This window comes from Mirounga leonina, unplaced genomic scaffold (assembly GCF_011800145.1).
Source record: "Mirounga leonina isolate KUSES-001 unplaced genomic scaffold, KU_Mleo_1.0 Mir_94, whole genome shotgun sequence".
Classification (NCBI taxonomy): Eukaryota; Metazoa; Chordata; class Mammalia; order Carnivora; family Phocidae; genus Mirounga; species Mirounga leonina.
The window spans coordinates 43,686,930-43,758,803 of NW_023270855.1; the positions used below are offsets into that span (position 1 = coordinate 43,686,930).

Genomic DNA, 71,874 nt, shown 5'->3' on the forward strand with positions numbered 1-71,874 from the left:
AAAGAGCCAAACACATCTAGTTTCAGATTCTCGGGACTCACAAAATCAGGCAAGGTGGTACTGGATTCAAGGAGAGAAATGTCTCCACGCGTCTTCTTGGAGAAGACACGGGCATTGGGAAGTCTGTTCTGAAGTATTTTACACAAGAACATCTTTCACAAAGTGGCCAAGTTGGGAAAGCCCCGTCTATCAGAGCTCCTCCTTGGAGAGTCCCACATCAACATATTAAAGGCTCGGTAAATCTCACAGCAAACTAACTTCCAGAGCTTCTCGAGCAACGAGCAACGGAGGGGGTACCTCTGTCTTCTTCCTCCTGTCCTTGTTTCTCTGTAGCACCTGCTAATCAGTGCATCATGGCGCCCGCCTCAGCAACTACTGGGGCAATGTAATCCACATCCTTAACAAAATCTACGGAGTCCATAGGGCGGTGTGCTGGAAGGAGCCATTTTAAAACGAAACGCTCCTCAATATAAGTCAGTGATGACACACGGAAGCACAGTTCAGGACGGGGTGTTCCGAGTTGGGGAGGCAGGGATGGAGGGCACCCCCTGCCTCACACCTGCCTCATTAAAATGTGTGCAGACTAATCTCCCCTTTCTGGACCCGGAGGACAGTCCCCTGCTAAGGGATTAGGGCGATTCTTAGTGTATGAGCTCTTCTTTTCTTTCTGGATTACGTGAGTTGAAATTTGTCATTTGTTGGTTTCCTCAAGCAAAAGTAACTGTCTGGAACACCTTAGTGGAGTGGAAGTATACTACTTAGAACCACACACACATTTTTCCCGACAGGAAGGTCCCACAAGTAGGAGAAAGAGAGGCCTGGTGTGGCGGGGTCGTTCCCCGGGGCCTCCTGCAGAAACCCTGGGCCCCCTTCTGGAGTGCGGTCAGCAGGGAATGGCAGTCTGCAGCCTTGACCTTGGCAGCCCAGCCCAGTTTCTTTGGGTGGGTCAGGTTGGGAGCTTCCACAGAAGCAAGAGGCTGCCTCTCAAAGTCGCCCCACTCTCCAGCTCATTGTCTTTCCGGGCTTGGGCTATGGCTCTTCTTCCATCCTCAGAGGGTGAGGATGCGGTGGAAGTCATGTGGCCCTCAGGTGGGAGAGAAGCCTGACGTGCGTCTCCTGGGTGGGGCTCAGTGACCTGTCTCATCCAAGGAATGAACTACAGATCTCAAACCGTGAAGTATGAAACTCCTGGGACTCCTGATAAAAAGTCAGATGTCCAGGCTGCACGCCAAACCTCTCTGAATCTGAATTTTCAGGGGGAAGATCCTGGGTATCTGTATTTTAACAAGTACCAGGCAGTTCTTGCATCTTTGCCCTCTCTCGAAGCATCTTTGCTGCTCTCTCAGCCCTGGGCTGCCTCAGTTTTGATTCCTGTCTCTAAATTCCCTTACTCCACTTGTTCTTTGCCTTTCTGTCTTAACTTCTATAGAAGGCTTGAAACTAACAACCTTCAATTTCAGTGCTTCACGTAATTTCCTTCTTGCAGGTTTTAAATTATCTGTGTGACTCATCTCTCCCTCTGCTTTTTGAAAGTCTACCTCTCCCTGTCCCCTGCCCATCCCCACGCCCACTCACTCCCGGGATGTGTCACCTTGCTTTGTCATGGCAACCTCTTCTCCAGGGCACAGAGCCTGCTGATGCTTGCCCCATGCACACCTTGTTAACCCCCCTCTTGGTTTTTTCCACACCAGCCTCAGCTGTCACTCTCTTCTGTCACTTACTGTGCTTTCTGCAGAAGATTCACACAACCTCCAGGAGGAAGGGGTCATGGAGGTCATGGAGGCTCCCTGCATGGGCTGGGACCAGAATGCCACTTAGAAACTCATGGATTCTTACCATTTCATTGTTGTTCACCTCACCCCGTGTCACCGGGCAATGTCCAGGTTGTCCTAACTGGCATCTGTGGATCAACCCATAATGGGAGGAAGTGGGGACTGACTTGGAGCAGGGGTCAGGGCGGTGGCTGGGCTGCCCAGTTACACTGGAAGGAATGTCATATGGAGCATCCTACCCAGTGTCCACGCAGGTGTCCTGACCCAGGTCCTGGATTCCTCCCAAACTCAGTGCAGTGGTTGGTACCTGGTGGCTAAAGTTACAGACCCCACCTAAATGTGGAACCCAAACCCACACAGTCTGTCCTTTAGGGCCACACTGTGGATCGGGAGTATCAAGAAGGCTGGGGACATCCAAGGCATGGGGAGAGCGTCCTCCATAGCTCAGCGGGATTTCAGGGCCCCACATGGATGAACTAGAATTCACAGGGTGTACTCTCAAGCCAAGCCAGAAAACACTGCTCCAGAGAATTAAGGGGTGGATGCTAGTGTTTCTCTTTTCTCCACAGTAAAGACAGTCTGGTACCAGATAGAAGACTAGCATTTGAAGGCATACTATTTCAGGTGTTGTTGGTGGAGTTTGAAAGGAGATACATATGCTTTCCCCTTTATATTATTATTTTCAGTGTTACTTACTATTTATTATATTACTATTGATTCTTATGTTATTATTATTTTTTAAGTGTGTTGAAAGCAGAGTTGTAATCTGATTGATGATCTAGCACAGTTTGCTTCTAGAAGTCACCATTTTGGGGGAAACCTGCTCTCTGTGGTAGAAAGACAAGCTCCTTATCTCATCAGGTGTGACTTTCAACACATGTTTTTGTTGGGTTGTTTACCCTTTTCTGGAACATTTTTTAGAACTCTCTACATTGTAGATTTCAACATTTTATTGGACGTGCTAGCACAAGTGTTTTTTCTCAAACAATTATGTTTACACTGAGTTTGCGAAGGCCTACTGTGTTCTGCAAAAATTTGAAAAATTTATATCATCAGACATGTTTATCTTTCTTTTACAGCTTCTGAATTCCTGGGCCACTATGGGTAGTCGAAGGAAAGCTATTGATTTTTGGGTGTTCCGGAAGTTTCTTTCTCTTGGGCTTTCTAGATCCTGGACATGCAAAGTTTTACCAACATTTTTTCTTTTTGTACTCATTGTATTTGTTAGACCCTCTAAGATAATATTATATTATAATGATGATGGCAGGCATCTATATGTGGTTTCTGAACCTTGCTGAATTAGTTTTAATATTTTACCATTTGGGAGGATATTTTTTGAGGATTTTTGGTAACATATTTCATCACAAATAGTTCCATGATTTCCCTTATTTTGGAACTAATTGCTGCACTTTTATCAAATAATTCCTCAATTATTGCAATCATTTGGGTATTGTTCTTTAATTTTTTTAAAGTTTTTACTTATTTATTCATTTAAGCAATCTCTCCACCCAATGTAGGTCTTGAATTCACAACCGTGTGATCAAGAGTCACATGTTCTCCCAGCTAAGCCAGCCAGGTGCCCCTGGTTTCTGTTCTTTAATTTGTCAATCAAATGTATTAAGAGAATGGAGCTCGGGCGCCTGGGTGGCTCAGTTGGTTAAGCGACTGCCTTCGGCTCAGGTCATGATCCTGGAGTCCCTGGATCGAGTCCCGCATCGGGCTCCCTGCTCAGCAGGGAGTCTGCTTCTCCCTCTGACCCTCCCCCCTCTCATGTGCTCTCTCTCTCAAATAAATAAATAAAATCTTTAAAAAAAAAAAAAAGAGAATGGAGCTCCTAATTTGTACCACTTTTTCATGTTTACATAATATCACTTGACCATAGATTATTATTCTTTTGATGCACTGCTGAATTTTATTCAGTCATGTTTGGATTTTTATGAACTTATATAAGTAAGATCCATATATAGTTGATTCTGTCTTTACAACAGGCTGACCTCAAAAAATTAAATAGGAAGTTTTCCATCTTTTTCTGTGAGCTGCAAACATTGAAATATCATAAGAAAAATCTACTCTTAAAAGATAAGGTAGCACTTAGCTGTGAAAACATCTGGTTCTAGTGGTTTTTTTTTAAAGTAGATATTACTTTACCTTCTAATTTTCTATTATTAATTGATCTCTTCATATTTCCCTCTTCTGGCTGAATTTTGATAATTTAAAATTTTCCAGGTAGTCTCCTGAATCTTCAAGATTTTCAAATGTATTGCCATGATGCTGTATGTAGAATTCACATGTAACTGTACAATCCCTTCCACATTTATGAGTATGTCTCCTTTCTTATCCCTGATGAATGGCCAGTTCACAGAAGGGCAAATCAAACGGCAACAACAACAACAAAAAAACCACACACACAAGCATGTGTAAACACACATAGGCATTACATTCAATGCAAAATACCACTTTATGCCCATCAGACTAACCACAATGGGAAGAGAGGGAATGCCTGGGAAGGAATTCGTGAAGCCCAGGCAGAAGTGGGATCTTTCCTCATACACAGTCTGTGGAAAATGTAAATTATTGTAATGTTTCAGAAAATAACGGGGCAGGGTCTTTCTTTTTTTTTTAAGATTTTACTTATTTATTTGAAAGAGAGAGAATGAGTGAGAGAGAGCATGAGTGGGGGAAGGGTCAGAGGGAGAAGGAGAAGCAGGCTTCTCTGCTGAGCAGGGAGCCCGACGTGGGGCTCAATCCCAGGACCGCAAGATCATGACCTGAGCCGAAGGCAGCTGCCTGACCAACTGAGCCACCCAGGCACCCCAGGCAGGGTCTTTCAAACTGAGAACACATATTCTGTGTCCACCCCAATCCCACTCCTGGCATTGATGCCATAGAGATAAAAGTACCAGTGACTGGTGTGTAAGGATATTTAAGTAAGGGGGAGGGAAAAACGCCTGGAAAGTGATTAATTCTAAATACTAGAAAGATTTAATAAATTAGGGCCCATCCACACCCTAGAAGTATTATTATGCCATTAAAAAGAAGGAATTCAAGCTAAACCAGCTGATTTGGGAAAATTTTCTGCAAGGTAGTATTGTTGGATGAGGGAGTCAGTTGCAAAGAGCTATGTATTATGGGTTGTAAACAATGGCAAAAAAAAAAAGCAAAAACAAAACAAACAACCCTGTGTATGGATGTGGCACATTGGGACAGAGAACGTGGTCCTCTGTGAGAAAGGGGACTATAGGCAGGATGACAGGGGATGGAGAGACTGGTAGTAAAAAGAGAGAAACAAAAACTATGCTAAAAAGAAAAACATACCCTCATCCGTGCATGTATAATGTAATACCATAAATGTAAAATTATGTGTGCAAATGTGTATTTTTTTATGAAGAAACTAGGGGAAAGATGGAGAGTTAAGTATCTATCCATTGAATGGTGGGATGCCCATCATTTACAATAAAGTGAAAAATTAGCAAGTTGAAGGGAGTAAGTACCATACAGTTATATATTCATAAAAGCAAGCAAAGAGAACTCTGTTTGCGTGGATATGCTCGTGTTTCTGTTTGTATGAGCAAGGGGAGGGCAGAAGGAGAGATGATCACCATTGTTATTATCCTCTTTGTCCATCTTTATATTAAGATTTCATTTGCTATAACTTGTATGTATTATTTTGGTGATCTGAAGACCATCAAAAAAGGAAAAGAAAGCACAAAAAGAGAAAGGAAAACTAATCTGTAATTATTATTAACATTTTAAAATATAAGCTTCTGGTTCTGTCTTTATTATAAAAGGCTGTCAGGTACTTACTGATAGGAGCAGGTTGTCCCCCTTCTTGTGATGTTATCAGCCACTGAAGACTGTTGCCTGCATGTACTGATTCATTATGGGTTACAAAGTGGTGATATTATCATCCTGTTGTTTCTTCTTGATTTATTAGCTGGACTCCTTTTTTTTTTTTTTAAAGATTTTATTTATTTATTTGACAGAGAGAGAGAGAGAGAGAGAGGAATCACAAGTAGGCAGAGTGGCGGGGAGTGGCAGAGGGAGAAGCAGGCTCCCCGCTGAGCAAGGAGCCCGATGTGGGACTCGATCCCAGGACCCTGGGATCATGACCTGAGCCAAAGGCAGACGCTTAACGACTGAGCCACCCAGATGCCCCTTAGCTGGACTCCTTCTCTAAAGAGAAACATCCTCTCCTCTACTATTTGATTGCAATAGTAATTTTTCTTATTTTTTATTTTTTTATTATGTTCAGTTATCCACTGTATAGTATAGTACATCATTAGTTTTTGATGTAGTGCTTATGCTAAGTGAAGTAAATCAAGCAGAGAAAGACAATTATCATATGGTTTCACTCATATGTGGAACATATGCAATAGTAATTTTAAGGACTCTACTGGTTAGATCATCTTGCTGTGGCAGAAGTCAGTATTTAGCTTTTACACACACACACACACAAGCACCCCATTCAACACTTGTTCTTCAGAATGTACACTTCCAAAAATCACTCTAGTCTGAGCACCATGCTTGACCACGTCCTTGTTTCTTATCCCACAATGATTCTACACTTTCTCTGAATTCACCGTCTCTAGTCCAATCCAGTGTCCTCCGCGACCAGATCAAACTTCCTGAAATAACCCAGCCTTCATGTCCACATCAGTTACATTTCTTGCTGACACTTAAGCTGCAGATAGACTTGTTAGAAGGATGCACAGCAAGGTTATGGAATGGAAGCATGAGCTGGGCAGCCTGGCGTCGGGAAGGACAGCGACTGAAAACTCTGGGGGGTCTCGGCCGCTGGAATTCATGGACATGCTCTCCAGAGCCTTGAGATATCTCACTTCTACCCACCTTTGGCCCCAGAATGGTTTCATTCAAAGGTTCAAAATGATTTTGTTTGAAAATTTCAAATCTGATCATGCAGCATGGGTCAACTCCACAGCCAGGGAGCAGAGTTAGGTGACATGTCCATGGTCACTGCGGGAATTTCTGTGAGCCGCCTGAAACCTTTCTGGAAATTCATCATAGTCCACCCGTTGGCTACATGCAAACACACACTTGACCTTTCTTCCTGATTATCCAGAGGTGACCCTGGATAATAGGTCAACTGCAAAAGCACTCAGCCCCTCCATGGGGGTGGTGGGGAACCGCCCGAAGTTGTCACCCACTGCTGCACCCAAAAATATGTTCTTGAGTTCTCTGTCCATGCTCTCCCAGGGACGCCAATTTCTACTGGAGTTTCACTGTGAGCCTGTTGATAATCTGCAGCCTGGGAACCAAGTGTTAAATGTAACCGTAACCAACATTACTGATACACAATACTGTGAGAAGTAAAGAGGGAAGAGAAGCACAGGCAGAAACAAGACTTATTTTTGCAACTGGTATTTAAGACCCTCCTCCACAACTGTTTCATGTTCCCCTTTCCTTTGGCCACCACCTCCATGGGTGGAGTCCTTTGGAGTGGCCCAATCTGTCATTCCTCAGCCCTCTGAGATATCCCTGGACGGTCTATATAGGACTACAGTAGTTTCGGTTAACTCTTATTTTGGGATATAATAATACAAGATGAATAAAATGTTCCCCTAGATTTCACATATGTAATCTTCCAGACTATATATCTTTTGGGGGCTGGGGCATATCTCTAGTTGTGCAAGGAAATGACAGCAAGGTCAGGTGGCATTCTCAGTTTCCAATGAAGGGGAACTTTTTTGGGTCACTTGGGCACTAACACCCTGATACCAGAGGGGCCTGGAGGTGTGAGGACAGGAAGTCACATTTATGAGTGGATCATTAGGTAAAAACATGAGATATGTCATCATCTCCTGCTCTGTCCACCCATTTCCACCTGTGGTTCTTGGACCTATGCCTTCTGGCTCTGGTTCAGAGGCTAGGTCATCTCAATCTTCAAGATCCTGTCTCAGCTGCTAACTCAGCTGAATGTTTATACAAGTTAAAAAAATCCAGTGATTTTTCAGGCATGGTAAGAAAAAGAAGAGCATTCTACAATGAATCTGTAGGAGTGTCTTAAGACTTCCCGATACATCTATAATTCTTGAAATAACCACACAGATGTTGCTCTCTTTTTTTCTATTTTAACTCCTCCTGAGTCACAAGAAACAAAACAACACATAGAGATTTCGATGAGTACCCAGGATGGATATAGTTTATATGAGAATGCAATGCCATTCAAAAATGTGGCTGAGGGGGTGGGTAAAAAGCATGGTTAAAAGAATCTAATTTTTACTTCAACTTTGACCTTAGTCACTGGAAGGGCAAAAATCTAGATGTCTGCCTCAGTGTCATTTTGGGAATTTCTGAATGTATGGCTGCCTGGCGGTCATGTGATCATGCTGGTTCCCACTGGAGAAATGCATGCAAGAGAAGCACAAGCTCATTGTAAATAATCAGATACTCACTTCCAATATAAGGAAGCATTTAGGTGTCATTGAGAGTGAAAAATCTCCTTACCTGCTTTATGTGTTGAAGTCCTATCAGCTAATTGAAATATGAATGTATGTTGACTATTGCAAGAGCAAAGTGTGGCCAAAACTAATAATAATACCAGCTGTCCCTTTTAGGTGCAAAAATTAAGTTGTTTCAAATGGTTAAACAAATAGACAAAATAAAATGAAGTTAAAACAAGTACGAAGAGAGAGTGCATGTCATCTGGACAATAGAGTCAGCGTACTGTGTCAGCTTTGGGCAGAGAGATGTATATGAGCATATAAATAACATTAAAAGGCAGAGAAGAAAGAAAGGAGGTCATGGAGATTCAGTGGAATCACACTGAGTTCTCTTATGCTTTTACCTTATTTGCCTGTCAAGAGATTTCTGTGTCTTCTATGGATAACAAAAAGTGAATCTGAAGGAAAAAAAAAAAAACATGTATATAATGGAAAACCTTGAGTGGTGCCAAGTGTTTTGTAAGTATCACAGAGAACAGAAAACACGGGGTAATGCGATGAGGCGTTTAAGGATCACAAACATGCTGTGCTTTGCTCACACCTTTCAGAAAGCACCCACAACACAGCATAATGCAGCAGAATTGCTGGGCATAAGCAAAAAGGTAGAAGGCCACTTGTATTATTCAGTTTTTAGCCGAAGGTAAACTACATGGCATCTCCAAAACAGTGAAACTGCTTTGATACACATTTATTCCAAAAGCTCAAACAAATGGCACAGCATCCATGATGTGTTAAGAAGCCTACTTGACCAAAAGAAGTGGAATCAGGGGCGCCTGGGCGGCTCAGTCACTTAAATGTCCAACTCTTGATTTCAGCTCAGGTCATGATCTCAGGGTTGTGAGATGGAGCCCCATGTTGGGCTCCATGCCGGGTGTGGAGACTGCTTAGGAGTCTCTCTCTCCCTCTGCCCCTCTGCCCCCCCCCCCACCCCTTGCTCTCTCTCTCTCAAAAAAAAAAAAAGTGTAATCATACTCTTGACAGATAACAATACTGGCATAGAACCTGCTAACAACCAACAGTTGCATGTGGAAAAATGGCTGATTTACTGGAAGCCTTTGAAGAAGTCATCTTGAAAGCACAAGTATTTCGGACTTGACATGCTGTAAGGTCCTGCTGTCCTTCCACTCCAGAGCTATGTGTGCACTGAGAGCTGAAATGCAGACAGAATCTGAGACAATTTTTTTTTTTAAGATTTTATTTATTTATTTGACAGAGAGAGACACAGCGAGAGAGGGAACACAAGCAGGGGGAGTGGGAGAGGGAGAAGCGGGCTTCCCGCTGAGCAGGGCAGACAGAATCTGAGACAATTTTTAAAAATATTGAGTGCTGATCACATTGCTTCTTGGCACATTATTAGGTTCAAGGTTTAAGAACAACGTTTTCTCAAGCTCTCATAGGGAACCCCAAGCACATGGGGAAATATTAGAAATTTAAAAATGAAAGTGAAGGTGATAATCATAATCCCGTGTCTTCACTTGGGTTCCCCAGAAGGCAGAGCCTGAGGTCCAGGCTTTTGTGCCAGAACCTCATCAAGGTATGTGACCTCAGGTGGCAGGGGTGAGGGATAGGCTGGTAAAGCAGGGAGGGAGCAAGGAGTACAAGGGTGAGCTGTGACCACTGCCATGGGTGCTGGAAGCTGAGGCTCTTCTCAGGATTGTCCATCTGGGGGATAGAGGCAGACACATTTCTCCACCAGCTGCTCTCTCCTATTGGTCACTGGACACTGAGTCCCCTGCATCTCCAGCTTGCACATGTGTGAGTGCCTTGTGTGATGGACCCATCCTGGGATAGGTGGTAAAAGGCATGGCCCTGGCCTGGACCAGATGCCACCAGGCTGCACCTGTTGTGAGGTGGACTGGAGCCCCCAGCAGAAAAAGCTGAGAAGATTAGAATTGGCTCTTAGAGATGTTCTGATAGTCGGCTTCTGAGAATTCTGTTCCAAAGGTGTCTTCTTCAAACCGTGCTCGATGAAATTGCATTATCACCAACGATGGTATTTTTAATTCCAGGAGCTGAGGAAGAGATAAACCTTGGTTGATGACCACTAGAGATAAAGAAAGGAAAGCTTAGTAATTTGGTGATGACAGCCCTTCTACGGGCGCTTCCCCAAAATGGCACAGCAAACACAAAACCTTGCTCCTCCACCAACCTTGGTTGGAGGCGGTAACTGTGTAGTAACTTACATGTGCCATGTACTGACCACAAGAGCCACAGAATGCTGATGGTGCAGAGGAGTGATTATCTCTGCACCATGATGTCAAACGTTAAGAATTTGAGCCCTCACTTTGAAGAATACAACTGCAGTGATAATTACACATTTTGATTTTTTCTTCAATCTCATCAATTTTTTTCTTTGGTGGTGCCCATCCATTTGAGCCTTAGATGTGGCCAGGTATTGAGTTTTAGCTAACACTGGACAACTCAGCATTTACCTAAAATGTGCAGTTCGTTGGCCTCTAATTAAATATTATCCTAATATTCTAATAATATTTTAGTGACCATACAGGACACTGTTGGCTCAGTATTTGGGTTACTGAGAAGCACGTGGTCAAGCGTGTTTTCATCTCTGTCAACTGTCAGGGCCTTAGAGTAGGCAATAAGGAATTCTTTGATGTCTTAATCTCACTCTCCTACTTTTATTTTCTTTTTGCTCTTATTTCCTCATCTAATAACATCGAATATTTTGAAGGTACTTCTTGTGAAAGTTGTAACAATGTGCCATTAAGAAATACTTCTCTCCACTCCTGCACACACCTCCAAGGCAACCACTGGCATTCCTACTGGCCATTTCTTCTGGAGCTTACCTACTTGGTGTATCATAGTGTATCAATTTTAGACATTTTTTATTGATTTCCTGTTCTTGTAGGTGAGGGTTTCGCTCCCTCACACTTCCTTCCCCTCCCTGCATCTTCTCAGTAGAGTTATTTTCCAGTTTCTGGTTGAGTTGATACTTAGTGTTCATGTTATTTTGACTACATTAATATTATTCACTGTGGAGCCAAATGTGTTGTGTTCCTGGAATTGGTAGCATATTCTTCCCCACTCCCTCCCCGAGCTGATAAGGGTTTTTTTGGTGCCTATCACCAATTTTCCAAAATGCTCCAATTTGATCTGTCAATTATTGCCTAGCAATAAATTTTCAGAATGCTCAAACCCCACAAGTTCTATGTTCTTTCTCAAGACTGGTCTGGATTGCTCGCTCCAGGGGTCCTGAAGTTCCCTTTGCTGCTCTCCTATGTTAAACCCCGTTTCCGGGATCCTGGGACCCCCTCTTTCTTTCTTACTCCCTCATTTTGCCAAAGCATATGTGTTGTCTCTTCTTGAGAAAGGGTAAACTGGAGGCAAACGTTAAAGTCCTTACATGTCTCAAAGTATCCATTCTCTCCCTTCATACTTAATATTTACTTGGGCTCCAAATAGATTTCCAGATTGAACACAACATTGTCTCAAAACTGCTCAGTCGCTGTCCCACCATCTTTCATCACACAGCGTTGTTGAGGGTCTGACTCTAGGTCCATTTCAGTTCCTTTTTATTGCCCATTTGTTTCTCCTTGAAAGCTCTCAATGGACTTGTCTACCCCTGCTGTTCTAGAAGTTGGTAAGGGTGTGCTTCGCAGAGAGTCCATGTCCATTTATTGAGCTGGGCACCTGGTGCCCCCTCATTCAAGAGAGTGCTGTACTTCCATTCTGGGAACTTCTCCTGGCTCACTACTACCAAGATGACAAGATAATACACTTTCCAGCATTTTTTTTCCTATTCTATTCCAAACTCCTTTGGTCAAATTTTGGACACCATCCTACATGCCGCCCCCTTTCTTTCCTATGACCAACCTCTGATTTTTCCCTTTTTTCTCCCATGGCACAGCGGCTAATTGTGTGGTCTCTAAAGCCAGGTCTTGGTTCTGGTTATTACTATTGACTGTTCAAGGTTCATTTTTCTACTCAGCTTTATCTTCAAGCCTTTTGTTAACTTTTCTTATACAATTTCTGATATTATAGTTTTAATTTCCAAGAATGTTTTCTAATTTCTTTTTTTTTTTAAGGTTTATTTGTTTATTTATTTGAGAGTGAGAGAGCATGCACACATGCAGAGGGGGAAGGGGCAGAGGGAGAGGGAGAGAATCTCAAGCAGACTCCACACTGAGTGCAGAGCCCAGGCCCAAGAAGGGCTCCATCTCACGACCCCAAGATCATGACCTGAGTTGAAACCAAGAGGCGGAGTCTTAACCGACTGAGCCACCCATGCGCCCCATGTTTTCCAATTTCTACCTACCTACCTACCTATTTATCTCTCTCTCTCTCCCCCCCTTTTCTCTTTGCTTCAGAAATCCATGTCCTTCTTTTGTTTCTCTGAGAAAGTATACTATGTGGTTTTGTTTTTGTTTTTGTTTTTGTTTTTATGCCCTCATATTTCTCTCTCCTCTGAGTTCCTTTTCTCCCAGATGTTATTCTAGTCACTATCTCCCATGTAGGCAGTTGTCCTCAAATGTCTGGCAATGCTCGGCGTTCCATTTATATTTAAGATGACGCACCACCGAGGACTGGAAGCACTGAGTGGGTGGGGCTTGTCCCCTGCTGGTCTTTACCATGGGTGATAGGGAGCTGATCTTCATGTTGGGGGACCCCTTGAACATCAGTACTTGTAGGTGTCTTTCTCTGGGGTCATTTGTTTCCACAGAGAACAATCCTCTAATCTCCTGATTGAGGGGCTATTGTCTGACTGCAGAGTTTTTGAAGGTAGGGCTGAAGAAGGGGGCTGGCAGTCTCAATATTTGGCACAAGGTCCATTTGGGAAAGGCTGGGGCTGAGTGGCAATATTGTAAAGCTCTTCCTCAAGGATATGTGGTTTCAGGAGGCCCTGGTTTTATGAAATGACTCACTTCTGAGAATTTGGAGAGGCCACATTCTCTACTAAAGCAACTCAAGATTGGTCTGCCTTTTTTGTTTTTTTCCAGAACTGAAAATTTCTTGAGTAAGACATGATTTAATTTCTGGAGTTCCCATGATAAATGAACCCTTCAGTCCTAATTACCACCCTTTTCAGACAGCTTCTATATTGGCAAGACCTATTGTTTCTGGCAGATAAAACATACAGGCTTTGTATGCTCTCTACCCCAAGGTCAAAGGTTATATTTCAATTTTAGCCCCTCCCACTACCATTCTGATGACATTCCATCTCCAATCTTGTATTCTGTGCTCTAGAGAGAACAAGAGTGAGGTACATTGGCCAGAACCCACTTGGTGGAGGTAATATGTTCTAGTCTTCCTCTAGGTTATTCCAAGGGATCCCTGACCTTTCACACTCACCTAGCATGGACCAGTATTTGGTCTAAGTCTGTATTAGTCCAATCAGTAAACTCTTAGAACCCTAGACATTGAGTTCAGTACTTCTGATGAGTGTACACATCCATAAATTCAGCCCAATCCAAAATTCCGCTCTGCCCACTTTTATTAAGCACTCTGAAAATCCAAACCCAGAGTTTTTATAATTAAACAATTAACTTAAACAATTTCTGTAATTTCTTCTGGAGTTTTCTTCCCTATTCTGATTCTGCATTTTATTTTCTGGCCTATGTGAAATTAAAATCCTACAGTGCACAACCATGAGGACTGGACCATGGGGCGAACTGTTAACTTTATCGTGTTAAGGAAAAATGGTTTCCTGAGGGGAGAGAAGTGTAGAAGGCAGTGTGCTAGAGGACAGTGGAGGATCAGGGTTTCCCAGGTCCTCTGCATCCTTCCAGATATCCCCATTTCCACAGGTTCTCTGTCTGTCTCAATTCATACTCTAATAGTCACACATGCTTTTTGGCAAATGTGTGTATGCAACTCAAAATTAAGACACCTGCCAATTTAGGCTCTGAACTGGTTTCTAACATTCTTAACCTGGCCGCTGCAAGTAATAAAGAGTTTCTTTCCAACACGGTCACAGAAAGGCTCTAAGTTTTACTCTAACTTGAAGATAAAAATTTTAGTATTTGGGGTCCCCCCCTTTTTTAAGGTGCTCGGTGCCTTCAGAAACACCCATCCTACTTTCTGGTTTTGCCAGGCTTCATCCTCTTTGGACTGGTGAATAACGGCATCTTCCTGCCCCCCATCATCCACTGCTGGCTGGGCTCTATCATTAGTGGATGACTAATTGTTTCATTACCAGATCACATGGGCTGCCATCTTCCCACTTTGGGACATGGGTGTGAACCTCACCTCCATGAAAGTCTGAGTCTGCAACCTGCTCCCTGGCATTCACTTCCATCTCGGTTAATTTTCTTGATTTATAACCAGTCCCAGCTTCAGCTAAGAATGACTGCATGGGTGTGGTCTGGACAGCTCCCAGAACGGAAGAAGGAAGGGAAGGAAGGGCCACCTGGCCTCAGGAGATCATGCAGCCTCTCTCTGGGCCACAGCCATGATAGGATCAATGCCTTCTGCCCATCTCTGTGTGTCTTCATTTGAGTTTTCGAAATCCAAGTGGCCTCACTTTCGTCAGGCTAGGGTCAAAAGCCCTTGAATCAAACAAGTCAAGAGGACCTGAGAGGGGCCTGGTGATGGTTGTCATGAGCCAGGCAAACCTCCCAGGTTGTGTCTGGAGCAGTGTTGCTGCGGACAGGGCACATTCAAACCTGTGGCTTTAAAAGATTCTTAATTCAGGCCTCACAATGTCCTTGCTTCCAGACCTCTCACTCCTAATCTTCCCGATTTCTCCATTCCATACCCACTGTTAGTCTCTGCTCCCAGAACATTCCCCCTCATCCCAAGGCTGCCTTGCTTAGCTCCTTCCCCCAGTGCTCCTCAGGGTGTAGCTTCCTGCCCTTAAGATCCAGCCTCCTGGGGCACCTGGGTGGCTCAGATGGTTAAGCGTCTGCCTTCGGCTCAGGTCATGATCTCAGGGTCCTGGGATTGAGTCCCACATCGGGTTCCCTGCTCAGTGCAGAGCCTGCTTCTCCCTCTCCCTCTGCCACTCCCTCTGCTTGTGCTCTTCTGTCTATCTCTCTGTCAAATAAATAAAATCTTTAAAAAAAAAAAAAAAAAACTTGTTAAAAAAGACCCAGCCTCCTGCCTCTTTCTCCAGGAAGTCCTCCCAGAATGCTTACTTGACACCCTATTTTTTCTTTTTGCCAACTTCTTTTCCTATGCTATATATCTTCTCCTCATGTCACTCAGGGTCCCTATGGGAAACAGTCAACACAACAAATTGGGCAATTTGAGGAGAGTTTAATAAAGAGGCCATTTACAAAGGTGATAGCAGGGTGAGAGGAGACTGCATCCCCCCCTGAGTAAGATGAGTAGCAGCAGGGCTCGTTAGCAGATGTAAAGGGGTCAGGGGTGGGGGACACAATATGGAGAGGTCCACCAAGGCTGGTTGGGGTGCACCCAGCCCCCAGTGCTGCCTCAGGAGGGGCTGGGGTCAGACCTCGCTCTCCCCCTTTCTTCCAACCTCCTGCAGGGGCTCTCTATGGGCTCAATCCAGAGAGCAAGATAGAATGCTGGCCACCTCCATACAGGGCAGCTTCTCGGGCGCAGGGCAGAGTGGAGAAGGGCATGGAGTGGATCCGAGCACATTGGCCAGGATGTCCTATACACTCTTTGACTAGGTAATGCGTCATCTTCTTGTGGCCAGCAACCAAGGCTTCGTTTTATCTTCCCTTTCACTGCCCCTGCCACCCCCACACTCCATAAAGGCTAGGACAATGTAGATGTTCAGAAAATGTGACCAACCAGGGTTTGACAGATGAACAGCCTCCAGACTGAACAACACAAGATGCGCTCCGTCCATTCTCCCTCGTCCTGGGCCAGAGGAGTTGCGGTTCTGATCGTCAGATTTCGGAACACAGACAGGGCCACACCCACTAGCATCTGGGGCCTCTGGGTATTAAAAGATCCCACACAGGCACTAGCAACTGTCTGTTTTCACCCCGCAAGCAGCTGTATGTTGAATCAGGGTGTTTCTCACAGGGGCAGGTTCTACTATTCTGCTTTTCTCTGTTCTCTTCTATTCACACGCATTTTTTGGCATACGCATTGCTTTGGGCTTGGGCTTGGGCATGGCCCTCTGGAATAAGATTTGAATTTTGGTTTAGGAAGAGGTAGTGGAATTTCATAAGCCTTGAACTATAACCAGTTTACCAACATCCTACATCAAGGAACGGGGAATTAGCCCAGATCCTAATAAATCGGACCCAGTTTCCTGTCTTCTGTTCCTCCTTCTGGGGCACTCACAGCATTGCACAATTCCTAGGGATATAAATGGCATCCCCTAAAGTTTTGCCACACAGTTGGACCACATCAGATACAGGCATTCCTGAGTTTCCTGCTGCAATATCAAGACCTCACCTCCCCCCTAGCACACGGGCATATTCTCCACTTACTGAATGACCACAGGGCGCTCTCTGCGCCTCCGGCATGGGCGGACGCCCCCTAGTGTCCACATTTCCCACTGCAACTGTGACCGAAGCTGGTGTTGGCAAGTAAAGCACGAGCTTCAGCTTATGGGGGTGAATTTGCCAGGACCTCAAACTAAACCAGGAAAAATTTTGCCCTCTCTGAAAACTGAGAGGCTTTCCTCAGTTCCAAAAGTCTAGATTGCAAGAGGCAGGCATTCTTCGGATGGCATGGGGCAGCGGCCTGTGGACTAGCTCTCCCTCAGCCACCTAGATCCCATGCGTGGTGCCTCTTTAACAGGGTGACTCATATCAAGCTCCTGGGCAGTGCCATCGGAATCATTCTTGCAGCCTTGAAGTGAGGCACAAGCACCCACCTGTCTCCCTCTCTTCCCCTCCAGGAGAAGGCGCACCATCGGCCTTCTACAAAGAACCCCTTTTCAAATATCTCCCTATTTTCATCAATGCAATCTCTTTGTTCCCAATATAGTTGAGGGAGGTCTAAAGAGTCATAAAACCTGTTTTTACAGTTCTTGTGTAAGTTCTGCTTATACTCTACTTTGGAATACAGCATCTATGGAGTTCTAGTGTCTCAGGCAAGCTTCCAGTGTGCCGTCTTAGTACAAAGTGTTAGCCTTTTGCTTTGGAGACCAGCATTTGGCTGCTAGGCCCCCCTAACCCTATGTTGTTTATTTTGAACTGCTTCCAGGGTCAAGGTAGGACTAGCCTGGGCATTTAAGCAGCTTGTCTATAGCCCTCACATCCCAAGTTCTCCTCCACAATCTGGTCTCCCTTGTTGTGGCATTGCCTATCAGAGCCCCAGATCCTGTGCAGCGGGATGGATGATAAGAGGTCAGGAAACTTCTTCTGTAAAGGACAAGAAGATAAATATTTTAGGATCTGTAGGTGGTGCAGTCTCTGCAAAAGCAGCCACAGACGATTTATAAACATAAGAGCGTAGCTGTGTTCAGTGAAACTTTATTTACAGAGCGGGAAGTGGGCCGTTTTTGGCTCGTGCATCACAATTCATGGACCCCTGGAAGAGATCAGTGGATGGAGAAAGATGACCCTGACTATACTGGGGACTTACCTGGGCAGAAATGGAAGAAAATCCCAGTGAAGTTCTTGCAAGCCCACAGCTATGAAGGACAGAAGCCTGCTTTGTTAAGCATCGGACTTTAGAATTTTAGCTCTGGATATGAAGGAAATCTCAGAAACTCAAGCTGGAAAAGGATCATCTTCTTTAAACTAGCAGAGTGTGACGCTCAACACGGAGGACAAGGAGGAGCAGGGAAGTCAGCACTGGGTCGTGTTCAAGACCACCTGCCATTGTCAAGGTCAATCCAGGCTTGCCACAGAAAGTTCTCCCTACTGCACCTCTGTGCCTTTGTGCTTTCCCACAAATTGACCCCACTTGCCTGGACACCATTCTCACGCCCACTCATGGCATCATGGAAAAGTTGTTCACAAACCTGTTCAAATATGCAGCCAATGTGTTCTCCCTCAAGCCTTCACTGAGTGTGCCCAGCTGGCTTCCGACATCTAGTATCCATGTTGCGATGCCTGGGAGCTTTCCCCAAAGCTGGACGGGCCTCTCTGCCAGAGCCAGTCATGTCGGAAGTGCCCGGAGAATTAACATCCCCCAGAAGCCACCATCAGCCAATGACTCACAGGGGCGCAATGCAAATACCCCAGCCTCCTTCCCCCTCCAGTGGGATTCTTGAGTGTGAGTTACACTGTCGCCAGGAGTTTTCTAGTGGTGTTGAGCTCCAGTCACCCCCAGTGGAAGGTACTTCATAATGAACCCTTTGTTGGCATCTTCCCATTCCTGTCTGACTTCCCTGCTCCCTACTGGAGTTCCCTGCACTTTCCAAATACATTCTTTGCTCTCAGATCCTTGCTCAGGATCTGCTCTTGGGGGAAGCCAATCTAAGCAGAATGTGACTTTCTCTGGGTACTTTTCTTCAATTCTCCCTTCTGTTTCCTACTGCAGGAGAAAGCACCCATCATGTTTCATTATAGTCATTGGCTTCCGGATGAGTCTCTTCCGCTAAACAGCGAGTGAGTTTTCTAGAAGTGGGTCTTATTCATCTTTGCATCACTGGTATTTTCCCTAGTCTGTCATGTAGTGTTCAAGATGTGTGTTTGCTGGCTACCAGAAGCTTGGTGTGTAGGTAGAATAGATGCAAAGGGGCAAGGTGGCGGGGGTCCGTGCTGACTGCTCACCCCATGTAGCTGCTACTAGCCATGTGTGGCCATTTCAGTTAAAATTGAATACAAATTAAAAATCCAGTTCCTAAGTCCAGTAGCCACATTTCAAGGGCTGCATGTGGCTAGCGGGGATCCTATTGGACAATACAGGTAGAGAACGTTTCTATCCCTGTAGTTAGTTCTATTGGACAGCGTGGGGCTGGAGGGCCAAACGAGCACACTGAATCCATGATTTGGTTATGTGCCATTCTGTGTGGGTCACAAAGCTCCTAAAAGCTTTCAGGCACCTGGGTATACGACCAAGTACCAATATCCAGCACTTGTGCTCACCTAAGGACAAACACTGCTTCACAAGACAAGAGAAAACCAGTATGTATAGTTAAGTCTTCAGATGATTGCTTTATTTACATTCTGACTGAACCACAAAAAAGACAAAAGGTACTTCAGAGTTTCCAATGCCCTTATGGCTGGTAGAATGGATACCACATCAGAAGAACAACCTAGCTTCTTTTTTAAAATACATAATTCTAAAGTTTTGTTTATGTTTTTAATTGGTAACATGTTCCCATAGTTCAAAAGCCAAAAGGCACAAAGGTACCCAGAGAAAAGTCACACTTGTCCGATTCTCCACCCTCATCCCTCCCTAAAGGTAACCAAACGCTACTGTTTTCTTTCCTAACCTTTAAGGGATGGGCAATGCACCCAAGCACAGTGAATAATCTGTGTTTATCTCTTTTTTATTTATTTTTAGCATAGGATACATTCTGTTTTGTCTTTGCTTTTTTTTTTTTTCAGTCAATTCCATATCGTTCCCTGGACTTTGACTCTTCCTTCACCACTGTCTCTTGGTTCTTCTAGCACCTCTTTTATTAGCCATTGATCTCTCCTTGCTCACACGTGCCTTTCTCTTTTAACTAACTCCCTGCATGGTTCTGGGATCCCTACTCCATCCTGTGTTACCGGATCTATCTTCCTAACGCACCATAGTGATTATTCTTCTCCCCTGCTCTAAACCCTTCAGTAACTCCCTTTGCCTTCCCAACAAAGCCCAAGATGCTTGCCTGAATTCCATGGCCCATCCCAACCTGCCCACCCCACCCTCCTGTCCACACATGTTCATGCCCTCCCCCCTCACCTTTGTATTGGGCATTCCACTGGCTTCATGTGCCTCTCCCGAGTCCCCTCCTTTTCCAAATCCTGCCTTTTTTTCCCCCAAAGACCTGCTCAAAAGCCACTTCCTCCATGAAGTCTTCCTCCCTCAGATTCCAGCTACAAATGGTCTCTCCCTTACTGGCCCAGGCAGAGCATTGAGTATGTTTCTCTTTGTTCTGGAGTTATTTGTTTCTGTCTCACACTCCCTACCAGATGGGAGGTTTTACAGGGCAAGGATTATGTTTATCTTACACACTTTGTGCATCCTTCACTTAACTTAAATCAATGTTGGTGCATCCTGTCTGTATCATCTAATACACAGCTGTTGGATGAATGGTGAGCCTGATGTTTAAGAGGACAGTGTTTGCACATTTCAGGGCTCCAGAAAGTTTCTGCAAGCAAGGCCTTTATTCTCTCTGCTGAAAATACCAAATTGCTCTTCTTCTATTGAGTTGCTCGTACAAAATCTGATCATTTGGTGTAAACAGGAAATCCATTCACTGATAAGCATACTTGGGGGGGGGGGCACCTGGCTGGCTCAGTCCGTGGAGACATGCAACTCTTGATCTCCAGGTTGTGAGTTCAAGCCCCACGTTGGGTGTGGAGATTACTTAAAAATAAAATCCTTTAAAAAAAAAAAAAAGAAAAGAATTCTCGGAACAAGGGTGACATGCCATTATGCTGCTTGGGAGTATATATACACTGAAAAACAAAAGCCTTTTCATCAAGCAAGGAGAGAGCTAGGCACGTTAAAAGCATTGTGATTGATATATTGTATTTTGTGAAATATGTTTCATTTATGCAATAGCTGGCTGAAGTTCAGGTTTAAATTTAAAAAGGTTTACCTGTTAGTAGCTGCATATAGTAACTATCTAACATTCGGGGACATTACAATGTATGTAACTCTTCAGAGAACCAAGAAAAGCTCTGTCTTTTGAGGTCGACAGTAAGTGAACTGACTAGCCAGCGACCCCTGGTAATGCCTGGGCCACCCACATATACTGACACCATTGTGTATATATTTTAATGTCTTTAAGAGTTTCAGCATTGAGCCAGAAGTTTAGAGGGTTGGCGTTGAGGTCAATGTGATTGACGCAACGCGTTTGCTTCATGGATCCAGCACATCGGTCTTAAAATACAAATGACAATTCCTGCTCCCCTGTTGATGGGGATACCGAGCTGGCTCTATCTGACTTCTCGCTGGGAAGGAATGGGATGTATTTGCCCAGGTAGGTGGCCACGTGCCTGCGGAAGAAGTGGCAGAGGTGCTTCCTGAACCTCTCCCCGACGAAGGCATAGATGATGGGGTTGACGCAGCAGTGTGTGTAGGCGATCACCTCCGTCACCTGCATGGCCACGTCCAGCTGTTTGCTCTGCTCACAACTGGTCTCAAAGAAGATCGTTTGAAAAGCCGAGAGGAGGAGGACCAGGTTGTAGGGTGTCCAGAAAATGAAAAAGACCACCATGATGACAAAAATGAGCCGGATGGCCTTGTACTTTTTCTTACTGGGGCATCTCAGCAGCGTTTTAATAATTCCAGAGTAGCAGACAACCATGATGAGCAGAGGCAGAATGAGACCCAGGATATTCATTCTCAGAGCATGGAAACGCTTCCATCTGTCTTCTTGGTCTTCTGGGTAAATAGGTGAGCAGACAAACTGTTGGGCCTCTTTTTGGGATTCATGGAAGATAAATTCAGGGAGGGCTGCTAGCCCTGCCAGGCCCCAGGTGAGAACACTCGTGATGACACCAAAAGTGACAGTCCGGGCTCGAAGGGCAAACACGGCATGGACGATGGCCAGGTACCGGTCTATGGTCAGCAGGATGATGAAAAAGATCTCACTGTATAAGCCCATGTAATAAAGCCCAGAGAGAAGCTTACACATGGAAGGGCCAAAAACCCATTCATTCGACTCAGCATAGTGAATCCAGAACACCAGGGTGAATAGAAAGAGCAAGTCAGAAACGGCCAAATTGAGCAGGAAGATGTTGGTCATAATCCAGAGCCTCTTGTATTTCGTGAGGATCACCACCACCACCACATTGCCCAGCAGACCAACCACAAACACCAGGGAATACAGTGGGGGCAAGAATTGGGCTCCTAGCTGCTTGATGTTGACTTTTTCACATGGCAGTGAATTCTCATAGTCGAACACTGTAGTCTCAACAGACTCATCCATGGTCTTCATCACAGCCGTGAAGGCCTCCATTATTTTGTTCCTGTGATAGAAAAACAACAACAAACACCAACCACACAATTAGGCACAATCACTCTTGGTGAGCCACACCCATTGATTTATCCTTTTACGCACAAAACCACATGTGATTAAACAGCCTAGACATTTAAAGTTTCTTCAGCATGTATTTCAAAGGTTATGTCGGAGATGCTGGGGTGGGGAGAGGTGCCAGGAACAAAAAACGTGAAGTTTTGAAAGTCAGCACGATTCACGATGGGAAAAGAAACAGAAATGTGACGGATGGTGGTGAAGAATGGGGATGTTGGTTTCTGCAAGCATTTGGAGGAAATACATGGCAGGAAAAGCAGGCTGGGGAATGAGAACAATAATGTTATGCTGATTATTATTGCTGTATCTTTCCAGGCATTTTGAATTTTATGTTTTATAGTTTATATATGACTTTCAAAATCAGCTTCCCTATTTAAAAACCAAATGCTTATAATAATAATAATAGTGATTGTTATTATTACAAATAACTTCCCCTCTCTGTGGCCCCTTAACAAGGTTCTGTTCATCATAGCTGATGGGGAAATTGAACCTTGAAGAAATTTAGTAATTTACCCCAAATCCTCTAACAAGTAAATATAAAAGTTCAGGCTAGGTCTTCAGTATCTATGAACAACTTTTTTCTCAGTAGATTCTAATGCAGTGATTTTCAAGTTTAACTTTTGAAGACTTCATCATCATAATTATTATTAACTAGTGTGATACTTACAGTTCTAAGCTGCTGCCCTTTACTGGCTCCTGATAATGTTGAGATAAGCCAGCCCTGTGCCAACAGCAAACCCCTTGGAGTTCCTCCTTCATAAAGGGACTGGGGGGAGGGATAGGCCAATGGAATTTCTTCGCAGATTTGGTATTTTTTAAACTAGGATCCCTAGGGCCAGTGGCTGTTTTTCTTAAGATTACAGACTTCACTGGAGAAGAAGGAGTTCCACGGAGGACAGTGAATCCCAGCACTGTTTCCTTGGAAGAAGTCCTACTGACTTTCTCTTTTCTCTGAGGAAGGGACAAGTGTGAGGACATGAATATAGGTCAATGGGCATTTCTCAAGGTAAGTCTTAGTAATGCAATTGTTGGAGCCAATGGTAAGGCATTATCTTTGATTCTTAATAGAATACTGGGACCCCAGTGGTCAGCACCTGTCAGGGTCTTGTGTAGTCAAAGAGAGAATGGATGTGGGCTGGAGCCGTTCCCAGCCACTCTTCTCACCAGCTGCAGGACTTGGGCAAAAACTTAGCTTTGAGCCTCATTTACTTGTCCCCAAATGAGGATCATGATACCACTTGAAGTTATGTTCAGGATCAAATAAGATTTAAAAAAAACCTTTAAAACTGGTAGGAAGTGGGACTGAAAGAAAAGCAACGAGAAGCCATTTCATATAAAATTAGGGAGGAAGTTGGGTCTCTTGGATAGAACTTGATCTATTTCCGTGACTCTGCCTTAGTACATCCCACTGATCAATAACACATCTAGGCTTTTGAGGTGGAAGATGGGACTGAAAACAAATGATTTGTATGATCTTATCAGCATTCTAATTCCTAATGGCATAATTCACAGTCGCTGAGAAAAAAATGCCCATTATTTTGTCTGTTACATATTCACAATCACAGAGAGCATCCCTCTCCAAATTTTAGTGGCTAAAGCAAAAAAAAAAAGAACAGAGCTGCTTGCTCCAGAGAGCAAAAGTATAGTAGCCTCCACTTAATTATTTCATTATCTTTCCTTTTCTCTGAGATGGATCTAAAAACAAGTCAAAGTAAAAAAAAAAAAAATCACTAAGGTTTTGTTCGACTTGATGATCATGTCTTTAATTCATGTGTCACTTTCAACATGACCATGATAAAATTATAGAATCTTTTTGGGGACTCTAGAGTGCAACGCACAGGAAAACATGCAGGTTCTCTGGCGTCAGAAGCCAAGTCCTTGACTACTAGTTACATGGGTCCAAGATATGAAAACTGAAATGGTTTTTGGTCCAAATCAAAATGAATATTTCAGTCTGAAATAGTCAAGAGGTTTGAATTAAGCTCTTAAAAATGTCTTTTTGCATTTTGGAAATATGGTACAATAAGAGTAAGCAGACAAACAGACAAACCAATAATAAAGAAAGGCAAAAAACCTAAAAGTAAAAACCACCCCAAATTCCCCCATGCAGTTTACCACTAGTAATGTTTCTCTATGCAGATATGCATACATGGATACAAGTTTTACCAAGAAAATGAGTTCATGCTCTTTTAGCTGGTCCACTAAAATTGCTCACAGTACAACTCAGCTGGGCCACAGGATGATGTTCCTTTAGTCACCAAAACAATTTAGATCTTACCAACTTTCCACTGGGAAGCAGGAAAAAGGATTCACAGTTTTAGTCCAAAGTGGTTTAATCTTAGCCTGACCCATTCATTTGAAGGATGACTTTAGTTTTGCTCATCCTCTTTACGTTCCCAGCTTCTTAATTTGGGTTTCTTATCTTCTCTCATTGGTCCTTTCTAAGATGGCAATGGAGATATGGGGGAGGGGCCGGCATGGGCAGAGGGGGAAGAGGGTCTCCTGTTGGTCTTACTTATGTGACTGGTGTCTGCTGAGGAAGGATGACCCAGTCCCAACCCTGAACTTTTGGCTGGCATCTGTTGCTTCGTAGCTAACGGCCTCATGATCCACTCATTCTTAGTCGTGCCTGGGCACAGTGACCTCTCCAGCTCTGGCTGGAATGGAAGACCCTCTCCGTTCCTGCCACATCATCAGGCTTAGGGCCCAGGCTAAGCATCTTCTCCAGAACTGGCAGGCACCTAGACAGACATACTGCCCCTTGACTCCATGTCCATGCCAGGTACAAACTAAGGGACACTCAAGGGTACAAACTAAATTATTTTTCTGCCTGACCACCAGCTTAACCGTGCTGGCCATCCATGAGAATAAGGAAGTGACTTGCAGAGAGACATCCTCTTGGAGGGCCCCCCTCAGTCTATCAAACAGCCCTTCACACCCCCCAACTCTGGTCAAAGCCTGGGTGGGGAAGATAGGAACCTATATGCATGACTGCTTCCTTTTGTGACCTTTGACTCTTCTCTCACAATTCCTGGAGTCAGAAGGAGAAGAGCCTGCCCCCTTCCCCCCAAATCTTCAATTTTTACTGTGTAATATGTAATGGGTACCTCTCCATGGGAACAAGCAGAGTTCTATATTCACCAATTTAAAATTTTAATGAATGTTGCAAGGCTGAATTGAGAATAAACATCTAGAATTAGAAATAATTCTCTCTCTCTTTTTAAAGATTTTATTTATTTATTTGAGAGAGAGAACGAACAGAGAGGAGGGGCAGAGGGAGAGAGAGAGAGAAGCAGACTCCCTGCTGAGCAGGAAGCCCAACGCGGGGCTCAATTCCAGGACCCTGAGATCATGACCTGAGCCGAAACCCAGAGTCCGACCCTTAGCTGACTGAGCCACCCAGGCACCCCCTAGAGATGCTTCTTTAGAAAATAGATTGAAGTTTGGAATGCCATTTTAATCATCAAAAAAAAAAAAAAAAAAAAGTAAATGATGCCCCCCAGTGCTGGTGAGGTTGGAGTGACCCTGGAGCAATTACGCATTCCTGATGCAACATAACTTGGTTCGGTAAGTTTAGGAAATCTCGTCAGGAACAAGAACCAATAAGATACACATGGCTTTGATCCAGGGGTTCTAGAGCAGAAGAATTTACCCTAAGGGGAAGAAATCCACCAAACCAAAACAGGATGTTTATTGTAGCCTCATTTTCATGATGGAAAGAAACAATGAAATGGCAACAGTTTAAATGTTTGACAAGTGAAGGAAACTTTGGATAAATTGTAGTCCACTTATGACAATAGATTATTATGTAGTCATTAATAAAACTAGTTTTGGAGGGGCGCCTGGGTGGCTCAGTCAGTTAAGCATCTGCCTTCGGCTCAGGTTGTGATCCCAGGGTCCTGGGATCGAGGCCTGCATCGGGCTCCCTGCTCAGCAGGGACTCTGCTTCTCCCTCCATCTGCCTCTCCCCGCTGCTCATGCTCTCTCACACGCGTGCTCTCTCTCTCAAATAAATAAAACCTAAAAAAAAAAAAAAAAGCTAGTTTTGGAGGGACACCTGGGTGGCTCAGTCCATTAAGCTTAAGTGTCGGATTTTTTATTTCAGCTCAGATCATGATTTTAGGGTCCTGAGATTGAGCCCAGTGTTGAGCTCCGTGCTAGGTGTGGAGCCTGCTTAAGATTCTCTCTCTTGGGGGTGCCTGGGTGGCTCAGTCGTTAAGCGTCTGCCTTCGGCTCAGGTCATGATCTCAGGGTCCTGGGATCGAGCCCCACATCGGGCTCCCTGCTCGGCGGGAAGCCTGCTTCTCCCTCTCACACTCCCCCTGCTTGTGTTCCCTCTCTCGCTGTGCCTCTCTCTGTCAAATAAATAAATAAAATCTTTAAAAAAAAAAAAAAAAGATTCTCTCTCTTCCTCTCCATCTGCCCCACTTTCTCCCTCTCTTAAAAAAAAAAAAGGGCAAATAATGAAAACAGTTGTAGAAAGGAAGTGGATGATCATGTTTAAACTTGCAAGATATGGAATTTTTAAATATTTCCTTAGCCATTAAACTATAAGGAAAAGCGAGTGCCTTCTAGCAGGTGCTGCTGGAGATTTGGCAAACACATTTTCTAAAGGTAACTGGGTTGAAAACGTGGGCAAATTGCAAGATGAAGAGTTTAGTCATCAGAACCTGAAACCGCAAACTGAGATCTAAGAAACTCAGAGTGGAAGTCACACTAGGTAGAGCATTTGAATTTTGTTTTAAAGATCTTAATGTTTGGTTCTCGTCTGTCTTGGGTGGAGTTAACGTAAAACCACCAGACTGGGGGAGGGGAGATTTCTCTTAGAGATTTCTCTTTAGGTCTTGAGACCTGAATTGGCCAGCCTCCATGGAAGACTGAAAAGCCCTTCAGATGACCTGGCGCCCACCTGCATGTGAATATGTGGGCTGTGTAGACACTGGCTCCCAGAATGTTTCCAAATTATCTGATGTGTGACACTGTCACCCCCCACCCTCCATTTTCCTCCTTCCTACTCTGTGAGTCTCAGTGCTTTTGGCAGATGCTGAAGTTGGAGGATAACCACGGGACCCTGCTCTTCTCTTGCTGCCCCAGACATTCAACCTATGTGACTGGACTCTGCGTTTAGATGTCCCTGAGTAAACATGGGTTTACAGTAATTCACACCTCTTTGCCTTTGAAGAAGTGGAGACTACTTCCCTGCACCCTCGAACACCTCCCCAGATGCAAGCTGCAGCTTCTCCTAATGAGTCAACTCAGAGACGCTTGTTAAACTCCAAAAATATCCCAAATAAAACCAGTGAGCTGTGACCCCAATTCCTTCGTCTCGAGCACCAGCCCACACAATGCCTCTGAATGGAAGAAATACTCATTTTTCAGCCTGGATCAAATAATGCATAATACGGTCAAACTCTTCGATGCTTTTTTTTTCCTTATTGTTGACCACCACCTGTGAAGGGACAAAATAGTGGGAAGAAAATGGTCTCTGGGTTCAGGAAGTTTACTTTCTTTACACATAACCAGTGTGAGATAAGAGTCAATGATAATTGAGTCTTCCTTAGGCCAAGCACTTTACATATGTTTGCTTGATTTCACAACTTTGCAAGGTAGGTTTGTATATCCCCGGATTTTACAGATGAGCAGACAGAGGCTTGGCAAGGCTCGGTCACTCGCCTGAGGCTATTCTGTGCGCGGCAGAGCTGAGACTTGGTCCTGTGTCCTTTTGCCCTAAAGCCCACACTGTCATTGCCTTGGGGTTCCATTTAGTGAGGACCTCCACATCCCAAGATTGCATGAATGTTTATATATAGTCTGGTATTTTGTGGTTCAATATTTCCTACATATAAATCTCTAATCCATTTTTTAAAGATTTTATTTATTTATTTGACAGAGAGAGACACAACGAGAGAGGGAACACAAGCAGGGGGAGTGGGAGAGGGAGAAGCAGGCTTCCCGCCGAGCAGAGAGCCCAATGTGGGGCTCGATCCCAGGATCCTGGGATCATGACCTGAGCCGAAGGCAGACGCTTAACTGACTGAGCCACCCAGGCGCCCCTCTAACCCACTTTTAATTGAGTTTGATCGATGGCATGAAAGGCATTTCCATTTTCCTTCTCTATAAATGGGTGAATAACCACTCAGGCTCAAAACATCACCTTTGTTATATATTCTTTAATATTCCTGACTCTGTTTGTGTACTTTACATTCCACTCCTCTGATCTCTGATTTTGGTGCCAGAAACACTCTTTTCATTATTTGGATGTATTAGGTCTTTTATGTAGATTGTCTGATTATGTGGCTCTCTTTCATTATTCATTTCCAAATGTGTCTTGTCTGTAGAGGCTTCTGTCCTATTAGATAAACCTTAGGATCATTTGGTTAATTACTTATAAAGACATAATTTTGAAGGGAATTGTATTACATTTATAAATAAATTTAGGGAGAATTGATAACTTTACAACATCAAGTTTTTGTATCTGGGAACATGATATGTATACTTACTGTACTTACTGTAGTTCTTTTAGTTATCAGTCTTGCACATTTCTTATTGTTTTTATCTATCTGGTTTTGGTTTTTTACTGAGGTTACTACGAATGAGATATTATTTTCCCTAATGAATTTTCTAATCAATGGTTGATATGTAGGAAAGAAAATTACTTTTTTTTTAAAAGCTTATCACCGTACTGATTTTTAAAAATAATTTCCTTTAGGACTTTTAGATAGATAATCACATTAGCTGTGAAACAGGGCTGACATTAATTATAACCTCCTTGTTCATATTCCTCCTTTGTTTTTCTCACCTTGTTGCTTCGGATGAAATTTACACAATGATGTTAAGTAACAGTGGTTCCTGATTTTAATGGGACATGATCCCCCCCCCAGGTCTTTCAAAGACCCCGAAGCACAGACTAATTAACAGTCCCTTCATTGTCCTCTAGGATGTCCTCTAGGATGGTCTAATGTTGATCAAAGCTCTTAAGAATTTCAGTAAGGCTCTCCAAGAGTGGATGGCAATTTAAAAACTAAATCACTGGACATAAGCCTGAAAAAAAGTAAAACCAGGAGGCTTTCTGAATACTTGGGGCCTTTAGGGGATGAGAAAATTAACATTTCTTTTGAGTTATACCTGTTTAATATTTTTCCCAGAAACTTATTTCATATGATTTACTTATCACGACAGCTGTGGGAGGTAGATGTTTTTATTATTCTTATTTTATGGCTAAAAAAAAAAAAACTGAGTTCAGGAAAAAGAAAAACTGAGCTCAGAGCAATTCCATAACTTACGATCACATAGAGAGCAAATGGCTGAGTTGGGACTTAAACCCATGTGTTCCTGACTCAAAGAAACCTAGGCTCTCTAGAGCCACACCTACCCGTCAGCATCCACTCATTGGGTGGGGACCTTCAGTGAGACAGTGAACACCTTTCTCAGTTTCGGCATCACTTCCTCACTGTGGACGTTTACCGTATGTGAAAGTCATGACCCCCCAAATCTCCCCCAGTCCCACATCCCTGTAGCATCAATGCTACAGCCTGGAGTCTGTCTATGGCAGCCAAAGCCAGAGATACTCTGAGCTGATCGTTTGCAATATTTCTCAGGCTTGTCTGAATGCTTTTAGAAGTAAATATCAACAAGCTCTAGTCAGATAGGTGAAAAAAGATACTGCTAATTTAAGATCCATTTTATAACAAAACTCCACTAAAATGGAAATCCATTATGCTGCTAATGGAGAGTACTGATCCTTGACAATAGGGGGAGTTTGGTTAAAATCAGGCATGTCTGATAGAAAACCACAAGCTGAATGATATCCCAGTTTAGTGAAGTCACTAATCTGGATTGTATGTGCGTGCGTGCGTGTGTGTGTGTGCGTGCTCTTGCGTGTGTATGTGTGAGTACTTTGTCTCTTTGAGGGGATCAGCCTCTCAGGGGAACTTGATAAATCATCCAAAGAATATAGAGAAGAGAGCAGGTGTAAAGTCACTGCCTGTCACTCTGACTCTACCTGCCCATCTGGAAGAGCCCTGCCCACAGATGACTCCTAGTGGTGATCATTCCTGCAAGAACCACCTGGTGTTAAGATCAAGTCCTGTGCCCAAGACCCTAGATACTTTTGACTTCATTGGTATCTGGTGCCAAGGGAATCCATAACTATAAGATTTTCTTTCTGGGGCGCCTGGGTGGCTCAGATTGTTAAGAGTCTGCCTTCGGCTCAGGTCATGATCCCGGTGTCCTGGGATCGAGTCCCGCATCGGGCTCCCTGCTCGGCGGGGAGCCTGCTTCTCTCCCTCTGCCTCTGCCTCTCTCTCTCTCTCTGACTTTCATGAATAAATAAATTTTAAAAAAAAGATTTTCTTTCTTATGTATCCCTCGTCCTCTTCAGTGTAGGATAATGATTCATTACTGTGTCTGAAGAAATGACTATGTGACCTAGAACAAGTAACCTCTCTGTGTCTCAGAATTCTTAGGTGCAACATGGTAATGAGAAGAGTTACTGCCTCATGGGGCTCCTCAGCCATTCATATTAGCACCTATGATAGGCAAGGGGACACAGGAAACGTCACGGAACAGAACAGACCAAACTTCCTGACTTCATGGAACTTATTTTCTAGTTGGGGACACAGAGAATAAATAACTAAAAATTACAGGGTCTCAGATGGTCATGAGTGCTACAGAGAGAGATAAAGTAGGAGATGGGGAAAGGGAATAAGGTGGGGTTGGAGGTGGGCACTTTTAAATTGGACGGGGGGGCGTCAATAAGGAGCCCACTGAGAAAAGACTTGGGGGAAGTGAGAGAATGAATTGGAGAGGTATCTGAGGGATGAGAGCCCCAGGGAGAGAAATAGCAAGTACAAATGTCCTGAGATGGCAAAGTGCCTGGATATGTTCTTAGAGGAGCAAGAAGCCTAGTGTGGCCAGAGGAGGAGTGAGGGGTGAGTATCCAGAGAAAGTGTCAGAGAGATGTGGGGGAGGGGTGGGCAGGGGTTCAGTGTAACTGTGCAGCCACTGAAGAATTTTGGCTTTTCTCTGAATGGGGTGAGGACCAATGGAGAGTTTCCATTGAAGGTGTGACATGATCCAATTTACATTTTATAAAACTGCTCTGGCTGGAGTGGAGGAGAGACTATGGAGAATAGTCTATGGAGGAGAATAAACTATGGAATTAAATTCGGAAACAGGGGACCAGTAAGGAGCCTGCCATGATAATCTAGGCAAGATGTGATACTGGATTGGACATGGTAGTAGGAGTAGAAAGGCAAGAAGTAGACAGATTCAGCATAATGCAGAAGGTAGCACCAAAGGATGTGTTGACAGATTGGATGTGAGTGAGAAATGGTCAAGGCTTAGAGGCCCCAAGAGTCTTGACCTGCACGACTGGAAGGATGGAGTTGCCATCAGCTGGGATAAAGAAGGCTGGGGCATGTCAAGTCCGAGACGCCTGTGTGCCATCCAAGTGGAGACGTCTAGCAAGTAGGCAGTTGGATATATGGCTCCAGGGGAGAGCTCTTGGCTAAAGATCTAAAGTTGACAGTTGTTGTCATATAGATGGTGTTTTAAGTCATGAAGTGAGTATGGATAGTAAAGGGTGGCTTTCTCAGGTATATCAAAAATCAGTGGTCAGAGGAACAAGGAGGACACAGCAAGAGAGTCTCAGAAGGAGTGGACAGTAGGAGAAAAACCAAAAGAGCTGGTGTCCCAGAAACCAAGCGAAGAAGGTGTCAAGGAGGGAAGAGTGGTGCAAGGATAACATGAACTAACACATGCGAGAACATCTAGAACATAGAGACAGGCAATTGTATGTCAGTTCTTCTCCCACTCCCACCCATTGACCTTCTTTATCTTTCAAGTTCTCAGGCCTTTCCAAAATTTCTTAGGTTCTTGTCCAACGTAATATAATATGACCTCAGAGGAACAAGTGTCTCTTCCACCTAAACAGAAATGCTTATCTTCCTACAAATATCCAGTCGGTAGTCCATTACCCAAGGTTCTAGGAAACCTACAAAGATTTGGCATCCGATAATTTGTTTTAACCAGACTTTTCAGCCTTCATTAAAATCTTTAGTTACTCTAAATGAGGAGTTTGAATTTTTACAAACAAGTTTGGATCTCAACCAAATTACAGAACCTAATGGGAACCCCGAATTATATTAATCCATTTACTCACTGACATGTCCAATGGAAAGATAATCAGAGGTCGGATTATCTTTCACAAAGATGACAGATAGTGATAGGTAGAGATAGATGATGATATAGATAGATAGATAGATAGATAGATAGATAGATAGATAGATAGATAGAAAGATAGATAGATAGATAATAGATAGATGGATGAATTCCCAGAAAACTGAGGACAACCAGGAATCAGGGGGAGTTCTACTGGGCACTTCATTCTGACCACCTCAGGATGCTGAGAAATGATCACTTCCCGTAATCTGCATACAACACTTCCATTAACTTAATCTATATTTATATGAAAGAAATTGTTTTCTTCACAAGGGTAACATTTTTATTTCAAATTACATGCTATTTATGATTGAGTAGGTAATACACACAAAGGGTTCAAAACATAGTACTATGAGAAGATACACAATAAGAAGTCTCATCCTACTTCATCCCTGTACACCTCTTCCACATCAAGAACTGTGAAGGGTCTAAGATCTTACCCTACCTGCAGGCTAACAAGCAAGACTGCCACTTTTTCACAGATACCAGAGGAAGGCACATGACAATTAGATAAGGACAAAGGACTTATAACGGCACAGCAGGCATGTGGCTGGATGTCCTCATTGGTTCTCCATGCTGCCAAGTTGCAGGGGGGCCATGTGGAGTGGCCCAGGAGGCCCCTGCACACAGCAGGCTTGCCTCACAGCTGAGGAATGTGAGTGTAGGAACCCCCAAAATTTTACACTGGGTTGACCACAAGCCCGCCCACTCTTTGCCTGGGAGGGAAACATTTCCATATGCAACTATAATCGAATATAAATATATTTTTTAATCTTACCCTGTTAGTTGCATAAAAACAGAACATTACATTCATCATCATGCACCTTGCTTTATCCACCTCACAACATAAGCTTTTCTTATTCTTTGTTACAGCTGTCGAGAATCCATTGTGTGGATATACCAGTTTATTTAGCTAATCCTCTGTAAACAGATACTCTTTGTTATTTCAAATAATGCTACAATTGATGATCTTACACAGGAAGTTTTTTTAAAAAAAACAAAAACCCAGGGGCACCTGAGTGGTGCTGTAGGTTAAGCGTCCAACTCTTGGTTTCAGCTCTGGTCGTGATTTCAGTGTTATGAGCCCTGTGTCGGGCTCCACACTCATCTCAGAGTCTGCTTGAGATTCTCTCTCCCTCTCCCTCTGCCTCTCCCCCTTGTGCTTTCTCTCTCTCTCTAAAATAAATAAATAAATCTTTAAAAAAATAAATAAAAATTTAAAAACCCCCATCACATGCTAACTTTATGGTCAACTAGAATTACAGGTTAGCACATGACGGGATTTTCAAGTGGTCTGAGACTACATCCAAAGCACTGTGCTAGGTCCCAGTTAAGACATTTAATGTGAAAGTTGCCCGACTGAAATGTAGGGGAGAGGAAACCCTACCCAATAAAGATGAGTTGAAGGAGACAGAGGCGTCCACCCACCCAAGAGAAAAGACACTGCACGTAGGAAAGAGAGCAAGATACTGGTGTGTAGATGAGAATCAGAATGTGATTCACAAAAAAAAAAAAAAAAAAGAACGTGATTCACATCAGTGCCCTCCAGAACCGGCAAGAGGTCATTCCAAGAGGCAAGTTCAAACACTACATAAGAAAGAGCTTGAATGGGATTACCCAAAATGAAATGGGTGCCTTATGAGTTGCTAAGCAAACTGTGCCTGGAGGCATCCAAGCAGAGGCTGGGTGACTGCCTGGCAGGGACATTGCAGAAGGGGATTTCCACAGTGAGAAGAAGTTTGACTCCAGTGGTGGTTATCAGCCCGGGCTGCACATGGGAACCATGGGGGGGAGGTTTTGAAATCCCAATGCTAGGCTGTACCCCTGAGCAGTTAAATCAGAATTTCTGGAGGTGGGATCCAGGACCCAGTGATTCTTCAAGCTCCCCCACTCTTGGATGAAGTGACATGAAGTCTCTCCTAAATTTTATGAATCTGCTTTCTGTCTCTGAGTTGCATACCCTCCAACCTCCTTAAGCTCAGGTGAGAACAGGGGGAATTTAGGACTAGACTAAAGATTGTCAACACTGTGACACAGCAAGCTAATTCCATTTTAGTCTGTATTAGTAGATCATCCAGAACAAGAGAAATCTACCTACCTGATTCTCCATCCACTTCTCTACCCAGCTCCCCTTCATTTATCCATCCAATTACCCATCCAACTAGCTACTCAAATTGCTTCCCGCTTATACAGTTAAGCCAGGCCTCCCTCCCTTTTCACTTCTTTTTTGTTTTGTTTTGTTTTACAGAGAACCTGGAGTAGTCAGAAAAAAAATAATTATCTGGCACTGTGCTGTCCAATAGAACTTTTCAGCAGTGATGTAAATGTTCTGTATCTGTATTGTTCAACAAGGCACTACTGGCCAAGTGGCTGTTGGGCATTTGAAATGTGGCTAGTGCTATTGAGAAAGTGAACTTTTCATTTTATTGAAATTCAGTGAATTTATTTTTTTATTTTTTATTTTTTTTTAAGATTTTATTTATTTATTTGACAGAGAGAGACATAGCGAGAGAGGAAACACAAGCAGGGGGAGTAGGAGAGGGAGAAGCAGGCTTCCCCGCGGTGCAGGGAGCCCGATGTGGGGCTCGATCCCAGGACCCTGGGATCATGACCTGAGCCGAAGGCAGACGCTTAACGACTGAGCTACCCAGGTGCCCGAAATTCAGTGAATTTAAATTTAAGTAGCCACATGGGGCAGGTAGTCACCATACTGGACAGTGTGGAACCGGTGACTAGTGTCCATATAATGCCTGACAATTAATAGCTGCTTAATAAAGACTTCTGAAATGGACAGAAGGATGGACCAGAATAATTTTCACTCTGCTTTTTACTGTGCAGACTGCACATTGGAAATACGGTGTTTTGTCCCAGGTACCCCATTTTAAGAGGGTTAGTACCCATCTTGAGTACGGGACAGCCTAGGATGATAAAGGTCCAGGAACATCAGAACATCAGCTATAGTTGACAGAACTCAGAATGTTTTGTATGAAAAATACAAGTCTTCTAATTCTCAGATTAATTTCAGTTCCTCTTTTTTTTTTTTTTGCCAGTATTTGTATCTCTTTGGTCTGGACCAAAGTTTTCTGATCTTTTTATTTTTTTAAAAGATTTAATTTATTTATTTGACAGGGACAGAATGTGTGCACAAGCAGGTGGAGCGGAAGGCAGCGGGAGAGAGAGAATCAGGCTCCCCGCTGAGCAAAGAGCCCAACTGGGGCTTGATTCCAGGACCCTGGGATCATGACCTGAGCCAAAGGCAGACACCCAACTGACTGAGACACCCAGGCACCCATCTAATCTTTTTAATTCAATTTAATTAATCTTTGAATTAGGCGATGTTTTAGGTCCCTTTGAGATGGAAGAGTCCCTTTGAGATAGACTGATGTGATAGCTTTTCCTGCAGAAGAGGAGGTAGACTCCCCAGAGCACAGCAATCTGACAGCATTGGAGGAGACCACATTCACATGGGGAAGGACTTGCCAGGAACTACCAGGTTCAGAATGGGTTGCCTGGAGAGCCAGGAAGCTCCCTCCCTGGCAACACACAAGCACCTCCCAAGCTTGAAATCATGATTAATGCAATCTTCTTGCTAGCTGCAGACACATCCCAGCACTGTATATTAGGGCAGCAGGTAGAATTTCACAACGGCCCATAATTATCATGAGTTACTAGAGCAAAGGCTACACCCCATTCTTGGAATGTGGTCATTTTGTTTTAAGTGACTTGGTTTTATCCACCTGCCAAATGATTTTGGATATTTTTACCAACATCCTTGTAAAAGATTAGATTTACTCCTTATATTTCAACATCAGGTGTTTCAAATGTGGTTGAATTTTCATTGGATACAGGCTGACATGTTATTTAGTTGAAAGAGATGATTGTGAAGAGTATGTTTCCATAGGTAAGGCATGACTATGTGGTCAAAATAACGTGGTTGGGGGGTGTTCAGCATGACCGGAGGGCTCAGCTTCCTGGCCACTGGTACTACCATCCCTACCTGGGTCATGGAGAAAGAACTGCTGACTCTTGCCTCCTTTCTAGGTACCACGTTTGTTAGAATGGATATCACACTTTTATATCATTTTTTTGTATTCTGGTATTTTCAGTTGTATATTCTGCACCTTGTTCCATGTGGTCAATAATTGTTGGAAAATGTAATTTGTAGGGGCACCTGGGTGGCGTCCAACTCTTAACTCTTAGTTTTGGCTCAGGTCATGATCTCAGGGTCCTGGGCTCCATGCTCAACGTGGAGTCTGCTTGAGATTCTCTCTCCCTCTCCCTCTACCCCTCTCACTCATGCTCTCTCTCTCCCAAATAAATATTTTTAAAAATGTATAATTTGTAAAGACTCCAAAATATTGTATAGATATTCATGGTTATATAATCATTGTCTTATTATTGTGTGACCAAGTTGTTCCAGAAATACACTTTTATAAATAATGCAATGAACATCTTTGTTATTTTTAAAATTATTTCCTTAAAGTAGATTTCCCATAGCACAATTTCTACCTGTGATCATATTTCTAAGTCTGTTGATGCATTTTTGCCATATTGCTTCCAGAAAGTGCGTAGCAATGTATATATTCTTGGCACTCATAGATGATGGTGTGGGTCTCAGCAAGCATCCATCAACACCAAGAAGACAGAAAAGAAAAAAAAAATTGGCCAATTATATGGGCAAAAGAAATGTCATTATTTTGTAACTAATATTTATTTAATTACTGAGAAATTTTTTTTAACTGTAATTAGTAGCCATTCATATTTCCTTTTCTGTGAATTACCGGTTTGTGCCCTTTACCCATTTCATTCCGCTAGATACATCTGCTTTTTTCTTATTGAGTCATATAATTCTTACCCCAGGAGAAATAACTCACCCTGCATGGTTCAATGTCATCCTTACCACCTTCTTTAAAGAGTGACAGACTAATACCCCTATCACTTCCACATACCAAAGACGCCATTTTCCCATCACCGTTCCTGGAGACACTTGTCAAACAACAGTTAACTTCCATCCCCATCAATCCAAGTTTTCCCAAAAGATTAGGAGGGATTTCTATCCTTGTCCTCTAGTTACAGGTCCAGGAAAAACAAACAGTCAACCTTGTAAATCCAGACACAAAGACCAAATCCGTTGATTAACTGATTCATCTCATAGTCTTAGAGTGGATTTTCAATGAACACTTTAAAAATACACACACACACACAAACACACACACACAAATTATATACAAATGTAATGTATAAATGCATATACACAACACATACATATGTAAATTCTATCTTCACTGACTGTTTCTTACAAGTCAATATCCATAAACACAAAACTATTTAGTGTAATCCTTTTGGAGTGGTCACCTTCTCAACAGTTGAGAATTTATGAAAGCACAGGGAACACACCGGGGGCACAGCCACGTGCATGTTGACTAAAGAGGTATAAAGGGCCAAGTCGGGATGACTGGGAGAAGCAAGCACATCATGGTAATGGGTGGGAGAAAAGAAAGGAAAATGGGAGAAAAGCAATAAAAAAATGGACATATGTCACAACAAACTTTCCCACTCTGGCCCCACACTACCTACTAAATTGCAGTTGGGCCCCTCTCCTCTGCCTCCTCAATCCAAGAGCACTTCTGGGAGGTACTGCTCCCACCTGCCTAGACCCCTCTCTCCAACTCCTTGTTCCTAGAAACCTGACAGTTTACCCGGAAATAACGTCTAAACTAACATCTATTGCATTTAATAAGTTCTTGCCCAGATGAGAAAAGAAGACAAGCAGTACCTGCTACTTTAGCAAAGTCCGTTATGCATCCAGTGACAGCTAAGGTCTCGCCACTCATGAAATGAAGATACCATCTGATCAGAGACATTAGTAAGGTAGGAAACAATACAGCTTCCTCTTTTAAACAGACTAGCTGCTCAGTTTTGCAAGTTTTCAGAAGATATCAAGTTTGGTACAGTTCTTCTTTTCTACCATTGACATGACATTCTAAAGCACTCAGTTGAGTAATCCTTGAGATGAATTCTGTTGATGTTCAACAGCTATTTTAAGGGTTCTGCATTCTCTTGGCATTGTTCTTTTTCTTTTTTTTTTCGGAAGGTGGAGATAGTTCTCGAATAAGCATTGCCTTGACCCAGGGGAGGCAGGGTAAAAAGTAAAATCAATCGAATGACAGATGGTGACTACATCTGACAGATGGTGGTGAGCATTATAACATATAGCATTGTTGAATCAGTATGTTGTGCATCTGAAACTAATAGTATGTCAATTGCTCTTCAATACTAAAATGAATTTTTTTTTAAGATTTTATTTATTTATTTGAGAGAGAGTGAGTGAGAGCGAGCGAGCACGAGCAGGGAGAGGAGTGGAGGGAGAGGGAGAAGCAGACCTCCCCGCTGAGCAGTGAACCTGACGCAGGGCTTGAGCCTGGCACTCTGGGATCACGACCTGAGCTGAAAGCAGATGCCCAATCAACTGAGCCACCTGGGCATCCCAATACTAAAAGGATTTTTTTTAATGAAATCAGAATTTTCCTGTGAAAGGAACCATGTAGACTGCGGGATAACCGAATTATTCTACAGAACTCAACAGGAGACTTCGATGAGTCAAGGTGGAGATGACCCAAGAAGAGCCAAGAATACCTTTCAGCTGTGGCCCCCACAGCAGCATAACCTTGCGTTCATCATTAGGTCTTGCTGGACCTCAGCCTTCTCATCTATAAATCATAGGGTAGACATGGAAACAACTAGAATATGGGAAAAGGCTCTGTGGAATATATAGGGCTAAACAAACATAAGCTCTGGGTAGAATACCACTGTGACACATGCCTGCTCTGTGTGCTGGTGTGTCTAGGGGACCTGTTCTGATGCTGGGCACAGAGAACATGTCACCCAACATTTGTGGGAAGAGCTCCGATAAACTGGCTAAGTGGACATGTCAATGAAGTTCACCAAGTGTTTATCACGTATCTGTTATGTATGCAGGGCTGTGCTACATGCTTCAAAGGATAAAGATGGGGGGAAAAGCAAGGACTCTGCCAAAGAGGGCTCACGGGCATCCTGGAGGCTGGAGTTTGAGGGAGCTTGACAGCCAGCATTCAGTGTCAGGTGGGTCCTAGAAGCCCTGCCAGAGAAGAGTTAGAGGAACTGGAAGCTTCTAGTCTGAAGAAGAAGATAGGAAGTTGTTTTACATTATAATAGAGTTGACCTTTCCCTTCAGCTCTCTGAGGCCAAGGTGGAGAGGCTGCTAGGAGGCAGATTTCTGCCCCAGAGAAGTAGAGGTCCCTACAGGGTGTCCTGCCAGGGGGGCCCATCCTAGGAGCCCCCTGAAGGAGCTGGGGATGCATAGCTTGGGTCCCTGGAACCAGGGGCCAGGCCCCCCCACAGCTTACCCTGCCTCCCCTCGCCTGCACACTAATGGCCTGGGTGAATATCCATTGAACAAGTCAAAGAGTAAAGGAAGGACCTCATTTTTGTAAATGTTCTGGGGAAAAGGTTCACAACAGCTGTGTTTTCGCTTTTGAAAAGGAAAGAAAACTGTATTATTATTATTATAGAAACCTAATAGAAACAGAAGAGGAAAAGAATCTACACATAGATGAAGGGAATAGCAGGTAATAAATGAGAACAAGGCAAAGTTACATCAAATCGGGTACTTACTACATCCCACCTCATCAGCTGAGGAAGCCAGGTGGAGACAGCCAGCCTGGAGTCCAGATAGAGAGGCTTGGGCGGAGCATCCTCCCCTCAGGTGAGACTTCCCAGTGACCATTCCCAGAAGGGCCATATTTATAGGGCAAATGAGAGGGTTTGAAGTTAAACATTTGTTGGCCTACTTGCAGTTTGGAGCGAGCTGCCTTTCTATGTTATCATGTTTTTATAGTTTCAAGGTGCCTGGGCTCTGTGTGTCTGCACCCCACTCTTGGATTCCATTCTGGGGGGGCCAGCCCAGCCTGGAGCAGGAGGGGACATGAGACCAGATTTGTAGTTCTTGGCAACGAGAACAGAAGAGCCAGTTCTGACCTGGAGGCCAGATAATATATTTTAAAGAACCAGGCCCCCAAGGTCAGTGACACAGCACGAGTCTCATAAACAACATTGCTCAGCCTGCTTGTGTACGTGCAGGGCCAGGTGGTCGGTTATGCGGGACAAATCACAGAAACAGCCATCCATGTAGAACAGTCACGCAAATTTTGAGAATAAGGACAACTCTCTCTGCAGATGGGAAGCTGGACTGGAAAATGCCAGGGTTTCCAGCGGTGTTTCTCAGATCTTTCTTTCTGCCCCCAAATCTCCCATTCAAGCCCCATGGGGGACTCAGACCTGCCTGAGGCTGTCCCGCCCTCTCTCCCCTCTGCTGGTCTGCACCCCCTCTTGCAGTCAAGGTCCAGCTCCCCTAGGAGGATGTCCCTTTCTGCTTAGAAAGCCTGGACTCGGAGTCCAGGTGGTTGGCACTGTGCTTGGCTTCCTCGTCTGCAAACAGCACACATGGACAGGAGCTTCAGGAGAGGTGGCCCATGAAAGTGCCTTGCACGGTGCCTGCTTGTGGGAAAGGCCCAACCAGTGCTGACCAGGACTACAGTGTCTCACCCCATAGCAGGTGCTTGGTCCTCACCTCCTCCAATAAATTTCTGCAGCATTTATGGCCGACCTAGTTTTCTGGTGCTCAGCATCATCTGAAGAGAAGTCAGCACCCCTGCACTCCCCACCTGTCCCCTTTTCTCTTTGGTTCTGAGCAAGTGAAGACATCGAGGGGCCACAGATGACCCTGGTCGCCAAACCGCAGAGCTGGATGCTTTATCTACTGAGGCAAAGGCAACACCAAGAGCCACGGGCAGCTCCATGGAGCTGAGCCAAGGCTTCCTTGCTGTTCTTCCAAACTTTCCAAATTCAAAAGTCACTGCACCTCCTGCACCGGGGAGATGGAAGCTGGGTGTTCACCCAAGTGTCTTTCAGGAGGAGGCAGGTGGGTGGCAGGGATAGGGCTGGGTAGGGAGTGGGCCCTCTGTCCAGTACGCGGCCAACCACCCCTGAGCTCCGTCTTCCCCCTTCACTGTGGACTTAGAATTCTTCTGGAATGATTTAAGCAACCGAAGAACTTCCTTACCTTGTGGAACAAGCCGAGTGCTGGCAATGGTGGTAGAGGAAAGCTGACAGGAAGAGGTCTAAACAGTTTGGGGGCCATTGCTGGGGTGTGTGGAATCCAGCAGTGGCTTGGATCCTCTGGGGAGGGACCCCGCAGCGCGCTCCATGGGCAAGAGACGAATCTTGGGAGCCCTTCCACTGGGGGCTCTGGTCAGGGAACTGTCTCCTCATCAATTGAGACATTAAGCTTTAGAGAAAGTTACGATGGGGGTTAATTTATGTGAGGATAAACACAACCACATATGATGTTGATGGAAACAGGACTTGGGAGCCTGTGTGGGCTGTGGAAGGGCACGTGGTGACTCTGGGAGAACTCGGTCAGATTCTTCACACATCCAGGATTCTCCTGGGCTTGTTTTGGTACCAAGAACCTCAGGTCCTACAGGTTGTAGCTCCTCATTACCCATCTGTTGGTTAAACTAACTAATCTCTCTCAATGTGTTTGATGTCTCCTATGGTCCGGCATTAGCGTGAGAGCTGGCCCCAAATCTGACACCTATGTCCTCCAGGAATCGCTGTGTTATCTCATACGGCATTTCCACTAGAGGGTGCGAAGATCCTCTCATACACTATTGGAAAACACTCATGGAGATCCGCAGTACATGGAAGTCTCTGAGAAATCCTCTAGTGCAGAACCAGTTTAAATTTTGTTAACTGAGCATTTCCCAAACTTATTTTTAATGTAGAAAAAAAAATTGTTTTCTTTCAAATAACACCTGTTCATATTCTTTAAGACTGGGATTCCTTGGAGCTCTGGGAGATGCTGGTCTGATGATTGTTCAGCACAAGGACACAGCACAGGGCAGCTAGCTGCAAACTGCTTTCTGGCCCATTCTATCATTTTGACAGGGAGTCTCCAGAGCAGTCCATAAGGCTGGCAGGGATGCTCTTGTTACCCCACGTTGTAGATGAGAAAACTGAAAGATGTCAAGGGATTTGGCAAAAGCCACAGGGAAGGTGAAGGGCAGAGCTGGGCTCCACCCTAGAGTGTAGACTACCCACTGAGTACTCTCTCTTCCTGCAGTCCCACCATCTGAAGGACAGGTGCCCACTGCACTTCAGCTGACTACAAGGATGACACTGTGACCAAATGTACAGGCAGAACCCAAGGAGGTTTCCCTGAGGTCCACAGGGGCTTGCTCTGTCTTGACTCTTCCCAGGAAGGGCAAGAGACTTCTGGTGCGTCCTTCAGGCCACTCAAGGCACTAAACTCACAGGAAAACCTAACCCCAAACACTAATGCCCTGTGATCATCCAGATTCTCAATGTCACATAAACTAAAGCAGAAACATTTCAGAGGAAAAACAATCCAAACCACCCCCCCCACCATAACAAACCCAACAGAGGACAGCTTAGGAATATAGAAGCAAGGGCGGGAGAAACAAACAAACCAAGAACCTTCAGACACAAGGAGAGGGCCAGAAGTGTCTCGCAGGAGAGGTCAGGTCAACCTCAGCCAGGAGCGTGTGAAAGGAAGTGATTGCCAGAGCAGCAGAGAGCGTGAGCTTCCTTGAATTTCACCCAGCTTCCAGTCACCAGCTCCTGGGTACAGGGTCTTGGGGCCCACCTGGGGCACGGAGGCTGAGCTCGGACCACACACCTCTTGTCGCCAACATTTTCCCAGTGGGGTTGGTGGAAGGGCTGAGGTAGACGGCTCGCTGGTGGTCCAGTGTTATCTCCGAGTTCCCTCCATCCACAGCGCACCACCCTTCTGTGAAGCTCAAAAATCTACCGAAGCAAGCCTTCACAGACGTGACCTGCCCCTCCTAGACAGTTCACAAGAAAGACTGGAGTGAGCGCGTGGAAGCTGTGATTTGGGGAGGCAGTGGACTTGGCGGGATGTGCAGAAAACAGAAAAGCAGAGTCTAGCCTCAGCACTGGCCTCCAACTCAAGTCCAGAATTAAAGCAAAGCTGGAGCAAACCCCACCCCAATGCGGTGGCCGTGAGCATGCCCCTGGCGCACCTCCGACTGGGGGATCGACCACGGCCCCCTGCCAGGCTCTGAAGCCAGTGCTGTGCTTGCCCCAAGGCCCCACGTCCCATGGTCCCCATTTACCCCTCACCTAGGGCCGTGGGGATGCTGAGGCAGGCCCATTCCTGGGACACCTTTCTCCTCTGGGCTGACTTCAGAATGAGGGCTCCCCAGTGGGACGTTAAACGTCCCTCTGTCTGCGTCTACATGATGGCCAGAGCGCTTCTACCATCCTGCCCTGCTCCGTGGGGGGCCTGAGAGCTCTCCCAGCCAAACCCCCCCTCAGTTCCCCTCATGGCGCCTCCCCTCACAAACCCTAACAGATATAAAACCTCCTTGGTGTCCGCTTTTCAGGGATCTGGACTAGCACTACCTGCGTATTCCGATTAGCCTGGAAACAGACCCCGGGGCCCCGACAGGCCATTCCTGTGAGGCTCTGGGGTGCCACGACTGTCCCTCTAACCATTTTGTGTGTTTCGCTCTGTTCTTTTTTATTCATCCGTGTAAACATCAAAACTCTAATGTGAAAATGAGTAAATAAATAGGATGGCGAAGAAAAAAAACATGCAATGATTCAGAAATGGTGCAGAAAATACAGTTTTCTCCCCCCACCCCCGAGGTATGGGCTACAATACACCCCTGAATAAGCAGGAGCAAACTTGCATAATGTCAGTGGAGTAGAAAGTGAAGTCCTTTCTTCCATGTTCCCTTATACTCTGCGATGGGCTGCCCTTGGAAATGTGAGGGGGGAGGGGAAGGGGAAGAGGTGGAAGGAGAAGGAGGAGGAGGGAGAAAATAGATAAAATAGACAAGAGAAGCAGGAGTTAGAAGGGATGGTAGATTATAGATCCTCGTGCTCATTTCTTTCTCCCAACAGCAGCCGGAAATGTTTCTCCCATTCGAGAAAAGTTCATTTCTGCTTTGTTCACGACCCAGGAGTATGGCATCTGGGGGCGTCTAGGCACCCCAAGGGCTGCAAGGACACCCGAAGTGGGACATCAGAGTGGAGAGGACTGATGGTTTGCTTTCACAGAACAAGATTTATCTGGATCTATTTTTTAAACGTGTTGAGCTTCTGTTTGGCAAGGTGCGAATCCTGCCTGAGTTAAAAAATGTGCCCGAGTCTCTGCTCTGGAAATGGAAAAGATAAAAGAGCCAGTGTGGGGATTGGAGGAAGGGCCCATCAGTCCCGAATGCAAGAGGACATAAGGGACTCACAGTGGCCATGAGTGACAGGGCTGGGGAGCTGTTGTTCACAGTGGGGAAGTTGGGGGAGGGGAGGAGGGGCAGAGAAATGATGATTTAATAATAAAAAAAGCTTTTCCTGAGCACCTGTGTTACACCAGGGCCTCTTCGAAGGACTTCATGCGCTTGGTGTTGAGTAAAAGGTCTCTCCTTGAGCCTGTGAGGTAAGTGAGTTTATTTTTAATATTTCTCAGAGGAGGAACTGAGGTGAATTGGTTGAGCAATGAGCCCAAGATCACACAGCCAGAACACAGTGGGGCTGGGCCTGGACTCCCTTGCACTGGATCCCAGCCCCCCCCCCCCAATTCGCTGCCTCCCTGGAGGTCAGGGTGTGGCACAAGGCTGGGCTGGGGGAGTGTGCACCTGGCCTGGACTCCCAGCCCACTCCAGCAGCCCATGCCCAAGATCCAGCCGCTGACTTTTATATCCGAACACCTGTGCTTTAATTCTATATTCCTTAAAAAACAATCGGAAGAAAATGTGCACATTATGCACATGGGGCGGAGGGGGTGCTTTGCCTGTGGTCACTCATGCTGACTTCCTCCTGACCTGTCCTGCTTTCTCACTCCGTTGCTTTCTGGTTGCTTCTGAGAGCACTCAGAGAACAAGCTGAGGGTTGATGGAGGGAGGTGGGTGGGGGGTGGGCTAGGTGGGTGACGGGGATTAAGGAGGGCACTTGTTACAGTGAGCACTGGGTGTTGTATGTAAGTGATGAATCACTGAATTCTACTCCTGAAACCAATATTGCACTCCATGTTCACTAGAATTTAAATTAAAAAAAAAAAAATTACTCGCATGTGAATCCTCACCTCAAGGGTCTGGGAACCTGACAGAAGATAGGGAATTTACCACAGATGGCAGTTGCTTTTTTGCATCAACTTATTAAGATACCATTTTTGGACAATAAACTGCATCCATCTGTTGAATTTTGACACTCGTATGTATCTGGGAAGCAACTGCCACAGTCAAGATATGGAACATTTGCAATCACCCCCAGGACATTCCTTGTGCCACTTTGCTGTCCATCCCCCCTCTGCCCCCAACTCCAAGCCACCACATCTTTCCAGTTCTTAAGATCATATTCTCTGCAGCCCGCCGCCTGAACATGAAGCCAATACGACATATTTGAGGTATTTGAACGGCACTACTTCAAGGTACCAATTTCCACATCAGTTAAGAAAATGCTAGTTAGGGACGCCTGGGTGGCTCAGATGGTTAAGCATCTGCGTTTGGCTCAGGTCATGGTCCCAGGGTCCTGGGATCGAGTCCCACATCGGGCTCCCTGCTCGGTGGAGAGCCTGCTTCTCCCTCTCCCTCTGCCTACCTCTCTGCCTACTTGTGCTCTCTATCTCTGTTAAATAAACAAATAAAAATCTTGAAAGAAAGAAAGAAAGAAAGAAAGAAAGAAAGAAAGAAAGAAAGAAAATGCTAGCTACTCACAAACACACTCCAAAATGCGTAATGAGCTTAGACATGGATTTCTGGATCATGTGTAGCTAATCAGGATCACTCACTGGTGGCGGTCTGCCTCCAGTCATTAATTCAGGGAGGGAGACATCTTACATATCACTCTAGCTGGCACCAAGATCACAGTGTATACAGCCGTCTCACCCAAGAGGTAGGGGAAAGAGTATGAACAGACCTAGAGGTTGCTCACATCGTGTTTGTCCAATTCCACGGGCTAGAACTCAGTGATAAGACCACACGTAAATGCAAGAGAGACTCGACGGGTAGTCTATCAGTGTGCCCAGGAGTTACTAACTCTCTCGGGCCTGCATAGAGCTCTCTGAAGGTGAAAGGAAAGCGAGGAAGAAGAAGGAGCAAGAGATACTGACGCAAGGTGTGACAACAACACCTAAACAGCACACGATGAGAAGAACTATCCTCTTTTGAACAGTCTCATGCCAAGTGTTTAGCATGGTTGGTCAGGTTCTCGTCACGATTTAGAGGTGTCCAAGTTACAGGTGAGGATGAAAGCCATGTGAGATTACATGACCCACCGGGGTAGCACGGCCATCCAGTGGCAGAGAATAGGTTTGGGGCCCAATCCTTCTGGACTCCTAAGCCTCTGCTGTTAGCATGAGGAGAACAAGTCAACAACAGCCTTTTCCCACTCCTGTGGGAGCTATGAAATAGCAGCAGCAGGTTTCAAAATAACCCAGATCATCAAGAATATCAAGATTCTGTTGTTGTTCAAAGATTCTAGAAGGATTCTAGACTCTAGAATAAGCTTCCCACAACTTAGACCTCAGGGCAGGTGGTCAAGAAGACAAGTGCACCACAGCCCCAGAGGTGGGGAGTTTTATTCGCTACTTACAGTCCCCTCTGCATTCGAAGGAGGATGAGTCACAAAGAAGGTTCTTAATGAGATGATGGGGGCGAGGAGGGCACAAATTTTTTAATTTGAGAGAGGAAAGATTTCTGTAGGTAAGAGAAGGATCAAGTGGCACGGGGAGTGGGTGCGATGTGAGGTCTGGGAAGAAAGATGCAGCTTGGTACCCCGGGGGATTGGCAAGGCCTTGTAGAGCCCAAAGCGAAGGGACACTCAGCAATGGGGCAGCAGATTGAGAAAGAGTTTGGGAAAAGAAGACAGAAAGTGCAGAAGGGATTTCAGGAGGGACTGCTGTGTGGTGTGGGATATAACCATCCTATATCAGTCAGGGTTTGCTCATGAAAAAGGCCTCTGCATGTAACTTTGGCCAGGAAGGGAATTAATATAGGATTTCAATGCCTTCACAATTAGTCAATATTTTCCAGTGCCCATGGAACATTCCCCAAGATAAACCACATCCAGGGCCTCAAAAATTTTTTTTAAAAAGATTGAAATAACACAATACATTCTCAGACCAAAATGGAATCAACTAAAAATGAATCAAGGAACGTTTCTAAACATTTGAAAATTTAAAAATGCACTTCTAAATCATCCATGGGTCAAAGAGGAAGTCTCAAAAGAAATAAAAAAAACACATAGAACTAGATGAAAACAAAAATATAATGAGTCGAGATCGGCGGGGTGCAGCTGAGACAGCTCTGAGGGGCCAACACGCAGCATGAAATGCTTAGGTTAGAAAAGAACAGTCTCAAATTGGTAATCTAAGCTTCTTTCTCAAGAAAGTAGAAAAAGGGCAAAAAAACCCCAAGGAAGTAGGAAGAAGGACAAAACAAATTGATAAAACTGAAAATAGAAACAACACACAAAATCAATGAAACAAAAAGCTGTTTTTTCCCAAAAAATTGTTAGAAGTGGTAAACCTCTAGCAAGACATGAAAGACAGAGACAGAGGCAGAGAGAAAACACCAATCATGAATCCATGTCAGGACTGAAGAGGGGATATCACTACAGATTCTTCAGCCGAAAAAGGGATCAAGAGAGAACACTATGAACAACCTTATGCTCATAAATGCAAAATCTTACAGGAAATGGGTCCATTTGCCGAGTAGTAACACAGAGAAAACATTTGACAAAATAGTTCACCCATTCATAGTAAACAGTGAACTATGAATATAAACTTCCTTGACATGATAAACAGCAACTACAGAGAGCAAGCGACTACATCACACTTGCTGGTGAGAGGCTGAGCACCTCCCTCTAGCATCAGGAATGAGGCGAGATGCCCATTCTCACCACTCTTACCCAATCACAGATCCTAGTCAGCGATAAGGAAGAGGAAGAAATAAGAGGTGCATCAACTGAAAAGGAGAAAATAAAATGTAGTCCCTGTTTGAAGATGACATGGTCATCTGCAGAGACAATTCTGAAGAATCTACCAAAAAACTCAGAACTAATAACAGAGTTTAGCTAAATTGCGGGGGGCGGGGGGAGCCCTAACAAACAAAAATCAATCACATTTTTATATATTAATGGACACTTGGAAACCAAAAGTGAAAACATGATACCATTTACAATTGCTCCAAAAGGCTTTAAGATTATACTTGGGTATCATTCTAACAACACATTTGCAGGACTTGGTGCCGGAAACTGCAAAACGCTGGTGAAGAAAACCAAAGACCTAAATAAATGGAGAGAGACAGACTATGTTCATGGTTTGGGAGACTCAACATAGTAAAGAGGTCAATTTTCCCCCCAGTTGATCTATAGGTTTAAACCAATTTAGATTAAAATCCCATCAAGGTCTTTTTGTAGAAAAAGACATAGATAAGTTGATTATTCTTACATTTACATGTCAAGTCACAGGACTTTGAACCGCTAAAAACAATTTTGGAAAACGAGGACTAAAGCCAGAGGAATCACTTTATCTGATTTCGGGGTGTCATACAGAGCTACAGTAATCCAGGCAGTGTGGTTTTCACAGAGGGACAGATAGATGAATGGAAAAAAACACAAAATGTAGAATTGGACTCACAAAGATGCCCGACTGCTTTTTGACGAAGGCGCCAAGACAGCCTTTCCAACAAATGGCGCTGAAGCAAGTAGATATCCATGGGCAGGAAGAAAATAATAAGCCTCAGCCTCAACCTCACATCTTACACAAAAATTAATTCAAGTCTATCACAGCCTTCATTGTAAAATGTAAAACTAGAAGACTCCAGAAGATGACAAAGGAGAAATCTCTGGCATCTGGGCCAAGGTCAAGCGTTCCTAGACTCAATGCCCAAAGTGCCAACCGTAAAAAGAAAAACCGATAAAATTAGCCTTCATCAAGATGAAAACCTTTCCTCTGTGAAAGACTCTCTGCAGTAGATGAAAATAGAAGCTCCAGGGCGCCTGGGTGGCTCAGTTGGTTAAGCAACTGCCTTCGGCTCAGGTCATGATCCTGGAGTCCTGGGATCGAGTCCCACATCGGGCTCCCTGCTCAGCGGGGAGTCTGCTTCTCCCTCTGATCCTCCCCCTCTCATGCTCTCTGTCTCCCATTCTCTCTCTCAGATAAATAAATAAAAAATCTTTAAAAAAAAAAAAAAAAAAAAAAGAAGCTCCAGACTCAGAGAAAATATCTGTAAACAACATACCCAGCAAACTATTTGTATCTAAAATGTACAGCACTCTTAAAACTCAAAAGCAAAAAATCCAGTTAGAAAACGGGCAAAGACATGAATGGGCATTTCTAGGAAGAAGACATATAGATGGCAACTTAGCACATGAACACATCTTCAATATCATTAGGCATTAGAAAAATGTAAATAAGGGGCGCCTGGGTGGCTCAGTTGGCTAAGCGTCTGCCTTCGGCTCAGGTCATGATTCCAGGGTCCTGGGATCGAGCCCCACATCGGGCTCACTGCTCGTTGGGAAGCCTGCTTCTCCCTCTCCCGCTCCCCCTGCTTGTGTTCCCTCTCTCACTGCCTCTCTCTCTGTCAAATAAGGTCTTAAAAAAAAAAGAAAGAAAAAGAAAAATGTAAATGAAAACTACCGCGAGATATTACCACCTACCTGTCAGAATGCCTGAAATAAAACACAGTGACAAAACCAGATGCTGGATCACCCACACATTGCTTTTGTGGATGTAAAATAACAAAGCCACTCTGGAAAAGAGGATGGCAGTTTCTTACAAAACTAAAACATGTGCTTACAGTGCAGCCCAGCAGTCACATTCTGGGTGATTTATCTCAAAATAAAAATTTAAGGATTTTTAAATTGAAATGCAAGATCCATCTCGTAAAATGCCTGAAGCACAGTGTAATCTTAGTTTTTTGCAGACGTATACACCCTTGTAACCACCAGTCAGGACATTGCCAGAAGCCAGAATGTTTCTTGAGTGGGTACTTCCCAGTCAGTACCCACAGAGGTAATTGTTATTTTATTTCTATCACCATGGATTAGTTTCGACTGCTCTTGAACTCAATAGAAAGGTAATGTAGTACAGAGTAGCAACAGATTATTCTTTTATATTGTTGTGTAGCATTTCATCATATGAATATACCACAATTTACCCATTTATTGTTGATAGGAATTTGGGATTTTCAGTTTGGGACTCTCCTGAATAAAGTTACTAGCAATATTCTTGTGCATATCTTTTGGGTTCATATGCACTTCTTTCTCTTGGGTATATAGCTTGCAGTAGCATTCCTGGCTCATAGAGAAGCCACATGTTTCGCTTTACATACTGCTAAACAGTCTCCTAAGTGGTTGTACCGATTTATACTTTAGCCAGCAGTGCGTGAGAGTTCTGGTTGACCCACGTTCTCGCCAACACTTGGTATTGACTGTTAGGAATCCTTCTTTCCTTCCCTCCTTCCTTCCTTCTTTACTTAGTCATCCCAGTGGGTATGTGCTGCTATCTCTAAACTACTTATCTAAAACTGTGGTTTTAATTTGCATTTCTCAAATGATTAGTGATATTGAGTACCTTTGCCCGTATGTGTTGGTTAATTAGATATCCTCTTCTATGAAGTCTTTTGCCTATCTAAAAGAAAATTAGATTATCATTTCCGTACTGACTCCTGGAAGTCTGTAATTTATTCTGTCTCTGAGTCCCTCCTCCAAGAGAGGTATCTTGGCCTGTTTCTGGATATGGGCACCCCTGCCCTTTTCTACCCAGCTCCTGGCATCCCCAGTCACACTTGATGCTGATTCTAGTTGCAACAATGCCCAGGCTGAAGCTTCTGGGCCCTGCTGGGGACACCAGTCATTCTCTGCCAGGGTCTCAGCCTCGTGCCCACCCCTGCCCAGCTAGATTCTGGGCCAGTCACGGGACACAAGTCTCTCCCATTTGTTCCTTCTCCCCTCACCCTCTTTCTCAGGAGCAGGAAGATTTCTCACTCCCGACACTGAGGCAGGATGAAAAGGGAAAATGAATTTATTCAAGCAGATGCCTGACAATGTCACTCTGGACAAGAGATGTCAAACTCCACCCTCACCTGTGGTCTCGTGCACACACAAACGCCTCCATCTTAATGAGCAGGTTTGGATCTCTAGCACCTCTTGTGCGTGCAGCTGGGTGCTGGGCACCATGCAAAACCCACACGGAAGGACGGAGCATGGGTTCAGCTGCTGAGAAGCCCACAATCTAGTCGGAAAGAAAAGACGTAATACAGGCTCCATGATATAATAAAATCATGTGTCTTAGTCAATACATAAATAAGTTCAGAATCCAAGTTTTGAAACAAGGCATGCACCGCCATAAATGCTAATTTGGGCTGATGCAGGAAGGAAGTTTCTAAGGTACTTCCTTGAGATACTCTCTCCTTCCCCTTTTCGGCATGGAGGTGGGGGGAAGGGGGTCTTTGGATGGTTTTTTTGCACACAGGAGACACTCCACCCACGTTTGCTGGTTTGATTGAGGCTTGGGTTGAAGACAGAGAGCTACATAGCTCCCATCGGCCGAACACCCACCAAGTGCCAGGCACATAGTAAATCACATTTAATTCCTTGCAACAATCCAGAGAAAGAAATACTATTATCCCTGTTTTACAGATGGGGAAACTGAGGCTTGGACAAGTGGTAAAGAAAATTGTCCACGATCACACGGTTGGCATCTGATAAAGCCATCATTCGAATCCAAGTCTGGCATGCTGCAGTGCTTATTGCTCACTGGGAGATGCTTGGACAATGAGGGGAGGCAGGAACAATGTGCAGTCAGAAGGTAGAACCTAGGCCCCGGGGAGCCAGTTCTCTGAGGCAGGGGCCCAGGAGAAGGGTACCCTGCAGACTTTTCTCCTGAGCTCTCCGCCAGCCTGGTGGCACCCTTCGAGGGGAAGCCGAAGGCTGCCTGACTGGTGCTCTGGATGGCAAGGCAGCAGCAAGAGAGAGACAAATGAGATGAGAGCAACACAGCCAGGCTGTCAGTCCCTCTCCCTGTCACATCCCAGACCGGAATGCCGGATCCCTCACGTGCCCAAACAGGCTAGAAGTCCATCTGTCCCCGTGACACCCCCATCAACTCCCCTCTACCTTGCCCACCCAGGAATGCCTGGGGCCATGCTTTGGGGCTATGGGGAGGGGGCAGGGCTGCTGCGTTGATGGGGATCCGTGGTGATGGCCTGGCACACAGTCCAGCCCTGGTTCCTCCAACCTCACCGTTCTGAAACAGGAATTCTCCTGCCCAGACCTCAGGAGGACCTTCAGTGTCAGGGCGCTGGAGGAAGCCTCTGCCAGGGTCCAAGACTGCTCTTGAAAGGACTGGATCTTGGCGGGCCCGGGAGGTCATGGCCCTTCGAGGCAGAGCCACTGTCCTCTCTACTCTTGTACAGCTCTGGGGAGGGCAGTCCCTTGACTCTGTCTCTGTCTCCCAGTGGTAATTTGTTTAGACCCCCAGTAAGCCATATTGACAGACTCCCCCCTCCACCTTGAGCTCCAGGAAGAAGGATTGGAGGTCTTTGCCCCTTCTTCCGGGGAAAGTCCCTCCCCAGAGCTCCGTATAACTGGGACCACTAAAAATGAAAGCCCAGGGTAGAAAGGCCCAACGGGCCTCAAGTTCACCCAACCTGGGGAGGTCCCCCAACAGCCATCTTTGTAAAGGCCTTTGAAGGGACTCTGGGTCCTCCTTACAGAGCCATCATGAAACAGGCCTGACTGGAAGCATCTGAAAGAGGATAGGACGCTCCAAGTGGGAATTAAAGATCAGAAAGTAGCGCTGTGAAGTGCAGAGACCCTGGAGCAGGAGGTGGAGGGCATGCTGGGTGGGGAGGAGGCCCTGGAGAAGGAGGTGGGGGGCATGCTGGGGGGGAGGAGGCCCTGGAGCAGGAGGTGGGGGGCATGCTGGGTGGGGAGGAGGCCCTGGAGCAGGAGGTGGGGGGCATGCTAGGGGGGAGGAAGCCCTGGAGCAGGAGGCCAGGGGGGTATGCTGCGGGGGGGAAGGAGGCCCTGGAGCAGGATGTGGGGGCATGCTGGGGGGGGAGGAGGCCCTGGAGAAGGAGGTGGGGAGTGTATGCTGGGGGTGGAGGCCTTGGAGCAGGAGGGGGGCACAGGAGGCCCTGGAGCTGGGGCTGGGGGGCACCCTGGGGGCACTCTGGGAGAGGAAATGCTGGTGCAGGACAAAGGAGGACGGAAGATGCTTCCCTTCATGGACCTTCCCTTTGGCTGCCCTTGGGGACCTTGGGGAGGCGTGGTCTGCAAGGGGTGAAAGAACACAAGATTCGCAGACGAGAAAACTTAAACATGCTCTTCAATGATAGGGAAGCTGGCAGCTGGTGCTGGTGGGCAGAGTAAACACCAAAAATGAAGGCCAGAAAACAGAACACAATAGCACCATCCCCTCTTCACTCCCCTGCAAAAACCCACAGAAGAAAAAGGAAGACAGGAAGGAGACTAGAAAGTCCAGAAAAGGGAAGTACAATATGGGTACAAGATATCTTGACCAGAGGCACAAACCCAGGGCTAGAACTTCTGTGTGTGTGACATGACCCAGAGCCCCTCCCCACCCCGCACAGGGCAGTGGGCAAGGCCAGGGCCTCCCTCCACGGAGATGACCAGGCTGATGAGTGGTAGTCTTGCGGTGTGGGTGGGTGCACCTCCAATGGGAGGGAATCCCCCTGCGATTAGGGAACTGGGCCCCAGCTAGTTGTGCAAGGGGCAGACATTCAAATAAAAGCTAGTTTCTGCCCAGACCAAAGGTCTGTACGCTCTCAGATACAAAATTTCTTATTAGGTCCCTATGCGCTCAAAGAGATATGATTAAAGCCGCGCAAACATTCCCCACCCCCCGCCCCACCCCGTATGTGCATGGCTTGTCATTGCCCTGCAGTGGTGAGCTGGTTCCGTATCAGCTCTCTGGCAGGGAAGAATGCAAAAAGCATTGACGTTGTAGTGTTGACCAATTCCCAGTGTGAAGGCTCTCAGTGGGGTCAAGGTCAAGCTGCCAACTTAATGTCACTGAAAGTTCAGTTGAGAACCCTGAGTTGGCTGCAGGGTTTAGGGACCCGTCATAACAGTGTTTTTTGAGTATATACCATGTGTTAAATACTTTATGTGCATCATCTTATTAATGCACACAGAGCAAGGCTCAGAAAAATAGTTAACTTGCCCTGGGTCCCTAACTACTAATGGGTGGAGTCAAGGATTCAGAAGAACATAACTGTATCGGTCTGCCCCGCACCTGCACCTGGGGTTCTGTCTCAGGAATGTGTACGCTCTCCAGTGATTGCAGATACCAAAGAGCTTTTTGTTTACACGGGTTATTAATATTTACTGTCACAGTAATCAAAACTGAGAACTTAAAAAGTTTTCAGTAATTCGCTTAAAATAACACGAATGAAAACTGTTACATAATAACATAAATAATACTTTCATGAAAATAATTATATTTTCCCAGACAAAAACAAAATGTCAGTGGGAAGAGTGGCCGGATCCCCAAAGCTGCTTCGGCCCCCGTCTGTTGTGATTGCTTCGGCTGAAGTCTGTGGAGGAAAACCAGCTGCACACAGCTATATAGCTGGAAAAAGGAAAGCGTTAGGGGCCCCTTGGATGGGTTTGGGAGACCCCTAGGGGTCTTTTGAGCACCTTTTGAGACCTGCCAGGCAGATGCAAGCCAAGAGGTACAAAATAACATACAGTGAAAACGAAGCTTCGTCTCTCCCCACGTCACCTGTTTCCCTCACCAGAGACCAGGAATATTAGCGGTTCTCTGTGCTTCCTTCCAGACACATGGCACCTGCCCTACCGGCGCCTCCCCCACTGGCAGCATCCTGCCCACGACCTGCACTGGGTCCCTCCAGCCTGGGAGCATTTTGTACCAACACAGAAGTTTGCACAATATTCCTGAACCAGCCCCCAGGGAACATCCTTGTCACCTGTGTCTTCTGCCACCAGTGTAAATATTTGTAAGATGAATTCCTACAAGTGGAATTAGAATGAAAGATGCACACATTTCAGTTCTGATAGACATGGCCAAACATCCCTCCCTGGAGAGGTACCCGATTTCTACTCCCGCCAGCAATGGGTAGGCATGACTTCCTTCCTCAAACTCACCAACACAGTGTAGGGACCAGATGTGAGGTCAGGACCCAGGGCGTCCCACTAAGCCTCAGGGTAGGGCTCGGAAGTCATGTCTATCTGGGCAGCCCAGCTAGCGTGTTCCTTCTGGGCGTCAAGCAGTCACCCAATGTTTACTGAGCGTCTACACCCTGAGGGTCATCCTTCACCCATCTCCTGTCCCTGGTCCTGCAACAGACTCATTTCTCTAGCCTGGACGAGGTGTAAACGTCTCTGTAGGATGCTTTTGACTCCATCCCCCTTCCTCTGTGCATCTCTTCAACCCTACAGATACCCCACTGGACCGTGACGTCCTTGAACCAGGGTGTCTCACACCGTGATGTGCAAACAAATCTCTGGGGGGATCTGGTGAAAACGCAGTTTCTCCTTCAGTGGGCCTGTGGTTTGCATTTTTGGATGCAGGTTCAGGTCTCGCCATCACATTAATCAGCAAACGTCCAGCAACGATTCTCAAACTCCAGCATGAATAAGATGCCCCAGAGGGCTTACAGCTTCCTGGGTCCAACGCCAGATCCTGGGGATTCTGATTCGGCAGGTCCGGGGTGGGGTCTGAGAATCTTTGTTCTTAACCAGCTCCCAGACCTCCCCTGGAGTGAACACGAGTTCCAGGCCCTGCCTCACTCATCCAGGGCCCCTAACCACCCTGGGCGTGACAGAGACAGAGGGCACGTCATGGGTGGGGCATAGATGAAGGGGGGAAGGAACCAGTGCCAGCAGGAGCCCACCACAGGGTTCAGCTTTCAGACGAGATAGAAGAGGCGACAGGTACACACACCTCACTGTCTGCAGCTTCCATCTGAGGTACGAAGGGTTATGATCGCTTTCTTCACGCCCCCCTGCCTCCCGACAGTGAGTTACTACTCAGTTCTCATGGGCGCTCAGCCCTGCAACCTGCCGTGGTCTGGTCAGCAGCTTCTGCAGGCCCAGCGGCCAGGCTCCAGGGGCTCTCGAGCAGCCTCCTCTCCCCCGAGACCTGGCGGTCGGGTGGGCGGGACGGGGCGAGGAAAGAGGCTGGGTGGGGGATCATGGGCTCTTCCTTCCCATTGTTGGGTGGTTCTAAGCTCTCAAACTCTGCCCTCCAGTGTTTGCTTCCTGCTTAGCATCGCCCTGTGACAGAACAGCGAGGAGGCGCTCTCCCTCTTGTGGCCTGCCTCACCCAGGCCCTGCCTGGAAAAGGCCAGGGGAGGGGCTGCCCCTGGTCGCCCTGGAGAGATTCGACCTCTCCAGGGGCTGCTTTCTCACAGAACTCGTCAGAGCTTCCTTTCTCTTCTAAATTGACAAAAGGAAGAGGCCGCCCTGTCTTCTGGTAGAGGTCATGATGCCTAGAGGGGACACCAACAGCCCTCTCCAGGGCCAGGAGCAGAGCTGGTCTGAGCATGTCAGAAAGTCATAGTGCCACCATACTGTCCACGGGTGACCGTGGACCCTCCCGTGGGGCCGGTCATTCCTTTAGCACAGTCCCGGGCAGGATGCCTGCGGGATTCCCTCCGGCTGCGTTCAACTTTGTGGGTGGGGGTGCGGAGCTGGCTCTGCCCGGGGCCTGGATTTTGCTGGACGGACACCACAGGGTCAGAAAGGAGCCCAGGACAGGATGGGAGGGAGGGACTATAATGACGGACAGCAAGGACAGGAGGAGGCGGACGGTCTGTGGAAAGCTGACAACCCACTGGGGTCCAGGAACCACGGGAGCCGAGTGGCAGGAGGGAGGAAAGATGGGAGTGGGGTCAGAGGCTGGGCTGCTGGGGACCGAGGTATGAAGGGCCGCGGATGGTGTGATGGTGAGAGCCAGGAGTTAGGATCACGGGGGTGAGCAGCTGGGGAACATGGAAGACATGGCCGAGGGGGGGGGGAGTTCAAGGAACCCGTTGGCCCCAGAGCTAGAAAACCCGCACTTCGGAGGAAGGTAAAACAGGGCTTCCAAGCCCTCCTGGTCCTGGGGCACACATGGCCTTCTACAGCGCGACCCGACGACTCCAGCTGAAACAGTCCTTCCATTCCCCGGCTCCTTGGTTGCGGCTGGGCTCTGTGACTTGCTGTGACTGGCGGGTGCCTGCCGAGGAGACATCAGGTAACTTCTGATGTTGTGCCTGAAGACGCTCAGCAGTCCCTGCATATGCCTGAGACACCCCCTCCCCCCATGCAAGGAAGCCAGAGGACAGGAGGCCGTGTGGAAAACTGGGGCACCCCCATGGAGCACCAGCACCTACTGCCACAAGGGGACACCCATGAGACCCACAGATTCACACCCACAATGTCATCGTGATGTTTAGCCCCTAAGTGTGAGGGCATCGGGCTGCAGACAGAGACGTGTGGATTGTGAAATCATCGACAATTATTACAAGGGAATGTTAGAGACTAATAACAAATCAGAGCTAAGATCTAGGTTTGTGAGAAAAGAATAGTTTCTATTCTTTTTTTAATTTTTTTTGAGCTATTTTGAGGGGACTGCCTTGCTGTTTATTGTCAAAAGTATCCAACATATGCAATTAGGTGTAAATAAAGGGACCTCCACCCCCCCCCCCAAAAAAACACATAAAACTCTCAGAGCTCAAGCATCTGCCCCTTCTGGATGACTTCTTGCTGCAGAGTGGGAAGGCTTCAGGGAGGAGGTGACGTCTTGGATGACTCAGGCAGGACGAGAAGGGTCATGGGTGTGCTCAACACCCTCGTTGGCGTTGGGACATGACCCAGCATAGTGGGGCAGCCAAGCAGAACAGAGGGGAGAGAAGACGACACGTTGGGCAGCAGAGAGAGCTCTGTGGTCCTATTCCCTCTGGAATAGCGCTGCTATTCCCTCTTGGAAATTCACCTACAGGTGTAGCACTTGAACCTGAAGGGTGAGCCTCCATGAGAACCAGGCTCCACACAGTCAAGGAGCCTGGCCTTGCCCTGTCTTGATTAAACAAAGCATGAGATTTCTGGGATACTGAGGTTGAGACAGGAAGGGAGCGGCAGGAACGGCCGGGTCAGCATCAGATGTCAAAATTCCACACAATGGAAGCGTGCGAGATGAAAGAAGAGGGTCAGCAGGCTAGGTCAGGGGTTGACACAAATTAAGGGGGTGCCAAATGAAGGAATCAGAGACCTAGGCGAAGTCAAGGTTAGAATCTTGGGGTGTGCATCTTACTGATACTTCTACCTGTCCCCACTACATCTAGGGCTACGGCCACTGCCTGAATGGTCAGCCCTGTACCCTGGTGGAGAAGGATCTCCTGGGGATGATATTCAGTGACACAAACCAGCGAGAAGCAGCCCTCCGCCGGTGGTGGGCAGGTAGAGATTTGATAGATACATGCCCGGTCTCCTCACCTCTGGCCCCACAGTGGGGGTGTCTCTGGGGGGCTCCCTGAGCTCCCCAGTAGGCCCGGGTGCCACTTGCCTTCTTCAATGCTGCCCTCATCACCACATTCCCTTCCCTGGCCCACTTTCCCCTCCCCTGCAGTGCTTCCTGGGATCCCGTGTAAATACACTACTTGCATCTGCATTCCCCTCCAGGGTTTGCCCCTGACAGGGAAACCCAAATTAAGACAGGCATCGATAACGTCTCAAGCACTCCACCAAATCATTCATTCATAGGCATGTACATATCTTCATTTAATCCTCTATAAAGCTGGCATCATTAGCATCGTTTTACAGAAGAGGAAGGAGACGATCAAAAGCGTAAGTAATACACCCAAATTTACCAAGAGGTGGACCCAGGACGTGAAGGACCATCTGATTTGCCGGGCTCATCACAGCGCTCTCCTCGCGCCCTGCTCTCTGCATAAAAGCAGCAACTTCTTAGGCCCGTATCCCTCTTTGTTGGTCTGGTCACCTTTGGCCTCCCTCTTCCCCCATCTCTCTGTGGAGACCCGAGCCCAGAAAACTCACGGGATATTCCTTTGAAGACCTTGTCTAAAGTTTTCATTTTACGGGTGAGGAAACAGCCTTGAAGGGACAAGGGACGTTTCCAAAGCACATGGGCATTCCTTTCTGAAACGGTGCTTTGCACCATCTGTGAAGAAGGCTAGCGGGGTCCCATGTTATGGAAAAGAAGTGGAATCCGAGGGGTACGCAAGTGGCAGAGCAGGTGTGGGCGGCTGTGGGGAGAATCAAAGGAAGCATCCTTTATCAGACAATTTCCCTTGGGCCAGGTGCTCTGTGACGCCCTTCACCTACAAGCTGACCTTGGGCATACGAGCGGAAGTGTTCAGCATTCTATGGAGCGCCTGGGTGGCTCAGTCGTTGGGCGTCTGCCTTCGGCTCCGGTCATGATCCCAGGGTCCTGGGATTGAGCCCACATCGGGCTCCCTGCTCCGCAGGAAGCCTGCTTCTCCCTCTCCCACTCCCCCTGCTTGTGTTCCCTCTCTGGCTGTGTCTCTCCCTGTCAAATAAATAAATAAAATCTTAAAAAAAAAAAAAAAAAGTGTTCAGCATTCTCATTTGTTGGAGTGGGAGCCCAGACTTATGAAGGCATAGTGATCTGCTCTTATCTCCAGGACAGAGCTGGGATTTGGCCATGGCCCCTGGTTGGACCAGAGCATAAAACAGGAACCTGCGATCAGAAAGGAATGGCTGGAGTGGTGGGGGGTGGGAGGGATGGGGTGGCTGGGTGATAGACATTGGGGAGGGTATGTGCTATGCTGAGCGCTGTGAATTGTGTAAGACTGTTGAATCGCAGATCTGTACCTCTGAAACAAATAATGCAATATATGTTAAAAAAAAAAAAAAAAAGAAGAAGATAGCAGGAGGGGAAGAATGAAGGGGGTGGAAATCGGAGGGGGAGACGAACCATGAGAGACGATGGACTCTGAAAAACAAACTGAGGGTTCTAGAGGGAAGGGGGTGAGAGGATGGGTTAGCCTGGTGATGGGTATTAAGGAGGGCACGTTCTGCATGGAGCACTGGGTGTTATGCACAAACAATGAATCATGGAACACTTCATCAAAAACTAATGATGTGGGGCGCCTGGGTGGCTCAGTTGGTTAAGCGACTGCCTTCGGCTCGGGTCATGGTCCTGGAGTCCTGGGATCGAGTCCCACATCGGGCTCCCTGTTCGGCAGGGGGTCTGCTTCTCCCTCTGACCCTCTTCCCTCTCGTGCTGTCTCTCATTCTCTCTCTCAAATTAAAAAAAAAAAAAATCTTTAAAAAAAAAATCACAGAAAACTGATGCAATCCTTTAAAAAAAAAACTAATGATGTAATGTATGGTGATTAACATAACAATAAAAAATTTTTAAAAAGAAAGAAAGAAAGAAAGGAATGGGTGAAACCCAACCCAGAGACCTGGGCTCACTCCAGGCTGGAGGTTCCCTGAGGTGAAACTGTTCAGTGGCGCTTGGTGCGGCAGAGAATGGGGTGCAGAGAGAGACAGCAAACGGTCAGAGGTGTAGGACTTAGGAGGCGCCAAAGAGAAAATGTCGCCTCTTTTGGGCTATCACCCAGCTCATTTTGAGGAACAGGATCTGGGGTTCTGGTTTAAACCCTTCCATTTGCAAGCTTTAAGAAAAAAAGGCTACTCAGTGACCACGAGACCTCCATGCCCCGCCTTCCTTCAACCCTCAACACACACGCATAATCCCAGCCTTCAATTGCTTCACAAATTCTGGGAACACCTCATACCACCTCTCCCCCACTCAACTCCACCCAACCCCACCCACCCCAGTCCCCTTAAGGCAGAGCTCCCCAGGGAGAAGCACAGCTGAGTGAGCAGAGAAAATCCTTCGAGCAAACCCAGCCTCAAGGAACAGCCACTGGCGGGTGTCGTGGCCACTCACGGACACCCAACTAGATACAAAACGAAGAACTTTGTCCCCTTCTTGTCATTCTGAAAGACTGTGAACCCTGGAGTCCTCAATCATCACACAGGAAGCTGAGGACTTCCTGATCAATCAGGACGTTGAACCTTGAATTTATAAAGATTCTAAAAGCTCCAGAAACAAAGACTTCGTGGACAAAATCCCTAGAGACCAGAGTAAGTGGCACTTGTCTTTTCTGTCTTGTTGGTTACTGTGAGGGCAAGCTGGTTTGCAGACATGCATGCAGCCAGGTGGGACTGTGGTCCTCATGTTGCAGGACATTCTTTACCTGTCTGTCTCCTCAAAGGTGAGGAATTCTTCAAGGCCCAAGCAAACACCTAAGTAGCCCATCGATGCATCTGTAAGGTAATTAATTGTATAGCAATACTGACAAGGGGTGAATTTATAAGACTGGGTGCTCAGATGTAAAATGGGTTTTTTTGCTAAAGAGGGGAAGCTTTCCTGAATGGTTGTTGGTGACTGGTTGAGAAAATCAGCCTTTCTAAAGTCAGTTAAGAAACAAGAGGATCTCTGTGAAAAACCATTCAAGAGGAAATCACTTGCTAAACTGCCCTGTGTAAGCAAAAACCAAACATGGTGTATGAAGAAATTATAGCAAAAGGGAAATATTAATTAGAAAAAACGTTGCAGACGCCAGGATGATTTGATACTGGACCAATTTCTTGAGAAGACTAGAACCAAAGAGCCTCACAATCAGGCCTGATGATTTGTCTTTGGAGGAGGTAGGATTTTACCCTCCCGAAGGCAGGGAGATGTCCTCTTGGGATGCAACCATTCTGTTCTACTAACAAAGAGGCAGGTCAGAATTTGCTCTGAAGAGAGAGGGGCATGGAGGCTACTTGGAGGTCTCTATTTCAACTGTTCCTCCATAAACTCTGGAGTGGCCCACATTTTCAGAGTTAGAAACTCTCAGAAGTTTGCATAGCTTGTCACCAGGCTGTGTTATCACTTTCTCACCCTTGAGTCCCCACTCTGACTAGCAGGACAGCTCTAGGCTATGCATACTGTGGGGAGTGAAGGGCCAATAAATGTTTAACAACTGGCTCTCTTGAAAAAAAAAAAAAAAAAAAAAAAAGAGCCCTGATTTCTCATGTTTGTCGATTTCTATGGTGTAAATATCCGCACTGTGGTTGATTTCAACCTACCTACCCCCTGAATGCAGAGTTGGGGAGAGATGCACAGGATTGGTCTCTATAAACCAGGATGAACCAGCCCCTGTACACCACCAGGCTTGGGTGTCTTATCACTGCAGACTGCTTTTTCTGCTTAAAGACTTCACCAACTCCCAGGCTAGAGGACGCTGCCACTGCAAGGTTCTGGGGGGCGCCAGGGCTCCAGCTGACCTATGCCCTTGGGGCAGACTTTGCAGCAGATTTCAGCGGGGCTAGGTGGCAACAGGGTCCTTCTGCCTCCCTCCATGGCCCCACACCAGGCCATCTCTCTCCCAGAGTTGTTAGGTGGTGCCTGGCAAGTTGGCAAAATAGTCAGTGGAGTTGGAGGTGGACGGGGGGAGGGAGCTGGTGAAGGCGATTCTCTGTTCAAATGGCACGAGCAATGCTGACTCAGTTTGCCTTCACCTTTGCCAAAATTCCCCAGAAACCGGGCTCCTGGGCTCAGTCATGCACCAGTTGCTCTTTGTGCTTCCAAGCTGCTTGGAGCTTCTGCTATAAACCTGCCAGCCCATCCAAAAATGCTGTCTGCCAAGCCGACCCGTCCACACCGGCAGTGGCAATAGAAATCAGAAATTGTCCACACAGTTTGGTTAAGTAACTGCCAGCCTGGGTTCCTCCAGAAGGAGGGCTGGGGGGCTAGAGGCAAGTCCAGAGCTGGAGGAGTCAGCCATAGGGATGGATTTGACTGGAAATGACAGTCCCCCAGCCAGGGTGTATGACATTGCCCCCTCCCCCACCCCGGGTGCCTTACTTTCCAATGGCCACTGCAGAAATGTGAATTTTGTAGGAAGGAAACATTCATTAAGCAATTTAGAAGGAAGAGTGCTAGAGACTCCAGATTCAGGGTGGGAATTATGATGTAGGTACCAGCTACTTTTCGAACTGGTGGCAACCTACTGAAAATTTCAAAGTGCAGTTCGCATGGAAGGGACTGTCCCGGTCCACCACTGTTGAGCAGAATTCGTTTTCCAGATTAACTATAGAAAGAACTGGTGGGGGGACTTGGGGGAGCAGGTACATCAGCCAGAATAGGATCAGAGCCGGGGACTGGCCTCAGAGAAGGGTCAGTGCAGGGAAGGAGGAACCCTAATATTTACTGAGGCCCCAGCAGGTACTAGGGGGTGGTTTTTCTCATACATTACGTAGCCCTGCAAGGTGTTACTTTCTCACATTACAGATGAGGAACTGAGGCTCAGAGAGGTAGGTTAACTCATCCATAGTCACACAGCTGGTAGATGGCATGAAAGCCCATGCTCCCTTCTGGGAGGTGTCTGTAGTAAGTGGAAAGGATTGAAAAGGAGTGCTGAAAATGGGAGGCTGGGGAGGTCCTATGAAGGCAAGCTCTCTAGTGGTTGTTTTTTGTTTTTCTTTGTTTCAAGGGAACCCTGGTTAAAAATATCTAAGAGCATTTCTCAGCAGAACTCCAGCTACCACCTGGTTGCTTCACGATACCTCATGGCTCGAGGCTGTCCCGAGCTCTTCCCCTTCCCCCCCATCCCTTCTTCTTCCCATCAGGTCACCCCACTCCTCCCAGACTGTACTGTCCTCTGAATCCTCCTCATGGCCCTCACGGGAGGCCTACTGAGTGACCTGTAGATCCACGTGTATGGCGTGAGCCAAGCTGGTGCCCTCAGGGTCCTCATCTACTAAGGGATGGGGCTAGCCTTCTAGAATTTCACTATGACAGCCCTATGGATCTTTGGGGTAAGATAATTTTTGCATTACAGGACATCCTCGGCCCTGCCTACTGAATGACCCGACAGTAGCATCCCCTAGTCTCTATGGCAACCAAAAAACAAAATAAAATAAAATAACCCTACACATTTACATGTGCCCCCACCATGCTCCGTCATCCCTGGCCATGAACCTTTTTAGCCCCCCTAGCCCTGAAGATCCATTTGTAAGTTTTGGACTCTCAGCTTCCTTCTGGAGACCCCACAGTGCAAAATCGTTGCTCCATTATTGGCGGCAGGGATGCACGTGAAAAGAAACTCCAGCTCTCATTCTCAAAGATATGTGTCCTTACCATTTCAAACTCCCGCATCATCACCTCTAAATTGGGAAACAGCAGTGGCACCCCCTCTGTGGCGGGGGGTGGCCGGGGGGAGTTGTCTAGCACTAAGTCCAATGCGAAAACCATGGGCAGGACTGGTTCGGAGCAGTGTGGCGAGGTCTCCCTCCGTCTGTGCCAAAGTAATTGACTTAATGATCGGTGGGCTCATATGCTTACTGCCTACGCCCTCTGTTAGACTACAGGGCCCATGAGGGCAGAGAGGACCCAGATCTCCCTTGCTCAAGGTTGTGTCCAAGGGCCTGGTACACAGTCGGTACTCGGCAGACAGTTGTCAGGTGGTTGAGGACCTATAATCACTGCCTCATCTTTGTTGTCCGCAGCCCACTGCCTTTCCCGGCAAAGTACACAGAAACCATCTTCCTTGACTCATGCAAGAAACCAGGATGGCAACCTCAGCCCCCACAAAGGACTATGACATGACAACAGAATATGACTATGAGGGCATAACCCCATGCCAGAAGGAAGAGGTGAGGGCCTTTGGAGCTCAGCTGCTGCCCCCCTTGTACTCCCTGGTGTTCATCACTGGCCTGGTGGGCAACATCCTGGTGCTCCTGGTCCTCATGCAGTACAAGAGGCTCAAGAGCATGACCAGCATCTACCTCCTCAATCTGGCCATTTCAGACCTGCTCTTCCTCTTCACGCTGCCCTTCTGGATTGACTACAAGCTAAAGGATGACTGGATTTTCAGTGATGGCACCTGTAAGTTGCTCTCGGGGCTTTATTACACAGGCTTGTATAGCGAGATCTTTTTCATCATCCTGCTGACCTTCGACAGGTACCTGGCCATCGTCCATGCTGTGTTTGCCCTGCGGGTTCGGACTGTCATCTTTGGGATCATCACCAGCATTGGCGCCTGGGGCCTGGCCATCTTGGCCTCCATCCCAGGCTTCTACTTTTCCAAGATCCAGCAGGAGTTCTCCCATAGCACCTGCAGCCTCCACTTCCCTCACAGAAGCCTCAAAGCCTGGAAACAGTTCCAGGCTCTGAAACTGAACATGTTGGGGCTGGTTCTGCCTCTGTTGGTCATGATCATCTGCTACACAGAGATCATACAGATTCTGCTCAAACGACCCAACGAGAAGAAAGCCAAAGCCGTCCGTCTGATCTTTGTCATCATGATCGTCTTCTTTCTCTTCTGGACCCCTTACAACCTGGCAGTGCTGGTCTCTGCTTTCCAAGACAGCCTCTTCACCGATGAGTGCAGACAGAGCAAACAGCTGGACCTGGCCATGCAGGTGACGGAGGTGATCGCTTACACGCACTGCTGCGTCAACCCCATCATCTACGCCTTCGTCGGGGAGAGGTTCCGCAGGTACCTGAGCCAGCTGTTCAGCCGGCTGCTGAACAGGCTCCCCTTCCTCTCCACCGACAGGCTCGAGAGGGCTAGCTCCGTGTCCCCCTCCACGGCGGAGCATGAACTCTCCGCTGGGTTCTGACTCGGGCCCCTGGAGGCCGGTCCGGGACCCAGCAAGGGCGACCTGCCCGGCACGCTGACCCAAGCCGAGGCACGTTGGGACACCTGGCGCAGCACGGAATTGCAGACCCGTGGGGGTGAGGAAGTTTAATGGCAGTCTAGACTAAATCACTCCCGGGGCGACTGAGTCCTCTCCAAGAACTCCTCCGTGGTAGGAAGGAGGTGAAGGAGTGGAATGGGACATTCCAGAAGACCGGGATGGAGGGTGCCAGGGAAGCGCTTGGGCCCAAAGGGGAGTTCAGACTTGTGAGCATTACCATTTGTAAATAGAGCCACCGAGCATGGGGGGGGGGGGGGCGCCCCTGCCCCCACCGCCAGTGAACTTGGAAGTATTGATTTCCTGCTGACTCCACTCTGAGCGGGGAGCCAATCAGGAGCCAGCAGCCTCCTCCCCAACCTCACCTCCCCCCCACTCCCCCACCCCCACCCCCACCCCCACCCCCACTGCAGGGTTTAGGCTCTTGGAAACCCTGAGGAACCAGGAACTCTCTGATGGGACAACTCGAGCCCTAGTGGGAAATAGGATTGGGGAACTGCCCTCGGCAGTGGAACGGAGAAAGCCCTTGGGGAGAATTTTTATATTTGCAAAAATCAAAACAATTCAGGTGGTGGGCTAGACACAGATTGGGCGAATAATACGTTTGATTTCTTGAAATAGCCACAGAGGGGAGGGAGTCTTTATTTCCATTTACCAGTTTCTTCTTTCTGAGTATTTTCCCAGAGTCTCCCTTCCTTGTAAGTTGGATGAGGCGGGAGTACATTCTGATAGCTTTATTGCAGAAATTAATATCAGGCAAAAGGAGACAGGGTCCATGTCCCTGTTCTGCTTCCCCACCGAAGCCTTCTGGTTTTAAGGATCAGAGTTCTGGCTGTTAGGTTGGGCCCATCCGCAGGAAAAATGACCTGGTGTGCAAGCTGACAGTGTCTGAGGCTGAGAGGGAGGGGGGCTGAGGTGGGGACTCACCCACCTTAATGTGGAAGGTTGAGAGGACCCTTAATTAAAAGAAACATATTTCCCCTAAATGTCCTTAACACTTGATCTCTCACCAGGGACCTCCTGGTCATCACATCTTTCTTCCCTTTTCCCTAGGATGTGTATTTCTTTAAAAATCATTTTCCCAATGACAAAAACACAGCTTAAAAACTCAAAGGGAAAAAGAGAACACCCAAAGCACCAATTCTCACTACCCAAAGACAACGACTGTGCGCTCTTCTATGTATTCTCTTTTAGTTTGGTGTTTGTTTTCTCCTGTGTGTATTTACAACGATGACAAATACGGACTTCGACTGTACTCTTGTTGTTTTTGTTTTTGAGTAGCAGTATGTTGGGGTCTCTTTCCCAGGTGAATAAATCATGTTAAAGCACTGTTTCTGAAGGCTGCACTGAATTACACCCTCATTTATTCTACCCATTTCCCCATTATTGCTTGCACAAATCAATTCAATCTAGCAGTGACCAGTGTCGACTTCTCTGAGTTCTCTGAGCCCTGGGAGGCACGCAAGCATAGGGACGCACGGAGACCCCGGGTGGGATGGATGGAGCTGCATTGGAGCCCATGGCCCTGGGCAGCAAAGGGGAGGAAGGACCCCATCAGTCAGAAAGTACCCTTAGTGAGTGGATGTCCCATCTTACACATAGTGACATCATTGGGCTGACTGTTCTCTTTTTGGACCCTAGAATTGTGCTTTTATCCAGCCACCCTCCCCTTCAGTCAGGGACCTACTATGTGTGCACGCTTTCTTTGTGTAAAGAGGCTGGTATCATGAAGGTTTGGACAGTTTTTGTCTGGGGAAGGAGGCGGTCACACTGCCCTGGGCTTACGTTTCCACACAGAACATGGCGACAAATCCAGACTTTGGGAGTCAAGGGGGAAGTCAGCTTTCCACTTGAAAACCTGCCAGTTCGTCTCTGCAGTGTGGCGAGAAGGCATAACGGAATTAGGAAATATTTGTCTACCACTTTGGTCAAATAAGACTGCATCAAGAAACACTTTGATCCCCAAAAATATCCTAATGAGAAAGATTGTCATTATAATGTCCTCCAGGTCCATTTTTGAAATAATGCTTATGTTTTAACTTGTCACAAAGGCAATAATGTTCAGTGTAAAAAAAAACACAAAAAACTGAAAACAGATAAAAAGGCCAAAGAAGAAACTGGAAACATTTGTAGTCACTAGCCACTACCCTCATGCAGCCTCTCTTAGCACACTAATGTTGCTGTGCATCTCCTTCCTGTGTGCATTACACACACACATCTGCAATCACATTTAACATTTTTTGTGTAGCCATGGTAAAACTGGACTGCAGTAAGCACTTAGTAAATGCTGGTTGAATGGATGAATCTCTGAGCCCCCAATTTCTTTATAAAGTGAGGATAAGACAAGTATCTACCCCTGTGGGGCAGATTTAACCTGAGGATTAAATGAAGCAAAGCAAGGAAAGTGGGTTATTAAGTTTTTATTTTAATTCCAGTCAGTTAACATACAGTGTAATATTAGTTTCAGGTGTACGATAGAGTGATTCCACACCTTCATACAGCACCCAGTGCTCATCCCAACAAGCGCCCTCCGTCATCCCCCATCACTTATTTCATCCACCCCCCACCTATCCTCCCCAGCAGTGTGTTCTCCATAGTTAAGTCTGTTTCTTGGGTGATCTTGCTCCAAGTCTATCAGATAAGAGATCTGATGCCCCCTGACAATGCCTCTCCTCAGTTACTCCAGCCCTTCCTCAGTTATACCTCCAGCCCTTCCTGAGCTGCCTTCCTGCCTCCAGCTCCGCTCCTTGCTCCTGTGTATGCGAGCCATGCCACGCCTCCTTGTTATTGCTGGTTCTAGCATTTCATCCTTCAGAAAGGTTGCCAGAAGAGTGCAAAGAACTTTCATATCTCATCCAGATTCCCCAGCTGTCAGCATCTTGCCACATTTGCTCTAATTCATCATTCTCTCTCTCCCTCCCTTTCTGTCTCAAAAGATAGACAGGCAGACAGATAGTTATAAATGTACTATTTTTCTCCAGGACCACTTGAGAGCAGGGTGCAAATATGATGTCTCATCAGCCTTTTGTAGTTCAGAATGATTTTACTAGCAACAAGGATGCTCTCCCACATAATCCAAGCAGAAACTAACTGACACAATATCACCAGGTTATCTGTAGCCTTCTTTCCAATTTAGCCCGCTTTGCAAATAATGTCCTTCATAGTCCCAAGACCTAGAATCGTTTACTTAGTTGTGATGCCTTCCTTCAGTCAGGAACACTTCTTCAGACTTTTCTTGTGCTTCCTGACCTCAACATCTTGAATGCCACGGTTACCTGGCAGATGGTTCCTTGTTGTGGGTTTCCTGATGTTTCCTGATGATTAGGGTCAGGTTATGCAACTAGAGCAGGAATCTCACAGAAGTGATGCTGTGTTGTTCTCAGTGCATCATGTGGGGAGGCATTTGGTGCCAACCTGTCCCATCACAAACGATGTTAAACTTTATCGCTTGCTTTAGAAAGTCTCCACCAGGTTTCTCCACTGTAAAGTATATTGTATTTATGAATTTATAAGTGCCCATTATTAGTGGGCATTTCACTGTATAATAAAAGCATCTTTTCTCCTTCACTTATGTATTTATTCATTTATTTATTTATATCATCATGACCTCATAGATTCCCTTTTTACTTAATGGGATAAAATCTGATATTATCTTTACTGCTTTGACGCACAAATTGTCCCAGATTTATCTAGTGGGAGCCCTTCAAGCTGGATCCTATGTCCTTTTGCTGTTCTTTCTACCAATTTTTGAGTCCTTTCTTACTTTTTGGCACATAAGGTATTAGGTTCTGCACAGCACAAGAAAGCATCAACAAAATGAAAAGGCCACCTATGGAGTGGGAGAAAATATTTGTAAACCACATATCCGTAAGGGGTTAATATCCAACATATAAAAGGAACTCATACAACTCAAAAGTAAAAAACTAAATAACCCAATTTAAAAATAAGCAAAGAACCTGAATAGACATTTTTCCAAAAAAGACATACAAATAGCCAACAGATACATGAAAAGGTGCTCAACATCACTCAGGGAACATCATCATCAGGGAAATGCAAGTCAAAACCACAGTAAAATATCACCTCACACCCATTAGAATGTCTATTATCAAAAAGACAAGAGATAACAAGTGTTGGTGAGGATGTGGGAAAAAGGGAACCCTGTGTACTGTTGGTGGGAATGTCAATTGGTAGAGCCACTATAAAAAACAGTATGACGGTTCCTCGAGAAATTAAAAATAGAGCTACCATATGATCCAGCAATTCCACTTCTGGATATATATCCAAAGGAAACAAAATCCTTATCTCAAAGAGACATCTGTATTCCCCTGTTCCCTGCAGCATCATTCACAATAGCCAAGGCATGGAAACAACAGAAGTCTCCATCAACAGATGAGTAAAGAAAATGGAATGACCCAAAGCAGAAGTCCCATTCTAATGGTTTTTTTCCCCCAGTTTTATTGAGAAATAATTGATATATAATCACTGTATATGTTTAAGGCACACAGCATGATGGTTTGATTTATGTATATTGTGAGATGATGACCACAATAGGTTCAGCCAACATCTACCCTCTCATACAGATACAATTTTAAAAAAAGAAGAAGAAAAGAGGGAAAAATTTTCTCCTTGTGATGAGAACTCTTAGGATCTACTCTCTTAACACCTTTCCTGTATATTCTACAGTAGTGTTATCTGTGGTCATTATGTCATACATCACATCCCTAGGACTCATTAATCCTTTAACTGCAAGTTTGTACTTTTTGACCCCCTTCCTCCGATTCCCTCTTCTCCACCCTCTCTGCCTCTGGTGACCACAAGTCTCATCTCTTTTTCCATGAATTTGTTGTTGCTGTTGTTTTTAGATACCACATATAGGTGAGATCATACAGTATCTATCTTTCTCTGTCTGACTTATTTCACTTATTGTGATGCCTTCAAGGTCTATCCTTGTTGTCACACATGGTAGGATTTCCTTGTTTTTAATGGCTGAAATATATATATATCACAATTCTTGATCCATTCATCCACTGATGGAACTTAGGTTGTTTCCATGCCTTGGCCATTATAAATAATGCTGCTATGACCATGGAGGTGTGGATATCTTTTTGAGCTAGTGTTTTCATTTCCTTTGGATATATTCCGAGAAGTGGAATTGCTGGATCATATGACAGTTCTATTTTAATTTTTTGAGGAAATTCCATATTGTTTTCCATAGTGGCTGTTCCCATTTACAATCCCAACAGTACACAAATGTTGTCTTCTCTCCACATCCACACTAGCATTTGTTATCTCTTGTCATTTTGATGATGGTTTTTAAAACAGGTGTGAGGTGATATCCCATTGTTATTTTAATTTGCATCTCCCTGATGACTAGTAATGTTGAACATCTTTTCATACACCTGTTGGCCTCACATACATCTGTTTTGGAGAAATATCTATTCAAGTACTTAGCCCATTTTTTAATTGGGTTGTTTTTGTTTTTGTCTTGTTTTGTTTTGTTTGTGATTGAGTTCCATGAGTTCTTTATAGATTTTGGATATTAACCCCTTATCAGACATATGGTTTGCAAATATTTTTTTCCATTCTGTAGCTTGTCTTT

The 71,874-nt window shown here is 45.9% G+C and overlaps 2 protein-coding genes across 2 annotated transcripts; one reads left to right on the plus strand and one right to left on the minus strand.

Moving 5' to 3' along the window:
- Nucleotides 1–18,424: 18,424 nt before the first annotated feature.
- CCR3 (C-C motif chemokine receptor 3) lies at nucleotides 18,425–38,340 on the minus strand. Its single transcript, XM_034997235.1, has 2 exons — nucleotides 38,257–38,340; nucleotides 18,425–22,194 (listed from the first exon to the last, which is right to left on the minus strand). The coding sequence occupies exon 2, from the start codon at nucleotides 22,182–22,184 to the stop codon at nucleotides 21,105–21,107; it is 1,080 nt and encodes a 359-aa protein (XP_034853126.1). The 5' UTR covers nucleotides 22,185–22,194; nucleotides 38,257–38,340; the 3' UTR covers nucleotides 18,425–21,104.
- Nucleotides 38,341–61,369: 23,029 nt separating this feature from the next.
- On the plus strand, nucleotides 61,370–66,673 carry LOC118005228 (C-C chemokine receptor type 1-like). Its single transcript, XM_034997046.1, has 2 exons — nucleotides 61,370–61,673; nucleotides 65,085–66,673. Exon 2 carries the CDS (start codon nucleotides 65,133–65,135, stop codon nucleotides 66,198–66,200), a length of 1,068 nt encoding a protein of 355 aa, XP_034852937.1. The 5' UTR covers nucleotides 61,370–61,673; nucleotides 65,085–65,132; the 3' UTR covers nucleotides 66,201–66,673.
- The last annotated feature ends 5,201 nt before the right edge of the window (nucleotides 66,674–71,874 follow it).

Bases quoted from the DNA above. Each gene is read 5' to 3' on its own strand.
- LOC118005228 (XM_034997046.1), top strand. From the start codon at position 65,133: ATGCAAGAAACCAGGATGGCAACCTCAGCCCCCACAAAGGACTATGAC.
- CCR3 (XM_034997235.1), bottom strand. From the start codon at position 22,184: ATGGAGGCCTTCACGGCTGTGATGAAGACCATGGATGAGTCTGTTGAG.